We start from the raw sequence: 72,089 nt of genomic DNA, 5'->3' as shown, positions 1-72,089 counted from the left end.
TACGTTCTTGCCACATAGATCAGTCATTACTACTTAGTGTGGGTTCTACATACTTAATGGTTCATGTTTAGTACTTTGCCAGCAGCTGTCTTGTGTTTCATGTGAGTAAGGAACAGCTCTGGTTAAAATATACCTGCAGACAGTCACACTTCCCAAGAAGTCTGGGAAGTCTTTTTCCCAGACTTCTTTGCGGTCAGATCTCTTATTGCATGCTGTTTGCAGTGGTGTAACTCTTTACATGGTGTAGCTCTGTGCTGAACTGTTGCCTTATTCTGAGCCAAGGATGCTGAACCTGCTGTTTGTCGGTCAGGTGTTCAAAGGGAAGGACACACCTCTGACTCTGGACTGGAACAGGGTCAGGGTCTTTGACAGGGAGGTGGGGCAGATGTTTGTCAATCTGGCCAAGATTTCCAAAGAAGCCCAGGTAAGATTCAGAACATAACCATCCTGAGTACATTGGTGTTTGGATCGTTCCTGTCAGTTATCAGGAGGTGTTATTATATTTCAGCTTTGTGTGGAGTACAATACATGTGATAGACAAAACTTTTTGAAGCTGATTATCTGAAAATCATCTGGGGCTTCATGTATAAAAGAGTGCGCAGTTTTCACACGAAAACGTGGCATACAGAAAAATTTAGAAAAGTGCGGTGCACAAAAAAAATCAGATGCATAAAGCTGTGCGCACACAGGTGGCTGCGCACCTTTCCTTTATAAATCCTAATTTGCAAGAAATAGAGCGCAGCTGCTGGTCCGCCCTGTTGCCACCCTTAAATACATATGTAAATTAGTATAAATACCCAGACGTCTGCCGCCACGTGAAGCAGTAACCATGGCAACGTCCTTGTTTGTAGCAGTATAAGTATTTACAATAATAATAATTCTGTATTTTATGTAAATGTGCTTTCAGGGCACAAGGTCACCTCACAAAAACGAAAATAAATTTTAAAGAAAAGGAAAAAAAAGATCCAAATAAAAAAAATTATAATAATAAATAAAGAGATTGCGCAAATGCCTGTTTGAACAGCAGAGTATCCAGCACAGATTTAAAGAACGACAGCGTGTCAGAGAGTCCTTCGAGTGGGGATGTGGACGTTTATTCTAAATAGTAGAATCATATGCAGAAGTTGTACATTTACAGAATAGAGATGCTTTCTGTCCATAAAGGTGCATTCACAAAGCGGGCGGCTCGACTGAAGGATAACTGCAGTTGCACCGGTACCGCACGGCTCCTTCTTTAAGTTTTGCTCGGAGCTCCACGATGATCAGTCCAGCCAATTTAAACGCTAATAAACCATCATCAACATTTCCCAGCAGATCAATATGATCTCTCATCAATCTCCCTCTGAATCCTTCCATTGGTGATGTTCTCCATCAGAGCCAAAGCTCTCTGCCACAATTACGTTGTGTCGCATAATTGTAGCACAGAGCAAAGGTTGCCCCTTTGTGCAGCTACTTATGTACGTGTGATTGTCTATACACCCTTATCACCTTAAAATAATCAAACCTGTTTGGAGTTAATCTGCTGATCCAAACCTGTTTTCTTTATATAAGTGAGAATAAATTACCCCATAGATGTATTTCATGCGCTTCAGCACACAGTCCAATGTGTTTTATCTTTATGAGACAAAAACTGAGCAAATGTATTTTTTACATCCTTTAATTTTCTTTTCTTTATTTTGTGCACGTGTTAGGTTATTGTCTGAGGATAAATGCGGTTCAGTTTCATCGTTTATGTTTAAACAAAAAAATATTAAAACCATGAAAAAAACATCGGGTTTGGTGCTTCTTGGTCTAAGTAACAATAAATGTAGTCAGACTTCAGTGTATTCAAGTGAGTTTTGACTCTTTGTAGTTTGACATTGTCCACAGAAAACGTTTGTGTAGCTGCCGCACATTTTCATGCAGCGCAAAAGTGTGCGTATAATTACGCAAACTTTGAAGCAAAGTTAATTTTTATACATGGCGACTTGTGCATAAAATACGGCGCTGCACATTTTTTTGTGCGCACGCACTCTTTATGCATGAGGCCCCTGATGTGACTACTAAGACTGAAGTGCCTGTTTGATTTTGGTTGGTAGTATTAATAATCTTTGTGTTGTTTCTGGATGCAGGTGGAGTCAGTGAGTAAAAAAGAAAAGGTCAAACAGAGGCCTCAGGCCTTGAATACTGTGGAGATGCTGAGAGTGGCCAGCTCTGCTTTAGGTAAGTGATGTTTTCCTGAACCATCAGTCATCATAATACACATTAGACTGTTTTGCTTTGACATCAAGCCATAGGGGGGAACCAGCTCTCTTTCAGCGGAAAGTTAAACTCCTTCTTTGTGGAGTTGCTAGATGTACAAGGTAGTGGTGCGCATGTCCCTGAAAACTCTTACTCTGGAGTAATCTTTTAACTTTAGTTGTTATGATATTTGTTTCTCACTACGACATTAAAGAAACTTTAAAGTGGAGTTCTCCGTTTTGTGGACAAGCAGGTTCAGTTGGGAACAGATGTACTGATGGGATGTTACAGGTATGGGTCCCCAGCATACCATGCAGATTGCAGAGCGCCTCTATACGCAGGGCTACATCAGCTACCCACGTACTGAGACCACCCTCTACCATGAGAACTTTGACCTGAAAGGAACCTTGAAGCAGCAGATCAACAACACTGCCTGGGCAGAAGAGGTAGGACCAAATGGGTGCTGAGAATACAAAATTAGTCAGGCTAGTATATGCAAGGATGAGGGCACATAAAATTGCATGCATTGTGTTGCGTTTGGACATGGCAATTGGAATATATTTAAATGATTTTATTCAGAGTTAAAAAATTCTTTTCACCAGGTAAAAGCACTTCTTTCAATCGGCATAAACCGTCCCAGGAAGGGAAATGATGCAGGAGACCATCCACCCATTACCCCCACGCGTTCTGCATCAGAGGGGGAACTGGGTGAGTCACTCAAACCTCAATTTAAAACACAAAGGTAAAAAGTCTATTGACAGGAAAGGAAAGACTCTGTATAATGGCTGAAAGGAAAAGAAAGCCAAATAATAAAAAAATTCAAATAAAAACAAATAAATAAATTAAGAGGGCCATGACTTGAGATAGAAGTACGGAATAGGATTTGGGTCACTTAAAAAAAAAAGAGGAATGTTGACTTTTTTCTCAGAACTCTGATTCTATTTGAATGTATGTCAAAATCCAAATAAATAACCAAAACATTCCCAGGTCTACATCAGTTATGTTGTTCATGTATGAAAATAATCACATAACAGCTTCTTCTGTGTTATAAGATTTGTAAATCTGCACTTTATTCACAAGAAAAATCCGTCCTGCATTTGTTTGGTAGAATTCAGTCTTTTTGTTTGTGCAAAAAACAACATTTCTAATTCGGAGAAGAGAAGAATTAGAGGACCTCTTCTGATCCTCTTCTGTAGACTTGAAGCAAGAAAATGGAGAAATAAAATCAGATATATCAGATATTAAAAAGAAATATTGTAGATGAAAAATACTCAACCTAAACATTCAAGAAACCAAAAACCTTTCTTTTAATGTCAACTATTTATAAATTAGGTCTATAGTAATTTAATGACCCATTTTCTATGAGAAACAGACTATTCATTTGGTTGAAATATGGGTGAGTAGTTAAAAATAAAATGATAAATTTATGTTTTGCATTTTTAATGAAAATAAAAGATTTGTGACCCACACAAATACCAAAGTTTGGATATCACTACTGTGAAATGTATCTGTTCTCAGTCCTTTGAGTCTCAGAGCTTCTTCCTCTCCTCCGTCCTGCAGGGAGTGATGGCTGGCGCCTGTATGACTACATCACACGACATTTCATTGCTACTGTCAGTCAGGACTGCCAGTACCTACAAACCACTATAGACTTCAGAATTGGCACCGAGGCCTTTTCATGTAGCGGGAAAACTCTCATCTCACCAGGTAAAACCAGGCGTCTACACTGCTCCAATATGGAGTTCAAAGCAATCCTCTTTAAACACTTGGATTTTTAATCCGTTAAACAAACTTGTCTCGTCTTTGTGGGAATAAATCTTGTACCAGCTAAAGTCTGATGTTTTTGCCTGTTACACATCGTAGCATGGTAAACCTTCGGTCTGCATGGAATTGCTTGTCATCTTGTCTTTTTCTTTCCCCGTTCTTCTTCTTCATCAGAGATAAAAGAAAAACAATGATGGTAAAATTTGTTGTCTAAAATTTAGCTGATGATAGGCTAAAAATATTAAATGTGCTCCCTTGGGTCCTTTGATTGTATTTAATTAGTAAGAATACTGTATTCATGCCATGTTTTGGCATGAATACAGTGGCCCTCCTCTGACACTGGCCAGCAAAAAGCCTCTGACACTGGCCAGAAAAAAGCCAGTGTCAGAGGCTTTTTGCTGGCCTCTAAGGGGGTACTGCGTACCCCTAAAAGATTTAGCGGGGGTACGCAGTACCTGCAAGAGAAAGGAGCGGCTGTCTGCTGTAAAGAATCAATGGGTTCACTGTGCAGCCGAGAGTTCACCCACTAATCAGCCGTGACTGATTAGTTTTTCAAAAACAATCTAAAACACGACTTAATCAGTTAATAAATAATTTTTTTCCCATTCCATATTGTTTCTGAACTGTTGTGCTTTGCTAGAGCAGCGGTGCAATATGTCGACGCGGAAGTTTTGAGTCGATCTCGGCATTAGGTGACAAACTGAACGCCGCCAGTTCGCTGAGACCAGCACGTCCTCCTCTGACTGGCTTAAAACGTTCGGAACTTTATGAAAGAACTACAACAAAAAAAATCAACAAAACGTGTTCAAATTAATGACCCAACAACAATAATAATCTCAGTAATTATTGTTTCAACAAGATGTTGCGCAATTCTGTGCGTTTCGGTTCCATTACAGAAATAACTAGCAGAGCAGGAGTTTAAAGTTAACTAATCCACCACCGCTGTGTTCATGAGAGGCTTATTAATAATCGCAAAATAAATATCAAGCCTGCAAACCTAATATTGTAACGGACTGAATGTTATGTTTTTAATCTCTGGTCGGCTTGTGGAGCGCAGGAGGTTGCCATGGCAACGGGTGTGCTTAAATGACAGACGGAGAGTAAAAGGGTGCGAATCGTTTAGAGTTGATCGCCTGTTCGGGATGTTTTACCTTTTTTTTTTTACCTTTGCCTTGGTGCATCACAGCCGCTGTAGTTTCTGAACGTTCAATAAACGACAAACTTGGACTAATGACCTCGTTCTTTGTGAGTATAAGTCATTCACAACAAACATTAAACATGGTAAATATGTTTCATTAAGTATTTAACAAACAAATGGCTTCTCCCGCGATAATTATGTGAAATTAAATTGTCTAATATAAAAAAATTGTTTGGTGCTGTACTCTGTCTGGACACAGGATCAATAGAACCAGTTTAAAAGCTAAAATGAACGGTTATATGCCAGACATGGAAAACTGGGATGCCCTCCATGCCATGATGTTCAGGATTTAGGTCTCATGGCATCTCAAGGTGTCAACATTGCAGCCAGTGGACTGAGAGAAATACAGCTTTATTTTGTAACAACCAGCTTTTACCGCTACGCAAAAAAATGAATCAGCACAGAAACTCCAAAGCACTCAAAGAAGTAATATATATATATATTTTTTGTCATAGTACCCCCAAGAATCTGAAACTACTTTCTCCCCTGATCTGCTCCTCATGCAGCTGTAGCTCACACACTCAGAAGCTACACTCTATTTACCAGCCTTGTGAGGACAGTGGCTCTCTTACAACCATATGGCTGTTAATCTACCATATGCTACTTTTACTGATAATGCTGCTTCTACTTGTACTTATACTACTGTTGTTCCAACAGCAGGACAAAAGGACAGGGTGGCATACTACTCAAAGAGAATTTCCAATATTCTTTTGGTAGTATGTTCTTGGTAGTCAACATTCTTCTTAAAATGCTAGAACTTACAGTCCTAGCATTTTACTGTAAATCTAAATGCTAGTACTAGTCTCGATGTTGTCATTAGTATTTTAGATAGTTTTAACCATTTAGCTAATTTTACCTTATAAACTGCTGTAACCTTACATTTTAGCTTTGTAAGCTACAATTTTTAGTACTTTGGGTGGGATTTTTGCATTGTTCAAAAGTTTTTACTCCTCTACAACAGTTTTCCTATAGGCACTATATAGATTATGCTTTGTTCTGCTCCTTCTGCCCATTTCTTACATTTACCCAAGTCTTCTGCAATTGACTTCAAATGCTTTTGCAATTTTCACCAAAAGCATTCAGCGTACAGCATACACACTGCATTTTCACAGGAAATGCAAATTTTTTTCTTGTTACTTTAGGCTTGTTAAACTGTCTTTATGATGTCTGATCAAAGAACTGCACATTTCTAATGCTAATCTGTTTCACAGTTACAGAGAGCGTGGTTAGTTATGGAATTCTAATCAATCAAGTGACGCTACCCTCATATTGCAGTGCAGTGCCTAAACAATAGGTGTTGCATTGGAGAAAATGGAGAAAATTTGAGAAATAGGACCAGAAGAATGTGGTCATGAAGTTTCATTGCGTCAGAAACTCTGTCCTCATTTTTTGTTCACTTTTAGGAATACTGCTGTCTTTGCTTTCTGCAGTTACAAAATAACCTTGTTTTAATAACTTATCCAGTGAAGACATGCTGAAACAACTGATGTTTTTCCTCTGGTTGGAATGTGTCCACAGGTTACACCACAGTAATGCCCTGGCAGGGTATTCCTCTGGAGGAAGCGATGCCCACCTGCGAATGTGGAGACACTTTTACAGTGGAGGAGATCAAGCTGGTAGAGCGGCAGACGAGCCCTCCTTACTACCTGACCGAGGCAGAACTCATCACACTCATGGAGAAACATGGCATTGGTAAAAGCTAGACCTGTTGTCAGTTAGATCAGTGATCCCCAACCTTTTTATTACCGCGGACCGGTCAAGGCTTGGAAAATTTTGCTGCGGCCGGAGGCGGGTGGGGGGTCGGTGTTGGTGTTCCCGCTAAATCCTGAATATACCCTATTTGGGTTGTCTTGGAGTTTTTATCGCAACCTGTGGGGTTTTTCCTGTCTGGGAACGAGAATACGACCTGCTGAATGTGACAGGTAGCCAATCAGAAATTGCGGTGACGTAAGAACAGAGGGGAATCCCAACCAGCTGACATATCGCGCAACTGAGTCCGGTGGATATCGGAGATGATATGTGGAAATGTTTATTATTAAATCTAAAGGTCATTATTATGCTTATTCAGTTAAAAATGTTAACTATGAAAAAACATATTCACCTCCAAATCATAGTGCAGCAAATAGAGCAGCTGCTCCCGTTGTCTTTTATCCACTGCCTTTTCTTTTTGTTACGTCTTTTATCTCTTAAAATGACTCCACAAACTATCACTATTGCTTCTACATCGTCATCCGTGTTTGGTTATTCTAAATTCCCGCAATGTTGGGAGGTTTTACTGGATTATCCTCTGGAATCGGGATGTTCGTGACTGGAATCGGTTCGTGTTGCTCCTGCCTTGGACACACGAACCGATTGAACCTGTTGAACTTTTATCAGCTCTGTGGTCACAGAGGTTTGGAGAATCGGCCGACAATTCTTAAATCTTTCCGTCTAAACCAGACTTGAGACTCACGACCACTGCCCAAACGCTCTGACTCTGGTCGCTAAGGTAACGTTTATATATCCCTTCAAAATAAGATACAGAAGTGCCACAAAAACAAACATTTTACTTTCGTGAAAATTTTAACTCACGATACATACTAACGGGATCCCTGAGCTTGTTTCTCTGCAACGAGACGGCCCCATCTGGGAGTGATGAGAGACAATAACACCCGAAGTGTTGCTTATATCCACAGCCTGCTTGGTCTCTATGTGGCAAAGCAGTTTGAAGCTTCATTGCCTCATTAGCAGCCGGTCGCCGCATGTTACGCAGAGCGGCTTGTAATGTGGGACTCACCTACTGGTCAGGGATAAATCTATTCTCCTGTCTCTTTGGGCCTTTTCCCTTCGCAAAGAAACTTTCCAAAGACACCTGATCTGTTTCTTACTCATTTTGCTGCTTGTGGGCTCAATGTTGGCGCGCAAGTAACTGAGAGAATCTGGTTAAAGGATTTTCAAAATAAAAGATCCTACAGACTCAAATAATACATAAAATGGAAATATTTCACTATTTCTTGCGCGGGTAGGGTAGTTTGCCGCTAATTTTCAGGAAATGTTATCGGTAGTATTTTTAGAATTCTCACAACTAGATTCCACGATATATGCTCTATGTTAATTTTTACCCACTAAATTATATAAAAAAAAAAATTCCATAATGACATTTTTGAAATCGTAATGTAATCCTCGGCCTTTCAGGTACTGATGCCAGCATCCCCGTCCACATCAACAACATCTGTCAAAGGAACTATGTGACAGTAGAGAATGGACGCAGACTAAAACCCACCAACTTGGGCATTGTCTTGGTACATGGCTACTACAAAATAGGTACATTTCTTTCATTGCTTTTACTCTCTCAGATGAAAACTTTTGGTTTCAAAGTGCTATGGCAACTGATGCAGATGTCCTGTCTTGTTCTGAAGGTTTATAAAATCCATTTTGGGACTTTAAGGCAGCCAGACTTTCTTTGAAAATGCTTGCTTTATTTTGCAAAGTTTAATAAATTAATAAAAATAGATTTGGGTGAACCAAAGTCTGTTTTTGAGTGACTAAATTGACATAGGTTTTTTGTATTAAATGTAAAAAGTGTAGCTATTGAAAGACATAGAAAATACTTTTTATTGAACCTAAGATTTTATTTACTTGTCATAATTTTGTTCTAATTAAAAATAAAGTGTCCATTTGCATCAACAACCTTTGCTGGCGAAACAAATTGGTGTTATTCTTGAATCATGGTCAGGAGACACACAAAATCAGTCCTGGGGCCATTAATGGTCCAGGCTACACTTTGAACAGCCCTGTTTTAAGTGGTTGACATTAGAAAAAGCATATTTTGTGTGGGAGCGCAGATGCAGAGCTGGTGCTCCCTACCATCCGCAGCGCTGTGGAGAAGCAGCTGAACCTCATCGCTCAGGGAAAAGTGAACTACCAGCAGGTGCTGCAGCACACACTGGAGATCTTCAAGAGGAAGTTTCACTACTTTGTTGATTCCATCACCAGTAAGTTTACCACACTACCTGCAACTATCTCCGTATGCAGCAGCAGTACATGGACAGTTGAGATCTGATGGCAACAATCACTGTATTGGAGACACTTACATATTTTAAATCAGATTGAATGCTTCCTGTTTGAAGTCAGTTAGGAATACCCAAATCATTTTTATTTTCCGGAATATTGAGTTTGCATTTATTTCCTCAATACTGCCTTTTAAATTGAATGACTTGTGTCAGGTGTTCCGGCTTTCCTTCCTCAAGCTTCTCACAGTACTTTACTGGAGTTCAGGCCCATTCCTCCTGACAGAACCTGGAACTGGGCCAGGTTTGTTGCTCTCACACCTTTTCAGCTCTGCTCACAAATGTTCTGCGGGCCTGAGATACGAGCTTCTTGATGGACACTTCAGAACATTGACCGATCAGCCACTATTTAAGTTCCCTTCATGTCTTATTTGTTAGGTCAGTTTTGTGTTTGAGTTCTTTGTGTTACTATCTGAGTTATTGTTTGTTATGTTGACCTCAGTTTTGGGCCCAATTCATCATTTTTGAACTATTTTTGGACTTTTTGTAATAAATAAAGAATATTTTTGGAATCCATTCAGTGTTTTTTTAGCTGGTTATGTGTAGAATCCTCACAGACTAAATGTAAGATAAAATAATAAGAATCATGCACATGTTAAAATATTACTCTAGTTCAGAGAAAACTTTGATTTTAAACCCACTCAGAGTTGGGTTGTATAGTCTGATGGCTACAGGCAGGAATGACTTCCTGTGGCATCAGCAGGGCACCAGTCTTTCTGCAGTAAAACAGCCCCACAGTTGGGACGGTGTTCTCAAGGTCCCTTCGCCCCCAGATCTAACAGTGGTCATTATGGCTGAACAGTTCACGTTTTTGTTTCTTCACAGAATTGGGCATTTCCCCCAAAGTGAAGATATTTTTTTCTTGAGTGCATTTGCAATCTTACTTTTTATGTTATTTTTTGAGAAATGGTTTATTTACCATCTTTCAGCTTCTATTGATACAGAACCTGTTTCACAGCAGCGTCTGCATGTGAAACAAGTCAGTGGTCACTAACTTTTACTTTGGGTTTTCTCCTCCATGAACAGTGTGCTGGCTGCTCATTGCCATACTATTTATATTTCCATGTAGTTGTTGAACATATGGCCATGGAACCTTCCGGAATCTGGAAAATGCAAACAAGACTGAATCTACAGCTCCGTGTTCCTATTGCTGATGTTTTGGCTGATTCTCATCTTCCATGATGTTGCATAAGCACATAGTGTGTTTAAGACGTTGCCTTGAAATATATGAACAGGTGTGGATCAAATATTTTGATCAAAAAGCTAGAAAACCAGGACTTCATCATCTTGACATCCCCAAGTAGTTTGGGGAAGTCAAGATGACTTCCCCAAACTAGTCTAGTCTTAATGTATGTAAACTTATGTTTTAAAGTTAAAACATATTCTCACAAATGTCTTTCTGTCATTATTTACTCATAAATAGAAATCATCTTTGTAATTCTAACTGATCTAAAACAGGAAAGTCAGTTGATTTTATGATACACAAAAGGTTCTGAGTATTATACAGTGTATGTAAATATCTGGTTTCAGGTTTACTTACTGTTCATAAAGTAATAAAGTACAAGTTGTTATGTAATGCGTGTTGGTTGTAGTAAGAAAAAGCAAGCTGTTGCTAGGCTAGTGGTTCTGTTGTGATCCTGTCCAGACTGTGTGTGTGTGCGTGCGTGCGTGCGTGGGTGTGGGTGGGTGGGTGCGCGTGTGTGTGTGCGTGTATGCATGTGCATTTGTTGGTAAAACCAACAAATGCACAAATGTTTGTAGGACCATTTTCCTGACACATACTACGCTGTGGGGACTCACTCCTCCTTGTGAGGACTGAAGCTTGGTCCCCACAAGGGGAAGTGCTGTTTTTGGGTCAGGGGTCAGATTTAGGACTAAGGTGTGAATTTAATTTTAGTCAGGGTTAGGTATCTGATGGTTAGGGGGTAGGGTAAGTGTTAGGCTGTAGAAAATGAATAGAAGTCGATGTAAAGTCACCACAATAAAACATGACTGTGTGTATGTGTGTGTGTGTAGGTATGGATGAACTGATGGAGGTCTCATTCTCCCCCATCGCTGCCACTGGGAAGCCCCTCTCCCGCTGTGGCAAGTGCCACCGCTTCATGAAATACATCCAGGTGAGTGGATCTAGTCAAAGTGTCCATGTTCTGTGTGTCTCTGTTGTCCTGCGATAGACTGTCCAGTGTGAAAACTTTGGACAGAAAAATTAAAATGAAAAATTAGGTGCTGGAGCCTTCTCTAATTACTGCTGGAGATGGCTCCCCAGAAATCCCGCAAGGAGAAGCCGTTATGGCGGATATATGGAAATGGTAAAGTGTTGCAGACCTGGCAATAGTTTTCAGATTAATCAGGTTTAATGTGTGGAATTTTGGAAATGAGCATCAAGATGTTTGCTGCTCTCTGACTAGTTTCTAGATTGATAGTTTGATCCTCCAAAATATAAATGTGATTCCATCCATGACACAGTTACGTATCATATTAACAACAACATGAGGCCATTTTTGTTTCAGCCGTCAGTGAAACAACACTGTGGAGTTGAGCGCCCCCTTCAGATTGAGAAAACATGAACATCTTTAAACTTTTATCTGACCTCTTGTATTTTGGTTATGTTGGTTATTAAAGTAGGAGTAACAGTTGATCCTTATTAGAAATCTCTGATGAAATCATTGTTGTTATAGTTGTTACTCATATTTCTGATGTCATCATGTGGTGTTCTTTTTTCTGCTTTTACAAAGCTATGTTTACATAATGAATTTTCTATGTACAGTTTTATTTCTGTAACTAAAGTTGACAAATTATATTATATCAAGTAACCTGCTTGTAATCATGAGATTCACTGAAAACCTGTTGCGCTCTGGTGCCCTCTTGAGGCCATTGTGCCTTCCACCTCTGTATGTAGGATTGAATTTTAATTAATTTAATTTATTTTAATTTGTTTTTAGCACTTTACAAATTTGGAATGTAAAAAGTAGAACTGAGCCTGAAACCCATTTGTGTCTCCACAACATTCTTGGTGTGATGTAATTTTCATATGTGTGATATATAAAGCGTTTATAGAAGCCAGCAGCAACACTCAGACCTGCAAGGATTTATTGTGTTTTCTTCAGAAACAGGAAGAAACCTCCAGCAGAACCACACCCTGGCTCTGTGTGAACAGCCACTTCTTGACTTAATGAGAATAACTGCAACAAGACAAACTCAATGTTATAATGCATGGAAAGTGTGTTGTTACTGCAAAATCTGTTAGCAATATTTACATCAGGCAGGGCAGTTTGGAATGTTATTTTGTTGGCAGTTGTATTCCAAGTGTTGTGAGTTCTTCACATGCCAATACATCATTGAATCAGTTGGATGGAGTCTCAGCAAGCATTGGAAGCATTATGAGTAAAATAATATCTTCTTCATTTCACACAATCATGGAACAGTTCAAATGAACTGCAGGTATTTTCTCCAGATGAGGTCATGAAGCACAAGTTGTGTTTTTGTTTAACTCCTGACTGAAAGTCTGTAGAGATATTAGTTCATACAACTGGTACTTTTTCATGTTTAGCACACTGATATATAATCCCAAACTGAGAAACCACATGACGCTAATAGACATCAAAAGTTTCTGTAACCGTTTCTGTAATAGAAACTTTGTATGACTTCAGAATGTAAAATCAAATGAGCTATTGATTTTCTGTACCTGGTCAGGGTTTAATTTGACATATTTAACATCAATTGTAAATGACACCTGGTCAGGTGTAACTAGTACCAGGTACAACTGGCAACTGTTGACATGATACTGTACTATAACACTCCATAGTGTTATACTTCCTCAAGAGAACAGGACATTATGTCCATCATAGTATTATGTCCATCATCATAGTGGCTGTGTGGAAGTGATGATACTAACCTGACTGTGTACTGGAGGTATGAGCAGAGTGACTGAGTTGTTCCTGTTCCTACAGGCCAAGCCTAGCCGGCTCCACTGCTCCCACTGTGACGAGACCTACAGCCTCCCGCAGAATGGAGCCATCAAGCTGTACAAGGAACTCCGCTGCCCACTGGATGACTTTGAGCTGGTGCTGTGGACGTCTGGGGCCCGGGGCAAGAGCTACCCACTGTGTCCCTACTGCTTCAGCCACCCCCCTTTCAGGGACATGAAGAAAGGTACTGCTGTTGACTCCCATTCTTCACTTTTCTGCTGTTCGTTTTCAGAAATGCCATGTTTTAATTTTAATATGTTAAGGTACATAAGAATCTCTGATCTCTGATGAACCTTTAGAATTTGATCTGAAAAGCTGGCTTCCCTTTTGTCTGTAATGATTGTTTGCAAGTTGGCACCAGAATCAGGACTAAGTGAGGGAAGAAAGACAAAACCAGGGGCCGCATGCATAAAGCGTGCGTATGCACAAAAAATGTGCGGCAAAATACACTGCTCAAAAAAATAAAATCAAACTGTCCACTTAGGAAGCAACACTGATTGACAACGGGGACCCTCGTCGGGTCAATCAGTGTTGCTTCCTAAGTGGACAGTTTGATTTCACAGAAGTTTGATTTACTTGGAGTTATATTGTGTTGTTTAAGTGTTCCCTTTATTTTTTTGAGCAGCATATTTTATGCACAAGTCAGCATGAACGTGGCGTGAAAGTTTGCGCAAATATACGCAAACTTTTGGCCTGCCGTGAAAATGTGCAGCAGCTAAGCGCATTTTCTTTGTGGACAACAACAAACTACAAAGCACTAAAAGTCACATAAATACACTGAAATCTGACTCCATTCATTGTTATTTAGACCAAGAAGCATCAAACCCGATGTTTTTTCATGATTTTAATATTTTATTGCTTAAATGTAAACAATGAAACTGAACCGCATTTATCCTCAGACAGTAACCTAACACGCACACAAAATAAAGAAAATAGAAATAAAACCTCACTCGAATGTAAATAGTACTTTTCCTCAGTTTTTGTCTCATAAAGATGTAACGCGTCGGTCTCTGCCAAAGCGCGTCGATCTGTAGGGTAATTTCATTCTCACTAAAAAAAGAAAACGGTGTTGATCAGCAGATGAACTCCAAACAGGTTTGATTATTTTTAAGGTGTGTATATAATCACATATATAAGTAGCTGCGAGCCGCGTAATTGAGGAGCTTTGGCTCTGATGGAGAACATGGGAAGGATTCAGAGGGAGCAATTGATCAGAGAACATATTGATCTGCTGGGAAATGTTGATGATGGTTTATTAGTGTTTCCAGACTGATCATCCTGGATATCTGAGCAAAATTTAAAGAAGGAGCCGTGCGGTACCGGTGCCGGTCCAGCTCCAGCCATCATTCACAAAGCGGCGCCTGTATGGACAGAAAGCAGCTCTATTCTGTAAATGTACAACTTATGCATTTGATTTCTCTATTTAGAATAAACGTCCACATTCCAAACTCAAAGGACTCTGACGCGCTGTCTGTCTTTAAATCCCGGCGGAACGCCCTGCGGTTTAAACAGGCATTTGCTCTTGGATTTTTTTATTTTTAAAATGTATTATTTTTATTTTTGTAAGGTGACCTTATGTGTCCTGAAAGCACCTTTTAAATAAAATATAGAATTATTATTATTATTATTTTAAATACTTATACTGCTACAAACGAGGAGGTTGCCATGGTTATTGCTTCACTTGGTGGCAGACTTCTGGGTATTTCTACTAATTTACATATGTATTCATGGGTGGTGACACAGCTGCACTCATTTCCCACAAATTGGGATTAATGAAGGAAAGGTGGGCATGTATGTACATACGGCTTTATACATCCAAATTGTTTTTGTGCGCCGCACTTTTCTAAATTGTCCGTACGTTAAGTTTTAGTATGAAAACTGCGTACTCTTTTATTTATACATGAGGCCCTTGAACTTTATAATCTGATGGTGTGAGTGTTTGATAGGACTTTACATAAGCTACGCTGGATGATAATGTGATGACTGGTTTTCCACATACCAATCCTGAGTGATGTGACCTTCATGTGTGTTTACACCAGGTATGGGCTGTAACGAATGCACCCATCCAACCTGTCAGCACTCCCTCAACTCTCTGGGCATCGGCCAGTGTGTGGAGTGTGACAGTGGCATCTTGGTGCTAGATCCCACATCTGGACCAAAATGGAGAATGGCTTGCAACAAGTGCAATGTAGTGGTGCACTTCTTTGAGCATGCACACAAAATCCAGGTAAGAGAGGCTTGTCTGGTGACTCAGCCTCATATTGGACTCGTGTTTACAATTGCTAAATGTTCTGCTCATGTTGTTGACTTCATTTATTGGCAGAGCTGCTAACGATGCATACAGATGGAACATACATTCTGAAGCAGCATGACTGCATTCTGAACAATCCTGAAAAAAAAATCCTAACTTTAATTTTCAGTTGAGAAACAAATCCCACTTTAAGACACATTTATTATTAACTGTGGCCTAATTCTTTATATTTGTGGTACGCCTCATTTTGCCTACAGAAGAGCACTCCTTGAAAGATTTCGCTAAGTCGAAGCAGACACACACGCATGCCCACACAGACACGCATGTGGTTCAGAGTGCAGGGTTTCTTCACACTTCAGTTCATTAAACTGGGAGGAGCATGGAGGAAGACAGAATCTCTCTCTGATGAACTATTTCTGTGTTGATTTGGCTACATCTTTGAGATCTTTACCTAGCAGTGACCTATTTCTGGTTGTCTGTCACAATACACAATGACTTTTATTTTAAATGTCCTGGTAGGAGAAACAGCCCCACAGCATCACAAATTTTCCACTATACTTGGTGAGTCTGAGATTCTCTGGCACCAGATGCTCCTGAAGTGTTTTCTGCTGAAAATCAAACTTCTCATCTGATGAAAGCACAGATTCCAAGTTCAAATTTAGAAAACTCCACATGCTTCCATCTGGAGGACAGGAGATTTTTTCCAGTGTACTCCTTCCAAACATCTGCTGGACTTTTAGATTGTGTCTGATGGCTATAGTGGAGCTTAGGGTTGGGTGACCCCTGACTGCTGTCATCTTTATGGATTTTATGTTTTTTTTAACCTCCTGCACCATTTGCCTCACCATGTCTGGCAGCCATATAAACATGAGTCCTCAGTCAGTCATTGCTTAAAAGTTCATTAAAACTTTTTATCAATTTAAAAAAAGATACAATATAAATGAAGTAGGAAGTTTTCAAAAAGCTTTAGTTTTATTTATTTGAATGAGACTATGAATAAGTTCTTAACATGGGATTTTTTTCACAGTGTAAATATAATCAAGTTGCCGTATTTTCCGCACTATAAGGCTCACCTAAAAACCTTCAATTTCCTCAAAAGCCGACAGTGCGCCTTATTATCCGGTGCGCCTTATATATGAACCAATATTGAGCCACAACAGGTCTAGCAACTACGGTAAGCAGCCGCCGAATAAAATAAAGCAGTCGCCCGTAGAAGAAGAAGCGCGCGGTGCATGCTGGGATAGTTGTCAGAATGCTGGGTTGTTAATAAAGTTTGACTGATCTATCTACCTACCGACCTGATCAGGTCGTCTGCAGGTCATTTAGCACCATGTTCTCCACCAACATGCTGTGCGCGAACAGAGAAGGGTGACCATCGTCCGGCCATGCCCCGGCCCAGTTGCGGAAGGCTCTCCTCGCCGACCGGAGTCGGACTGTTTTGTTGACATTCTTTATGTCAACAAAGTGGCTTTAGACATTCATCCGGGGTTCTTCGACTAGGGTTACCAAGGGACCAGCCCCTATACATTTAAAGCCGGGGGGCGGGGGGGGAGAGAGAGACAGAGACAGAGACAGAGACTGCGGCGGCAGCGTGTCGGTTGGTCTGTGTTACCAAAAAGCAGTTGGGCACAATATTGCAACACAAACACCGTGAGTGAAACAATGACTGGCGCAGCCTACTATATAAAGTACTAGGGGACCACTTCTTATACATCCACATTTGTAGAGTACGGTACAAATCACATCCCGTATAGATTCAATACGGGACGGGTGGCAACCCTAACTGTAGCGTCTATTCTATGCACCTTATAATCCGGTGTGCCTCATAGTGCGGAAAATACAGTACATTTTTTCAAAATGATTCACTAAAAGATTATCCTGCTGGAACTAATTTTTCCCCGGTTTTAACACTTCTTTATGAGACTTTTTTTAATAAGTGTATTATATGGTTCTAAATCAAGACAAACATGGCAGCAGTTTAAAATGTGGATTCAAAGTGTACGGTTAACTTGTCATATTGTTGGAATTTGAATTTGGCCTCAGTTGAAACAAACATAATTGGATATTAATAAAGTCAGACATCACTTAATGCAAAATTGGGGAAAAGCGGGAGTGGTAACTGATTTCTGCAGGTATAAACTGCGTAGCCAGTAGTTCCACCTGCAGATCAGACCTGTTTGGTTGATGTTCTCAGCCACATGGTTGGATTAAACCAAACCGTACAGTCAGGCTGTGTGTGAGCTTGCCCTCAGGTTTTCTGGCCTCTCTCTCTTCTCAGGTGGCACAGGAGAGCTGTGATGCTTGTGACGCCTCACTTGTTGCTGTGGACTTCAACAAGGCCCGCACTCCACTTCCTGACAACGAGACCCAACACACCGGCTGTGTTTTCTGTGATCCCGTCTTTCAGGACGTGGTGGAGCTCAAACACGCCACTATGAGGCACTCCATGCACCGAGGTGGGGGCGCGAGGCGAGGAGGTCGAGGACGAGGCAGGGGACGCCGTGGCAACCCTAAAAAACCCAAAGATAAAATGGCAGCTCTGGCAGCATACTTTGTGTAACAACCATAGAATACCAAAGCACATGGCCATATGAAGTCCTGTTTCTGAAGCTTAAAGATCTAATAAAACAAAGTTTACCATCCACGTTTGTTTGTCTTTGTAACAGTTGTTTGACTTTAACTAAATGTTTTCTAGAAAAATGTTAATTATTTCAAGGTTTGGTCTTCACCAACTTCACCAACAGGTGAAGTGATTTATTGAAGCCTGAAGGTGTGTGGGTGGTCTCGTCTTTGTGTTGGCCTGGTGATGGACAGGTAAAGTGGAGACAAACTGCTTTAGAGAATGTGGATCTTATTTCCACACCAGTCTGTGCCAGCCGTGCTCTTCCTGAAGAACCGTTCACTAGCAGTGTTCTGGTGGACCTCTAGATGGACCCATCATGCCTCTCGGATGGCTCAGGTCTTCAGTGTTTTTTTTCTCCATTTCTCAAATGCTAAACTTATAGAACTTTTTATTTTTTTCCCCACAAGCCAGATTCACCACACACCATATAGTTTGACAGGCTTATACAATAATAATGGAATCCAGCAGACACAACAATTTGTTTTTCATTGTTTATTGACGCAAATGAAGATTCGTAATTTGTGAGCATCTTGTATTCTGTGAAAGGTTGCTGAGCAATTAAATTGGCTGTTTTCTGAAAGTGGTCATTGTATTTAAGCGTTGTAGAATTTGACCAAACAAGGGGGACTCGGGTCTTCAAGCTTCAAGCACGGCTCCTGCTTTGAAAAACATGGATCTATTCTATGATCGCGACATATTTCTGAACTTTCCTGAGATTTTTCAAAATGGGCTGAGGCAAAGTGCATCATAATTATTATCCAGAATATTCTCATTTCTTATTGTTCAGTTGGACTGTTATCAAAACCCCATTTTATGTTGAGCCTTACAGGGAACATAAAGTATGTTTGTTACAATTATCAACACTAACATCATTCCTACATACAATATGTTCTTTGTTCAATAAAGTTTTAAATGTAAAATTACTACTGGTTCTTGGAGTTCAGACAGAGAGGGAAGAAAAAGTAGCCAACTTCCCGAAAATGTTTCTTTAGTGGAAAAGATCCCTTAAGGTGAAGCTGCTGAGGGTAATGCACTGCACCAATCTGATTTTATGATAGACAACTTGACTTTTTCTTAAAATACATTATACGAAGAGAGCCACAAATGTCTGGTCACATAAACCCAAAACTAAACTGTCAAGTATGTTGGTGGAAGCATCATACTGAGGGGATGTCTTATGGTGGGGTCTTGGTGACTAGTTCCAGGGGATAAGATAACGGCATCCAAACTCCAGAGTGCTAACTTGAACTATTCTGCTCACAGCAGGACACTGTCATAAAGCTGTTAAAGACATTAACATAATGCCGTTTTGATTGTCACCCGTGCTTCTTTAATTGTTTTTATCATTTCACAATTTTGTAGTGAAATAATATTTTTGTAATTTCTTAAGCATACAGTTGTTGTTCCCATTTAGTGTTGAACCGCAGTGATGCCACTTTGAGGCACCAAAGATTTAGATACTAAATAGAACTTTTTCCACATTGTGTGACTGGAGTGGAGGAAGTGGCTGACAGGAAAGTCTAATATAATGATGGGTAGAGAAGATATTTCTTGTGATCCAGAAATATTTGTCATGTCTTCTCTGTCCTGCAGTGTTACATAATGAATAATAATAAAGCAACTTTTTTATATGCACTTCCTGGATGCTTCATGGCCTGCAGTTTGTTGGACATTGCTGGTCTTAATCTTGCCTCTGTAAACTGCAGATAGATAGACAGAAACTTCCCTTTGAGATTTTCTCTCAGGGAAATTGTAGATATTATTATAGTCATGTTTTTCTGCATTTCCTCTATCAGTGTGACCTTCAGTCCACAGGTCCACCATTAACCGAAGGAATCAACTCCACACACAAACTTGATATGAGCCCATATCATGTTTGTGTGCCGCACTGTGTGAATGTCTCAGATAGGTTCCACTATGTTGCTATGGTGGCTCATTTTCCTCCCAGAGGCTGAATCCATTCAGAATGATGCTTGGTTTGAAGGCTGCAATCCAGAGCTGCCCGAGGATCAGAGTATTTTATGCTATTGATCCTTTGCAGACAGGTGTGTCTGTGTGTGTGTGAAGGGATTTCAGTGGTTTTATTGTGCAAGTGGTTGTGATGTTTCTCATGGATGACAGTGGTTAAAAGACTGAACTGCTTGTTACTCATAATCTGTCAGTATGATAGAACCCATTGCAGTCTAAGTGAAAGTATATTTTAGTCGCCATCTCCTAAAATGCTCCAATCTTCAGTTGATAACAGGTTATGGAAAGAATATTAATTTTTTTAAGGATAAATTTGCACATTTAATTGGACAGTGTATGAACCTGAAATATGTGTCAGATTTTCCTTCAAACCCACATAAAGGTGCCCGTGGAGTTATCGTCAAAAATGTCCTTACATTTCCTGTTGGGGTCAGAACACTGGAGACAGTTAGAGGTGTTCTTTTTTATATTATACAATATGGACAGTTGTCCTGGACGTTGTTAGAAATGCCACCAATTAAAAAAGAGAGAACTTTATCTCTTTTGATGCCTTGCCTTCAAGGCAGCAGTCCTCTATGCTGCCAGAGGACAAATTTGCCATTTCTCTCACCAATCAGCTAATTTTTCCTCTTTTCAAATTTCCCAAGGCAAATGTTTAAGTCAGGCAAATGTTAGCATCCATTATCATACACACATATCCTTGGTGGGGTTTGGAGTGGTGTTGGTGCCTATCTCCAGCAATCAATGGGTGATAAGCGGGGTACACCCTGGACAGGACGCCAGTCCATCTCGGGGCAACACACACAGGACAAACAACCATGCAAATACACACTCACAACTAAGGAGAATTTAAATAAACCACTTAATCTAAAAGTCATGTTTTTGTGAGAGAACCATGCAGGGAGAACATGCAGTCTGGGAATCTAACCCAAGACCTTCTTGCTGCAAGGCAACAGTGCTACCAACTGTGCAGTCCACAAATGTTAGCAATTGGTTTAAACAAAATCTCAACTGCAAATCTGTGAAATTATCTCAGGGGTTTCAAAGAAAATAAGAGCATTATGACTGAAATTAATTTCAAATGGACTTTGAGCTTCAAAGTCCAAATGACCTCTAAACACACTTTACTGTAAAAATCACATCCTCTCTCTCTCTACACACCCCTCATAGTGGCACACAGTGTTTTTGAATTTCTCACAGTTTTTGTCTGCAAATCAACTGCAATTTTATTTGCTATTTTAGGTTAACTGATCTTTTTTCTGATATATAATTATTTTTTACTAATAAAATTTGTTCATTTTATAGTTTATATTGTTTAAAAAAATTAATTATAACAGTAAATCGCACCCTACAAAAAATAATCCTGAGAATAAAATAAAGCAGTTTATTATGCTTGCTGAAAATTATCAGAGGATTTTATTTCAAAACGTTTTAACTGAACAACTTGTGATTAAAGTACTTCCTACATCCTGAGTGCAGGTTGGGTTTAATTTTTTTCTTAAGTAAAAACACCTAACCAATAACTCAGCTATGAATATTGTCAGTAGATATAAATGTTAATCAAAGAAGAAGAATGATTCTAACAAAGTATGTCTGTCTTTCAGGGACAGACATATTTGTATTCATTATACATCTGAAAAAAGCTTTTTTAAGCAAAGCTAGCTTTTCTATCAGTAAATTATTATTCATTGAATCTGCACAGCAGACTGCAAATTTCAGTTTATATTCTTTAATTGACAATATGTGCAATTAATGTGGAATAAAAACAAAGCATACAGTTTTTAAAATCATTAGAACTGTGACAGAACTCCATCCTGATTAAAAGCATTTGGATTTTTATGCAGAATTTATCAAGTTGTAACCAAAACACATTTTGAGTTATTAGTAATTTTACTTTAATTTTTATGTGCATTAAAACCTCTCTCCAACATCATTTCTTGAGATATTTCGGATCAAACAGTGGGAAACCAGAATGTTTTTTTCCCCCGATCAAATCACCCAGATTATAACAACATAAATTTAGCCAATATCCACATATCCATGTTTTTCATCAAACCATATGTAGAGCTCTACACTCCCTTTAAACTGTTGGTTTAAATAAGCTATTTGAAGAAGCTTCATTACATGATTTTTGTTCTTTGTTTTCTGAGTACCAATCAACTTTATTAGATAAAAAAGTTGGACATTTTTAGTCAGTTAAAACAATTAAAATGTATTTTCTTGTGTTAGGCCTGGTCCAGGCTGTTTGGAAATGAAGGCCTGTGGAAAAGAGTTTTGAAAAATTCATGAGTCTTTTTTTCAGTTTTGACACAGTATATACTGATCCATCTATTTGAAAGAAAATGGCCTATTTTAAATATATTTACACAGTAAAAGTAGTTTTGTTATTAGAGAATCCAAGAAGGCAGACACGTTTTTATTTACCCATCCAGGGTAAAAGGAGCAGGCCTAACAGGAGAAAATATTACAAAAAAATTCAGATGAAACTCAGGGACTGTGGAATTCGTTAGAAATGACGCAGTCACGCACTGTGACCTTCAACCCCGTTGTGAAAGAGTTTTTTATTTTTTTTTATTTTTTTTATTTTTATTTTTTTTACCTCCACGCTTTTAACTTTTATCCATGGTGGTAATCCTCTCAGCTTCATTAGTTAGCTTGTGTGGGATTAAGTGAGACTGTAGGTGATGTAAAGTGTGGTCAGCGCTCAGCTCCTCCCAACATGTATGGTTCTATCCCCGGCTTTAACTCCGCCGTGTCGGTGCATGGCTCTGCTGCTAGTAGCAATAAATGAATGTATCAATAACAAGCAATGTACTGCTTGGGTAGTTCAACTCAGAGGTTTGACACAGGGAAGTGTGTGTAGTAATGCGGATAGCCTTTTTCAAACAAGTGCGTCGACGTCGATTCAATTCAACGTCTCACTCCACCGGGAAACTAGTCCCTATGCGGCACACGCTTTACCAAGCTCCTATAAGTCGGCGCACTGATCCGATTTTGCTGCTCGCTCCTCATACTTTAATGTTGCATTCAAGGAACACTCCGCCTATCGGAAATATTAATAAAATCGTAAATTAAACAAATACATTAGGATTTGGTTAGAACTTTAGTGCATTCCTCAAACGTATTAGTATAGCAGTGTTTACTTTATGTCTAGTAGGCAGAATAACCATTTAGTACTCGGGCAGTTACTATAAGGAAGGTGACCAAAAGCATCAGTTTATTAGCATTATGAACATAAAATGCCTTCTTTTTTTGTTTCTGCTGTAAAAAAACAAACAAATAAAAATAAAAAAATCTGCTACAGCAATGTACACCATTGTTTTAATTATTATTTTAACAACAGCAACAACAACAACAACAACAACAACAACAATAATAATAATAATAATAATAATAATAATAATAATAATAATAATAATAATAATAATAATAATAATAATAATAATAATAATACATTTATAGAGATTCAGGCGGGTGAGCGATTGGTCTGAAAACTGATGCAATCTAACTAGGTCCAACAACCTGAACGCATCTTGTATAAATTAAATTAGGTTCCGCCCTCTGAGAGTCAACCCCTCTCCCCCATCTGCCCTCCAACCTTTCCCCTCAGCATTCCAGAGGGTCGCTGTCTACCTCTCCTCCCCCCACACACACACCAGCCCACACCCCCCTCGCCTCTTCCTCCATTATTTAAGACCTTCCCATTAACCAGAAGAGATATGAATGAATACAAATAAAATGAGATTAAATTCAGATAGGCTAAAAATGTCCAAGAATTCACAATGGACAATTTACTTTTTCAGTTTTCTTCAGCATAATTTAAGAATAAATTAAATTAACTATATTCTTCTGCTTTCTTTGCTTGACCACAGTATAGCATAAAGTTGCTCCCTTAATAAAGAGTCCTTAAGAAGCAATTTGTTTATTATAGGTTATAATAAATAGATTTGTTGATACTTTGCTAGGAAAACAGTGGTTTTTACTCACATTTGCTGATAAAATCCTTTGAATTGTGATCCAATTTCATGTGGAGCAGCTTTGTAATTGAACATGTGACTGTAGTTTAAAAAAGAGTTTTCTGCTTAGACCATGAAACACCTGAGGCGCAGCTTGGCTCAAAGTCTGATGCAGCTTCAGCTACTAGCAGACCAAAGAACACAGAATACGTTCCACTTTCACAACATGTCAGTAAAACAGAATGCTCATAATCCAAGTTGTCCTGAAATGTTTTTATTCTTATTTTGAACAGTAAAAAACAGTGGAATTGATATAAAATAGTCCTTTCTGCAGTAACTGATTTTCTTTTCATTCGGAACTCATGTTTATGGGCTTATGACTCTCTAAAGTAAAAATTGTGCTTTGTAACAACTAAGTTTAAAAAAATGTACCATATTATAACAGTGCTTCCAAAAATGTACAATATTTCAAATATACCTTCATAATAAAAAAAAACTTAACATGTTGTTAGTTTGCTGCAATGCACACTGTTGCAAAATCTATTATTTATGTTTTCTTTTTCTTACTCTGCCAATTGGGAATATTTAGATCTGGTGTTTTGTGTTTAGTCATCTTATATGACTGTTGGTGTTTCTTACTCATTTGTATATTTATTTTATTTATGTGCTGTTTTGTGTCCTAAAATGTTTGATACAATACTTTCCTATTACAAAGTGAATTTCCCTGCAAAGGGACACAAAAAACCTATTCTATTCTATTCTATTCTATTCTATTCTATTCTATTCTATTCTATTCTATTCTATTCTATTCTATTCTATTCTATTCTATTCTATTCTATTCTATTCTATTCTATTCTATTCTATTCTGTTCCACGCTGTGCACAACTATTATGCAAGTTTTAGTTTTGACCATATCATCATTTTGTGCATATTTTCCAACTCCAAGCTGTATAAACCTGACTGCTTATTGAATATAAGCATATCAGCTCATGTATATTTGTTTAATAAGTGAGGGTGGGGCCTAATGAGATCAACACTCTACATCAAGGTGTGCATAATTATTGGGCAGCTTCTTTTCCTCAGGCAAAATGGGTCAAAAAAGAGATTTAAGCGACTCTGAAAAGTCCAAAATTGTAAAAAGTCTTTTAGAGGAAAGCAGCACTCTTAAAACCCTAACTTTAGACAGAATGAAAATAACATTATGTTATATATATAAGATTAATAATCTGAATAATATACAAAACTGCAGGTCAGGAACACATTATTCAGCAAACCAAACATTTTGACAGAGTTGCTATTAACAAGAACCCAAAAGACAAGTCATGTTTGTTAATTTCTACTTTGTACAACATAATTCTATCCATAATTCAGCTGTCTTCCTGGAGAATCTTCAGTGAGAAGTGAGAAAATGTGTCCAAAACGTGTAACCTTAATTAGTGACAATATTATGAGTTTAAATATTTAAGCTCCCAATCAATTCTTAGTGACTAAAATGGGAAAACATTGAAGGTTTGATTAAAACTAGGACAACTCAGGTTAGAAGGAATACAACTTCATTTGTTTTCAGTATAACTTGAACGTCAGATGAATCATAATTAACATATTAAGAAGTTAAAAACAACATATAGGTTGTTAATGCACTTCAACTCTGTAAGAACATCAGCCACATTTTTTCTTTTTAATTAGAAATGTTTTATGAGCTCATGTGAGCCCAGCACCAGAAAGGTGAAGGTCTCTGGACATCCTGAAGGTAAACACCGACTGGCAGTCAGGAAGACGGACACTGATGAGACATTAACTCAGGCTACAGGACGAACCACGGTGATCTGCAGCGGCACTTTACCAATATCTGAAAACACATTGTAATATATTAAGAACGTGCGGTGACAACATGGACAATTCTGACGCTACAAGTTATTTGCAACACCCTGGATAAAATTAGCGCATGTATATTCGGCACTGTATTACAAGTTTTATAGTAGTCATTGTTAGCTTACCCTGCAATGTCTGGGCCACCTGTTTTCCTCTAGCTGCAGGGTGGAGATCAGCTGTCCTCCTCGCCACATTTGCATTCCATCCATCCATTTTCTTTCACCCTTGTCCCTTAGTGGGGTCGGGAGGGTTGCTGGTGCCCATCTCCAGCTAACGTTCCGGGCGAGAGGCGGGGTCACCCTGGACAGGTAACCAGTCTGTCGCAGGGCAACACAGAGACACACAGGACACACAACCATGCACACACACACACACACACCTAGGGGCAATTTGGAAAGGCCAATTAACCTGACAGTCATGTTTTTGGACTGTGGGAGGAAACCGGAGTACCTGGAGAAAACCCACCATGCACAGGGAGAACATGCAAACTCCATGCAGAAAGACCGGGTACGGGAATCGAACCCAGAACCTTCATGCTGCAAGGCAACAGCTCTACCAACTGCACCACAGTGCAGCCCCCATTTGCATTCCTCCCAGGCTATAAAAAATTGCTCTGCTCTTTCTTCTCATTTTGTCTCGGAAAAACAGCAACTCACGTTAGGTCGCATAGTAGCAAAGCACAGCACATGGCACCCGGAGGTGGGGCGCTAACCCCCATCGCCAGGAGGCGTCACCCTGCTGTAGAGCCGAACAGGACACCGGGTCTTTCACTTTGAAGTAGAGTGGAACCAGGGCGGGTTGAGTAGAGCAGGGCTGCTGAAGTAGAACCAGTCGAAAGGGGCATAAGACACCGGGACCTCAGGTTTCCTCCCTCTTTTTCAGCTAAAAACAAAAGTAGCAACCAACTACCATACTTCCCACCATGCAGGTTTCACAGAAATGCAACAGAAACATGTTTTAGAACAGTGACATTAAAAGTCTGGGTTAGAAACCTGCTTGACTGGAGGAAAAAACTAAATAAGCTTTTCAATCTCAATAAAAAAGTTGTGGATTAATAAAATAAAATTATGTTTTTATCAAAAAGATTTTCCTATGACACAATTTTTAATTTTATTGGGTAACTAATGTGATTAAACTTCCTATTAGTTAACATAAGTTATCTTTTGCAAAACGTTTTGTTAGTTAATGATGTGATCAGTTATAAACACATAGATTAATTTGATCAGTTCGATAAAAACTTTCAAAATCTTCACATACCTTGAACAGGAGTTGTGTCTTATGGCATTAGATTTACAAAAATTACAAAACACATAAACCTTTTCTGCTTTAGTTTTTTATTTGAGCCAGCAGGTCATTTAATGCTGGCTCAGGGATAAAATGCTTTCGTTAAAGCATTCATTTAACACCGATCCCTTCATATTCTTGATCTTGATTTTAGTGCAAAAATCTGGGTTACAACTTAGTGATATTATAGATGTCAGAGTGGAACACAAGCAAATAATAGTATTTTCTAATGACCATGTCTAGCCATTTTTAATAACGTTTGAGTTTAATCAACTGACTTCACCTCCTCTAAGAGAATTATTCATTTTGGTAGATCTTTATTAAACAAGACTGAAACTGCTTCAAGTAGTTTTCTTCAGAATAAAGCAACATTACAGAAGAGAAGAGCAACATTATTTCTACCGCATCATAAATTAAATATTTTTTGATACTGTTATAACTTCAATGTTTGCAGCCCTAGACAATGATTCTCCCCTTAAAAGAAGAATATAAGAGGCTTGTCTAATTCAGAGAAAGATAGACAGATTTCTAGCATCTTGGATAAAAATGGTGCCCCACATATTCAGAGGTTTCTTAAACTGGAAAATTGCTTCTCAGACTCTAAAAACAACTTTTAGCAAAGCTAGAGCAGCATGAATGCATACAAAAGTTTAGGAGAACCAATTCCATTCTAGGATTCTTTTTTCAGTGCAGAAGCTAGACTGATACCAAGTCACAGCCATATAGCTGTATATTTCTTTACAACACAATAGTAAAAATTTCAGATTAATAACATTGAAATATTCCATGAATGCATGAGATTTTCTGGGTACTCCTGCTTCTTACCACAATCCTAAAACATGACTGCTAGTTTAACTGCTTGGTGTGTGTGCATGCGTGTGTGTGTTTGTGCACGTTTGTTTGTCCTGTGTGTCTCTGTGTTGCCCAGTGATGAACTGCCAACCTGTCCAGGTGTCCCCTGTCTCATGCGCAATGACCGCAGGAGACAGACACCAACCCACCAACTCAAACAAAAGACATTTTGAATAACTAAATCTATTCAACACTCTGGACAGAGGGCAAAACTGGGACTTCACAGTGAAATAACACAAACTTCAGTATATCCAGAAAAGCTCTGGCTTGGATTTGAACTCAGGATTTTGTTGGAGCAGGACAAAAACTTTACCAAAAGTAGTAAACAAAGCACCCAGGTTAGGTAAACCTAAAACCTAAACCTAGTTGTAGGTTCATGGACCCTAGCAAACCCTGAATCTTCGCTACATTTTTTAAAGTTTAACTTGCAGCATCTGAGGCATTATGACTTGTGATAAAATTTGATATTGTGGGTGGCCTTTTATTGTCCCCAGTCCAAGGATTCTCCAGCTGCTGCTCATTTTGTCTGATCACCCACTGGACATGCCCCACCCATGCACTGAATAAAAAACCCCAAAACTCATTGAGTAATGCTCACTGACAGCAAGTTGGATTGAAAATTATACACAAATCAAGAGAAATATTACTTTTGTACAATAAAATGTCAGTAAATGCTCATTTACAGTTGTTAACTCCACATGGCAACAATATTTGACATGAGGCGTTTATATTTTTGTTCAGTATAGTTTGCTCAAGCAACAGATCCACCTGTGACTGAAGTTGACTGTTCATTGAAATGTTGCTAATGTGTTTTAATCTGACTTTCATCTGAAAAGAAAATCACTGAAAAACATTGATAGAAGAAATCACTGAAAAACATTGATAGAAGAAAGATTTCAATCATTGTGTGACTTTGAGGAATGTCTAACTTATTTAACTTATGCTGATCTCTTTTACCAGCACCTTACCACCACAGTTAATAGTATTATTGTCATCTTAAAAAGGTACATTCTGATTTAGATCAGATGAATGTTCATATACACACAAACACTCACAAAGAATGAATAACTAAAATAACACAACACACTCATTTCAGGGGACTGGTCACTTCAGAGATTTTAATTGTGAGTGGGTTGATAATCCTGGCAGAAAAAGAGGAGTGGTCACATTTCTGACATGCCTCAGAATTCAAAGAAACTTTTGGACTCTCCAGTCAAACTGCAAAGAAGTTTGGGAGCTACTGCTGAACACCCTATAACATTATTCTGAACTTATGCCGGACCAAAACCAAACGCTGCTACTGAAACTGACCAGTTCTATTCCTGAATCTTGTGCTGCAGCAGTTTCTGTCATGTATAGTGTAGCTGCTTGACACCATCATTTCACTTCCTGTGGTCCGAGGATCTAAATCACCCACCTCCTGCTTTTAAAGTAAACCTGTGATAACTTGACTGCTCAGAGATGAATGAATGAATGAATGAATGAATGAATGAATGAATGAATGAATGAATGAATGAATGAATGAATGAATGAATGAATGAAGCTTACATAACTTTGCATTGCGTCAAAGGCGAGGAGCTAAAACACTATTAAACTCGGTGCTTCCCTCTGCTGTGTGTTGCAAAATGTGCACTAAAAGGTCTACTCTCAGAGATAAAAAGATACTGATCTTTTAGTGTCACCATCTGATATGCTGACACTAATAGGCTTCAACATATCAGACCATAAATATGATTCAGTTTTAAAATATCAAGGAACCAACCAATTGGAGGGAAAACCATCAACAGTTTAGACTTAGGCCTGAAGGATTTGTTATTACTAAAACTAACATGTAAAGTTATACTAAAATAAAATTTATCAAAATTATTTCTATAAGTAAAGTCAAGAATATTGAGAGGAACTTGGAGAATTACATTTTTTTTTTATGTGTTTTCTTCAAATACATTAAGTTTGAAGTACTAAGGTAACCAAGCATTTAAACAATGGGGGCTGTCCAGATGATGCTGTCATTTTCTAAGCTACATGTAGGGACATTTACAATACCTGGTCAAACGACTGTAATAATCCTGGCCAGCTACATGATGGGGCAAGATGGGGCAATGCCCCCTCAAACAAATGTCTTGCCTCCTCAAATAAAACCTCTAACAAATAATGGAGCATCTGACTGAGGTTCTGCTGCACTCCGCTCAAACTCTTCTACTGCTACTAGCTCATTTACTAGTAGCTTATTTGCTTATTTAATCACAAATAAACATCAAACCTAACAACTTAAAACTGTGACAGACTAATTGTTCTGTTCTTTGTGTAGGAAATGTTTGCATGTTTGGTGTTGAATCCTGATACTTGAATGTCAGGATTGAATCTTTGCTCTGTCAGCTAGTGGATTTGTTATCACTTGGTTGTTTTGGTAACAGATCTCTGTGTAGCGTAAAGCAGACACAAAGCCAGAAAAAATAAGAATTCAAGTGTTTTTGAATTGTTTTTTGTCAGTTTTTCTAGATTATTTATCCTTTTTATTTTTCTGTACTGCAGCTGCTATTGTTTCCGAAAGTTCAATAAACGACCAAAACTAAGCAGCACTCTTCAGTCACTCTTAGAAGGGAGAGGGGTCCCAGAAATGAATGTGGTTAGGTTTGAAATATATGTGCACCCGCCAGAAGGCAGAATTAAACAAATTTAAAGATTCAACAGGTTTTTCAGTAGCAAGCTTAATCTCTTGGTTAAAGATGATCTGACATCTTAAGAGTTAAATTTAAACTAAAAATAATAATGGCTAATTGAAAATGAAATAAGGCAGCGAAGCCGGGCGGATGAACAGAGTTTCTGTCTCTGCTGCAGCCTCATGTCACATGCGGCTGCAACGTAATCAGTCAGCCGTCACTACTATATATGGGCATAGAGCTTCCTGCGGCCCCACTTCAGCACCGCCGCTTTGTGCTCGCGCACGGTTCTCATGAGCAGGAGCGCACATGAACGCGCGTGCCTAACATAGCATCTAAAGCACGTCATGGCAGTCAGGTTTCTGCTCAAAAGTGAGGGTAGAGCAAGAAAGGAAAGAAGACTGAACAAGAGAGATCTCTCAACCTTCCAGTCCGTCCAAGTTCGGTTTTCTCTGGCATTTTCTAGTCTTTTAATTGTTTTTTTTTTCTTTTTATGTCAAATTAGTGTTTGACTCCTTGATAATAAAATGTACTGTAGCTACCGCTCATTGGAGCTGGGGGATGGGGCACGAGGCATTTAAATCAAATCCAGCAGACTTTGTTGACAAGAACAAGGAAAAGCAACTTTTTCATTCACACTCTGTTAGCTCTTTCTCTGCTACATATCAAGGTGCACTTTTAAAAAAATCCAGAAGTAAAATAAACAATTTTATAAATAAAAAGATGTTTTTATTTATAAAATTATAAATAAAAACATTTTGTCACATCTCCAGAAAAAAGAAATTGATTCCACAGACACTCTATCCGGCGTTAAACCTGCAGCATGCACCTCAGCCCACTGCTGTGGAGGCGGGTCTTTCCCGCCGGACAATGCCATTATTTCAGCTCCCTTGGTCAGGAATGTCAGATTTCACAGGCCGCTGCCCTCTTCCGAGCGTCCACCACTTCACCTCCAAAGAGGCTCGCCGCCTTTAACCTTTTCCCACCCCATCCTCTGCACACACTACTGCTCCGTCCCACCCAATCAGCGCGACATATGGATCACCTTTGGCCTCCTCTAATAGAACTTTTCCCACGTCAACAACAATGACTTTCCCAGTCAGGCTTGATTTCCTGCTCCGTGGAAATCGTTGACTCCTGTAAGTAGGCTAATTTCTGTGCTGTGAACTGCTGGTATCGTGAATGATCTCCACTGCATCTCAGCAGATCACATATGGAGATGTTTCTTCTGCCATTTCCTCTGCAGTTGATAACACAGCTACAGCGGAGACATATGTTGCTGTCTTATGTTTATATATTCGTTCCCTTGAAAAGCTAGAAGAGCAAGCAGCTCCTCAAAGGCGGGTAATGATAAAATTGTGAATGGAAAGGAGAATTTGTGTTCATTGTTAAAATTTAACTATACAATGACCGCCCCTTTTCGTATTCGACCAATCATGGAGGTGATGGGATAAATTTTCTACCAATGAGAGCAGACAGAAGAGGTAAATTGAACCAATGGCAAACTGGTATTCAAATAAGGAATTTGTCTCGGCAAGAGCTGAATGTCAACTAGTCAAAGATGGAGTCCAAAGCTGGGAGGCCGTAGGGTTGCCAGTGAACGAAACAACGTTTCCCCCGACCAGGAGTCGCTGTGGCGGACTGTTAGGACGGCTGTGCGAGAAGAAGGCGGTGAGGGCGGGCTGCAACTGTCCGCTGAACCCACCAGCAGAGCTCCGCTGAGCCTGTGCTGGGTGAGCTGGAGGCTACGGACCGGCCCTGCCAGCGCCAGGTATCGCTAAGCAGAACCGCTGGCCGCTATGGGGGGAGGAGATGGCATGCAGCTCGCGCACAGCGTGGGTGCTGGTGGGTCTGACTGACCACGGCGGAGATTTTAGGAGCAGTTGCTGCTCACAACTGTGGAGCTGATATTGTGTGCGCGCGCATTGATTTGAGTGAGATTGAAGTAAAAGCGTGCGAGAGAGCATGTTGACAAAGGTAGTGATTGACAAGTAGGTGACAGGCAAGTTTTCTTTCTTTCTTTCTTTCTTTCTTTCTTTCTTTCTTTCTTTCTTTCTTTCTTTCTTTCTTTCTTTCTTTCTTTCTTTCTTCTGTCAAACCTAACTTAATGTTAAGGTCCACCACTTTTGCAGGTATTAAAGTAGGATCCAGGGTTACACAAAAGACCCCTGACCCCCTAGAAAAATGTTTCTTAATTAGCCAATATATATCTTTAATAAGCTAGTTATTAAAGCTTTTATAACTTAATAATTACACAATTCTCTGTTCAGAATTTGCTCCTTACAGGACACGCTTTTATAAAACATGTCAACATTTAGCTTCTATCATTTCATAGAAGTCCACAGAGTTCTGAGCTGCTATTTGCTGTTGCAGAGTGGAAAACGAGGCTGTGCAATGTTAGCATGTTTATGTGGAAAAGAGGGTCTTAGAAGAAATGCTCAGTTCAGCTGTGCTCCGTTGTGGATGTGGCCCGGAGCCACATGCCCTTGTGTTTGTTTGAGTTGCGGATGGAAGTGCAGGAATGTGAGCTCTGAGCGTGGCTGCAGCGTGTCGGGCTCGATCTGTTGGGACAGGAAAGCACGAAGAAGAAGAGGCAGCAGCGTCGGTGAAGCAACCGTGTAACCCTGCTGTCCTATCGGGGAAGAGATCCCATATCTCCTGGTTTCCATGTAGCGTTTGTAGCCTAGCCTGTTGTGCATTGGACGACATGGAGTCTGGTCGCTGCCTGTGGTCGGAACTTGTTTTTTTTTTGTTTTTGTTTTTTTGCTGCCACTGCATGGCTGGATTATGAGGGTCCTGGCAGGAAAATGAATTCTGCAGCTGATTGGAAACGGCTACTGACATTGGAAATAACAAAGCCCCCGCCGCCCCCTTATCGGCCCCCTCTCCTCTGCGCCCACTCCCCCACACCACGGTTTCCTAAAAGAGGAGGGTTTCACGTTGCCACTTTGGCTAAAGGGACAGGAATAGTAGGTATTAAATGAAAGTCTCTGGTATTGTATCTCGGAATGTGCTCTTTGCCCTATATATGTTTTCTCCTCCCTCGTTTCCTCCCAGCAGAGCTCAGTTACTGCTGCAGTCTATAGGAAGAGCTTCGCCTGTCTGTTTGGTTCCATGCCTGTTTCCCTGCAGTTTAACGCCGACTGGAACAAATCCATAGATACATTGTCTTGTAATATTCTCTTATTGTGTAGAAATGATACCATGCAGAGCGTAACAGCACCCTCCCCATTTGCATAGATTTTATGCTCTTTTTGGGGCCTGTGCATTTAACACTAGAAGCACACAGTAGGCTTTTTAAGCCTGTTTTGGTTGTTTCACGGCTGCTTGTCTGCTTGCAACATGTTAATCATGATAGCTGCGAGGAGGCTTGCTGCAGCCCCCACCACTGTCTACAACATATTGATGGAGGTGAGGTGTTGCATGCTGGTGTTCCTGTGAGAGTTTGATGCACTGAATAGAGACCATGTAGTTCAAAGCCCTTTTTCTGTTGTACTACTGTGAAATCACACGAGCAGTGCAATATTAAAAGGGCATTGGCTGACACACACTGCCGTCTTGGCCCTTCCTGCTGTAAACTTCAAATTATTTTTTTACACAGAAATAAAACGGTGCAGAATTGCTACTGAGTTGGAATGATTGGACAATTGTTGGACGCTTTATTTTGTGGTTGACTGTTGTGTATTCAAAGAGCAAGGTGTGTGTGTGTGTGGTACAGCTACTCTTGTTTTTGCAAGTGTCTGTGTGTCCCAGCATGCAGAGGTCAGCTGCTTTGACAATGTTGCACTACTGTACCATGCGCTAAAGCAGTGCAATAGTATTGTCATAGCATTTGGCCTTTGTCCTGCACTACAGCAGCCGGACCACACAGATTGTTGAAAATTAAAACAAACTGATAAGAAGAAAGTTTTCTGGTTTTTACAGTGTAGCTCCATCCACTAAACTGGAGCCATTTTATTGGGCTATTTGTGGAGAGAAAGGATAAATAAATGTAGAATATTTGTTTTATGTTCTCTTAATTTAAATTTCTTTGAGATTAACATATTTTAGTGAACTGAAGTTGGACTGTGAATTTACTGATGGTTGTAAGGTTATTAAGAAAATCTATATTTGGAATTAAAATGTTAATTTTCATATTTACAACACAATAATGTATCTAATACAATGACAGTGGCATGGTGACATATTCTTTATTTTGGACATTTTATTTAGAATCTCTGAGCCACAGCTCGGGTTCCACTCATAGGTTGTTCAGACAGGAAGAGTATGTGGCTTTTCTATTCAGCCGTGTTCCATTATCAGGCTGTATTTTACCCCGGGAGATATAGGCCTCCTGGACCACGCCTCCTAAAAAAAAGAACATTTTGTTCACAGAACTACACAGGTTTGCATTGCAGACCACGTGTCACATTAAGTAACAAGCTCTGAGGTCAACTTACTCAACTTCTTGCACATTTTTTAAGGCGGTGTAATGTGTTGCTACATGTTGGCCCACAGTGTAAAATCAGTTCGAAGCTGGGTCGGATTTAATTTGGATTTTCTGATCGGATATTTAGTGGCCAGGTTTTACTCTTCGGATTGGATCAGAAGTAAGTGACTGAATTATAGCACTTTGTTTTAGACATAAGTTTAACTTCAGTATTTTGTTTGTGAAAATTGTTTATTTATTTATAACACAATAAATGTGTAATGATTGTAAAAATAGGAGATAATTTTAAGGTTTAGAATCTGGATTCCGCTACTTTTGTAATAAAACAAATTGCTGTCATAACCATACAATTCAAAAAGCAAGAATACAATGGCCTTTGACAACTCAAGTGTTTGTATTCTCATTTAGCCACAAAGCAAAAAACTAACCAGATCTTTTACAGAAAATAAATTGCATTAATTAATAGTTTTGCTATGATTGCAAACTTTCAGCTGTGATTTTGTATTTAATTTCAAACATGCTTTATAGAATAGAGCATGTGCATGTGTTCTGTGTAGATGAACATGTGAGCATACAGATGAATGCTGCAGTCCATTATAATTCTGTGTGTGTATGTACATGTGTGTGTGTACTCCTGCAGACCTCCCCCGGAACCCCTCACCCCGTCTTTCAGTCGACTTTTCAAAGCATAATTTGAGTGTGTAGGCTTGAAGAAGTCACCGCGTGGGTGGGAAAAATGGGGTAAGTTTCCTATTTGGGACAGGTCGTAAGGGGGATGGGGCTCCTTGTGAGGAATGTGGAGGGCAGGGCTGCTCTGAGAGAGGAAAGGGAGGGAGCTAGGAGGTTAGGGCTCATCGTCCTGCATTGCTTTATTTGCTTGTGTGTTTGTGCGTGCACTGGAGGCTACACTGCCAGATTTAGCCACACTGTTTTGCAAGTGGATGTGGAATTTTCTGTTTGTTGTGTGTTGGATGGAAAAAATGTTGGAACAAGTGGCATGGTATCTTCCTTTCTTTCTCCACGGTGTTTAGATTGCTGAGTTTAGCACACACTCAAAATCAAATACATAAAAGTGCATTGAAATCTTTACATTTTTGCTGAAAACAAATTGCTAGTTGTAAACTATGAAAGTCTCTGAGTCAAGGTGCATCCTCTTTCATTTAATATCCATTTTAAGAAAGCATAATCATTCATAAATCTGTTCAGATGTCAAGAAAAACCTAAATTGTTTAAAGTATGATCCAAGCAATACAAAAAGCAGTTGGAGGCTTTAGACGTTTGAATGTTAGTTAAAACAAGACTTAATGGGTGCTTCAACAGTAATTGGCCCACCCCCCAGCCTGCAGTACATTGCCATGCGCTGTTCCACTAGGTTGTGTGGAGAATGAGCAGGAGAGTTGGGTTGCATAGCATGTGTTAGCTCGCCTGATGCTGTGTGGGCAGGTAGATACCAGAGCAGACAGGTCAGTTTGAAGTGCAGTCTATAGGGACCTGGGCTAATATGTCTGCTTCCACTGTGTCTCCATAGTGATTGGCTGTGATTGCAACATCATCCTCAGCTGCAGAGGTAGGTGTGAAGAGTGCTGATCTCGGATCACCTGCAAACCAACATAAAACACACAATGATATAGATATGAACTACATTTTATTTGCAGATGCATCCTTTGCTACAAATGATCAAGCGTTCACTAAGGGAATGCTGTTATTGAACTTTAAGAAATAAAATATTTATTTAGCATTTACAAAAATATAATTAAATTGCTTGGTTGCATTAACTTTCTTATATTGCATATAATAATTTTAAGTAGTTAATCAAAAAATGTTAATCAGAAATGTTTTTTTAGCTGACATTGATTAATCATGATGTTAATTAATAGAATAAATCAGTAATAACAATAATATAATTGTCATCTACAACTGTATGTATGTATGTATGTATGTATGTATGTATGTATGTATGTATGTATGTATGTATGTATGTATGTATGTATGTATGTATGTATGTATGTATGTACGTATGTACGTATGTACGTACGTAAAAACTAAAATACATGCAAAAACTGAAATAAATGCAAATAAAAGGGGGAACGTAGCCAGCAAGCCACAGGAGATAAAACAGAAGAACCAGACAAACAAACACCAGAGCAGGCCATGAGTTACTTTGAATCTCTGAGTCTTAAATTTTGTTATCTGATGTAACATAAACTACCTTTCACTCTGCATTTTACTTGTCTCTTTTACAATTTCCAAAAAGTACTATGTGGAAGAAGCTTAATTTTGTGCCATGTTATAATTTTGCATTAATTTTGACATCCTTCAAACCTTGATTTTATTTTGTATATCTAATAAAGTTTTCTTTATTGACTAATTTTCATTGAAAACATATCAAGAATAGATGTGGTTTGATCACCTCTGAGACTTAAAATGCTGAAACAATAGAACTTGTGAACCAGATTGTTTGGATTTTTTATTCAGGAGTACAGCTGAAACGATCAGATTAATTGCATTAATCGTGATGAATCGATTACTGAAATGACTGTCAACTAATTTAGAAATTGAATAATTAACTCAAGTATGCAGATTTAAAAAGAGGCCATTTGCTGGAAAAACCCCAACAAACTCAGGGGAGTAATTAATCCAAAAGTGTAACAATATGAACATTTTGCATTTAAGTTAAAAAAACCTTCTTTGTCTGTATTTTCTACCCAGAACACCTCAGTTGGCAGTTTTAGGTTAACCTAGATTACATTTAGTAAAAAAAATAATAATAAAAAAATCTCCAAATCTCCTAATAAGCACATTTTGTGATCAAATTATTAATCATTTAGTCAGAAAAATAATCTGTATTAATGTTATGTAAAGCAGAATGACTGATCTTTTCACATGTTGATGTTAGAAATATTTTTTTAGCTGCAGATGTTTCCATTTCTACAAATGATCCAGCATTCACTAAAGGAATGCTGTTATTGCATCTTAGGCAATAAAATGTTTTTTTTCTTTAAAAAATAATTGAAATATTTGTTTAATTTGTATCTAATTTGCAATAAAATAAGCTCAAGTCAAAAATGAAAAATCCACAGAATATAGATTTTTCCCCCTCCTTTTAATTAATCAATTGTTAGAATACTTAATAGAATATTCACTTATTAAAAATAATTGTTAGTTATTACAGGCAAATTTTGTTTATGTTTTGGAGTTTGTTGTTGAATGTTGGGACTCTCTTGGAAAAGCACTTTTCCTCTGTAATCTGGGTGGCATTTCCTTCTCCCATTCAGCTTTAATCTGTGTAGTTCAGGAAAGAATATTTGGTCTGAGCATAAGGAGATTTAAGCTCAGTGTTTTCTGTTGATGAAAAAAGAAATTCTTACAATCTATTGAAACTTTGACAGAAACAAAAGTATTTATTTTTTCCTCCCAATACACCAGTTTCTTAATGAAGAATTAGATTTATGATAAATCCATAATTTTATTAAGTTGTTGTGTTTTATATCTGTCACGTTTTCTTGCACTATTCATAGCTGTCTTTGGACAGTGAGCTAAAAAATAGTAAAAAAAACAACAACTCTTAAACTGCTACAGAATGTGCTAAATCTGACCCAAATTTGCTCATTTGGAGGACATGTAGAAAGTCACAACAAAAACATTAAGTAGTCTAGATCACTTTTTAGCAAGCAGTAGAAATGCACATTTTAACCGTTTTTTTTTTTTTTTTTAAAACAAAAACACAGAATTGCTCATCATATTAAGGCCACATGGTTCTAAAAAATAAAAATACACCAGCTTTTGCTGAGCATTCTTACTTCATTACTCAAAACTCATTCACACATCGCAATATGGCAAAATCAGAGAAATGCTCTTGTTTTGTATTTCTCTTTTTGTGAGAAATGCAAAAACGACATGTCTTTTTTGTCTATTATTGACAAACATGTCCAAAAAAAAACAAACCTATTTGTGCTAGAGTGTTACTACTCAGAACTTTACAGTGATGATGATGAATATTAAATAATACGCTGGGACATTGAATGTATTAATTTATTTCAATAAAAGCACTTACTGTATCTTTTTCTAAGAAAAGGGCTGAATGTTGTCGCAGTTTTGTCAAAAGTTGAGGCAAATTTCTGGCATTTTTATTTCATAATGTACACTTTATTAAGACTTCTCTGACAGAACTGCTTGTGTTTATTTATCTCATGATTTTTTCTACCCAGCTGACATTAGAAAGGTTTCAGGGAACAGAATAGATCTTACATAGGTGCTTATGTTATGAATTTGTTGAATTTATGACAGAAATCAGCTTGTGTTCTAGTGGTGAAGCAGCATAGTGTAGTAGATAATTCAGACACTGCAGAACTGAAATTCTCTGATTTAGAATTCTGACTGGAAAGTTGAATGTTTCTCACAAACCCCCTGTTGTGATTGCAGCATGTTTTAAATAGTGATGGCTACTTATAGTAATAGTAAAAAGCTTCTTATTTTTGTTAACCATTTATATCAATTTAAATTCAACACTAACTGTAGTGCTGCTGAGTGGCAGTGTGACTGCATGAAATACTCAGATCTACATTGATTGGCTTGTTAAGCCAGGTTTCTGTGCTTTCACTATTGCATCTAGACCAGTGGTTCTTAACCTTTTTTGAGGTACCGAACCCCTCGGTTTCGTATGCGCATTCACTGAACCCTTCCTTACACACTGATGTTCCACACTCTTTATGTTTGCTGTTTATGCCCTTCTTCCTCTACCTCCTGTTTAAGCCAGGATGAAAGTTTTCATCTCTGGGTACAGGTGCATCTCATCTACATCACCTTGCAGACAAGACCCTATCAGTATTGCCTCTGCTTTCACTAGCACTAACAGAGTAGTGCAATATTGCTTATAGGGTCTTGACTGTGAGGGACTCTCTTCCTCCTGTGGTTTGCCTCCCAGTTGATGAACCTAAACTTCTCATTTCATTCAGCTCACTCAGCTGTAATGTGTAGTGTGCTACAAGCTGTCTTGTAGCTTTATTGTCAAGTCAGGCATCAACTACTATTGCTAATAAAGTTGACTGAAGCCTCTCCGGTCTGTTTGAGAGGTGAACTAACTTTGTAATGTTTGCTCACTAAATCCTGACCCTGAACTGCATCTCACCTGGAAACACCATCAGTCTCTCAGAGGGAGCCCGTAATCCGGTGAGGCATATTTATGTCTTGCATTAAAAATGTTTTCTAAAATACTTTAATTAGAAATAAGGTACAACCTACTAAAAATATGATTATATGCAGCTTTGATTGTATTAGGAAATCAGGCTTTATTTGTTTACTTATTTTTAAGTTTGAACTTGAGGAGAATATCGTTATTCTGCTTTTAATTATCTTTAAAATCTTTCAGTGGGAAGTAATATCGCTCAAATTTAAATTAATGCAAATTCAGAAATACTTTATTAATCTCAAAGGGAAATTAAATGTTGTAACTCATCAATTTAGATTCTCGAAAAAGTTATTGAAAATTGTGATGGATGTTAGCTGGAAATATCTCCTGCAGCAGTCTGTACTGCACTGAATCTGAAGAATCCTCTGAAGATGTTCTGCCTTTCCAAAACAGTCTCATGAAGAGGATGGTCAGGGTTGTCCATAACTTTCTTGATCCTATGAAGAATACTTCTTTGCTTAATCATCTCCAGAGGTTCCACAGTCGTCCCCAGAACAGAACCAGCCTTCTTTATCAGGCTGTTCCTGTCCCTGGCTCTGATGCTGCTGCCCCAACAGATGACGGCAGAACAGATGACACTCTCAACAACAGACTTATAGAAGATCTGCGGCATCTTGCTGCGAACCTTGAAGGATCTTGGCTTCCTCAAGAAGTACAGTCTGCTCTGTCCCTGTTACAGACGCCTCACTGTTGCATCTCCAGTCCAGCCTGTTGTCCAGGTGAACACAGCGGTATTTATATTTCTCAACCATCTCCAATGATGGAAATACGGTTTGACTTGAGCTTTTTTAGCCTGATACTCTAAATACTAAAGATAAATTATCTTTTGTGCGACGTAATTACTGTAATAGGGGAATTTTACGGGAAAATACTAATATAGGATCATGCTGGGACAGCTGTTCAGTAATTTACTGTACTGTAATTTACCAGCGGGAGACGGGAGACTTGACAGGTACGGCAACCACTACAGTGGGCATGGGTCGGTTTTAACCAGGTTTCAAAAAGCTACGCTTTCAAAACCACAAATACTGTCATACGGCTCCCTCTGTCTTAGATGCCAGAGAAAGTTTTGCAGTGACTGGAGTGTTGCTCCACGGTGTCCTTCCCTTACTTGTTTCGTTGTGCTTCCACTTGTATCCCCTTGTTTACAGGACTGAAAGTTGGTAATTATGAAAATTCTGGTTTAAAAACTAAAGGACCTCCAACAATTCCGGTCGTTAAGGAAATTCATTCTGAAAGTACTGTTGGCATGCTAAGCAGGTGTGTTCAACAGCAGAGTGCACGTTTGCATGAGCAGATAGCTAATTAGCTAGCTAATGTCAACTTGTTAGGCTCCCAGTGTTAAACTTTGGAGAGCAGAGCAGCTAAATGGGGTGATGTGCTGTGTAATAAGCGGTTCTGTTTATAAACGTCTACATTCAAAACCTTTTTATTCAACTTTTTTCTCCAGCCTTATGCCAGTGTTACATCTGCAAAACATAAAATAGTAGCAATAAGTTTTAAAACACCTTGACTTTTAAAACTCACTACGGTACTTATTTTAATCCAGATTTGTTCCCAATTTCAGTAACTCAAAGAAATGGATTGTAAAATTAAAAAGATTTGAGAGAAGATGAAAGAGTTGGCTCTCACTATAAAGTAGATACAGTAACTCTCAGCTGTGGTCTCATATATGTGTGACTGTCAAAATAGTAATACGCAAAATTATTATAGCAGGAGTAATCCACACATTTAATTTTAGAAGCAGTAGAATTAATTGTGTTATGTCTACACCTAAAAAACATTAGAACGCTTTCCACTTGTAGACATAAGACACTGCTAAAGGTTTTTTGTAATTTACATTCAATGAAGAACATTCCACAAAATGTCAAGTTTGGCATTGATTCTCATCTTTAATTGGGATCATTTGTTTCTTGGGATCATTGTTTTGGTACTGAACAGTTTTCCGATATGAAATGATAGCCATGAGAAAAAACTGACTTGGAAGCAGGATTGGGGATGTTTCTGTATCATCATCATTTTTTTTTAATGTCAGTTACAATCATCAGCTGAATGTATCCTGATGCTTTTTACAAGACTGTATGAAGAGTGTTCCAGAGCCCTAACCTTACCCTATGTTTCACCACATTACCCTGATGAAACAGCTGGGTTCAAAACAGGATCAATTTAAACATGGAAACCTCTATCTGTGGGCTCACTGGGCCCATGATTCCACTTAACAGAGCTTCCCTCTGCTCTGTTTATATCTACCAGCGCTTGTTAGTTATTCTGTAATCAAGTCATGTAATAAAAATAGCTGCAGTTGTTATAAAACTTCTTCCTTTGCTCCAACTTTGCTCAACCTGAACATAAGTTAACATAAGTTGTTCACATAGAGCTTAAAAAAGGCCTTGTTAGAATTCACTGACTCGAAGGCTTCAGCAAAACTACCCTAAACCCTAAATGATCTGAAACCCAGCAGAAACATCAGTGCTACACTGAGCCTGTGTGACCCTGCAGGCTTCACTGCGTCACCCCACGGAGCTGCAGCACATTCACTGCCTGACACTCTTTCCCTGTTGCACTACTGTGGGAGCTGCAGCAAGCAGTGCAATAATGAAAGGGCATCAATCAGTGGGACCGTCCTCCTGGCCTGCTTCCCGCCCAGCACCAGATACTGAGCCTGGCTTCCAACATGTCAGTGCACCCTGCTGCTCGCCACCTTTAGAAAAACTCTTCTGTCATCAGGACTGTTATTTCAATAAAGCTTACCTTAAAGTTGAAAGTTTGTCCTGTATTCTGAGCTGTGGTGTGATAAATGTGCTAGTGTTTTTCTAAACTTTTTGAACTTTTCCTTTTTTGAAGTAGCAGTTTAGGTTTGACCTAAAAAAAAAAAAAAAAGCAACAGGTCAGTATTTCAGCTGTTTATTTTCTCCGGGTATTCACCTCTAGATGTGGGAAATGTTAGAAGACCTCAGGTTCTGTACGAAACCTCACACCTTTAAAGTGAACAGATACTGAGGTACTTGTACTGACAGGTGTTTGTTGTTTCAGAGCTAAAAGTAACCACCAAAACATTTAAAGAATATGGAATGTTACAGACTAAAACCTACGTTAGCTCTTGTGGACTCTTTGTTGTTTGGTTGCAGCATCAGGTCAAGTCTACACACTATTTTCCCTCAACTGTGTTTTTCTGCATCAAATATTGTGATCTTCTGGTGCTGTCATCACATTCCCAGATGTAAATACCTGGGAAAAAATTCTAAAATGTTTACCTCCCATCTCATCTTCATAAACTATTGTCTCCTACACATGTTTATCTAAATTCTACAAATGAATCCAAATGACTCAAAAAAAGGAGCTTTCCACATTCCAGTAGAGCAACTGAAACTTATCTGCTGAAATGATGTATTAAAGCTCTTCAGATACCTAATTAGTGAAAGATGATAAGATGATTGACAAAACTGTTGCAAACTAAGTAGCTTTAGAGCAGCAGTCTAGCTGTGGGTTTGGAGCATCATGAGATGTTCTTAAGCAGTTCAGCATCAGAAAAGATTCAAAACAAGCAGCTGCTTTTCTAGACAGCCTTTGATTAATGATTTAGATTCTATGACCAGCTGAACCTGACTGGATTTACATATTAATTTGAATTGCATGATGTTTGAATTGTTCCTGCTTTTTCCTACCAGACCATGTATCTTATGACAGAATACTGTGCTGAGTGTGTTTAAAAGTTGGGACAGTAGACAAGCAGAAGAAAAGATGTCATGTCTGGAAACGTCTACAGAAAGTGGACAGTAGCAGAAGGCCAATCCAGGAAAGTGCTAAAGTCTTGCAGGCCAAAACTGTGTTCTGCCTGAAGTTACAATCCTAACACTAATAAAGAACCCTGGCAGTACATGGACTTGGCAGAATTTTTAATTTACTTCATTTCTTTTTTTTTGGCAAAACATATCTCTTGTAAATGAGATGTTGGATCTCAGTGGGGAAATCTGTGTAAGTGAAGGCTAAATTTAAAGAAAATCTAAGAATACCATTAAGAAAACCCCAAATCTTTGAAGAACATTCAGATGACTGCATGGAAAAGTATCATTAATGAGCACTTTAAATGATTCCTTACAAGTCTAGCTGCTTGTAAGGAAAATAGATATGACTGGTTCTTACTAGACTTCTGTGCAGGACTGTTCATTGTGTTGTTCATCATGTTGGAAATATTTACATAAAGAAGCAAAAAAATAATAAAAACACCAAAAAATACATGACTTTGCGTTTTTTGTGCGTTTATTGTGTAAAGCACTTTGAAATGCCTTGTTGGATTGTGCTATACAAATAAAATGTGATTTTATTTGATACTCTTGAGAAAGAAAGGAGACGCATGTAGAACTTCACAAGGGAAGCCTTCCCAGGAGTAACCATGTGTTCAGAGAAAAGGAAAGGTGATCCTGGTCAGTGTATTTATCCTGTGAATATTGCTTCCTGTAACAACTGATTAGTAAATGGTTCTAGATATTAAAATGTAGCATTCATTCATTAATCTGCTCTACATTTGACAGAAAGCTGCAATATGTATGTCTCTCTTGGTAATATGGAAAATGGAGGAAATCAAGGCTTTGCAAGCAAGTGAAGAAATCAAGTAAAAATAAACATTTGATATTAAACATGTCATCAGGAACCTCATCTGAGGCAGTCGCATAACTGAAGAATTACACAAAACATATTTACAAAATTATGAACAATAAATACAGAAACACGACAGAACTAGAATCAATTAGCTCAAAGGTTTAATTTTGATAATGGCATTACTTTTGTTGTGCTGTCTGATCTATAAACTACTCCTGTAATCAAGTTAAAGTAAAAAAATTACATTAGGATGTTAATCTTCATATCTGTCCACTTTTTTAAAGCCCAACAAATCCCTCAGAAAACAGCTTAAATTAAATATACTGAAGTTGAATTTTATTGAATAATATGAAGCAGAATCTAAGATGTTCTTCATTTAACAGCAGTGGGACAAGTATGGCCTGCCGATTATTTTTAATGGGCTCTCCTCCTGTATTCCTGCAGTCCTTCCCAGCTGCAGGAACTGCAGAAACACCAGACTTCCACAGAGCTATGGGTGGTCCTCTTTACATTTCCTCTGCATTGCCTTCTGGGACACGAGTGGAGTTATTGGGAACCTACTACTGCATCCCAGTCAGGAACAATTATCATTTTTTTCAAACCAGAATGTGCAGTTTAAGTAATATTTTGGAACAAAATTTTAATAACAAATTTTAATAACAAAGTATTAATTGTTAAAGACCAACATGTTGCCTTGGGTTTGCAGCGTTCACCCCTTTCATTTTAAAATAACAACACAACAAAATCGCACAGAGGTAAAGTCATTGTTACTGAATTACTCTGAGAGGGCTCGATGTTTATTTTTAACACCTGGTATTTTGTAAATCTGATGTGAAATATGAGTTTTTAAATCTGTCCTCTCAGAGCAGAGGCTGAGCTCCTGGAGGAAACAGCAGCGCAGCAGACTGGCCTGTTCCAGAACATAGAACCGCCCTGCAGGTTCTCCCTTCATCCAGCGTTCAAACTCCCTCTGACGCTGTCTGGATTTAAAGCTTCATTATCTGCTCATTTGAAATTCACGGATTGGGAAACTGCGCTGCAGGGAGTCATAATCCAGAGTTTATATTAGCCATTCTGTGACGGTACAGTTAACTGTCCCTCTCACTCCCAAAGGAGCGTATTTTATTATGACAGCTTGGCGCCACCTGCTGCACAAAATGAGACAAGAGCTTCCTTTTGGTCAAGTCTGCTCTGTCCTTTCTTGTAGACGGCTTCCAGTTCAGTCTGTTGTACCAGTGAACACAGCCACCTCGGTTGCAGAAACCCAAATTGCTGATCATATTTTTGTTTTAATGTTTGTTAATGTCAGCAGTCTGCACTAATCTGTCCCACTTGTTTTCCCACATAATTTGTGGAACATGCAGAAAATATAATCATCGGCATCTATGCTTTAGACCCAGATCATCCAGACTTAACGATGTTGTACCATACTGTGATGATACGCTGGAATTATTAAGTTGTTCTGCTGCTCAAAATTGGCATTGCTGAAGGCAACAACTTCCCCTGGTGGCAGCCAAGTTGTATTGCCTACATGCTCTCTGACCATCTCGTGTGTTTCTTCTCATACCTACCTGCAGGCTTCACAGACACACACTCCATCCCTGCATCCTTTCCTCTGCCAGTCCAGTTCAGTTCCTCCTCCTTCTCAAACGGTTTGTCTTCTTTTGAGTTTTCTGTTCATCTGACTCAGCTAGCCACCCCAGTTAGTCCCGCAGTTCTGACTGCAGTGCCTCTTCTCTGGCCACCCTCATCTTTCTCTGCTTTCTCTGACTTTGTGCCATAGGATCCTCATTGGTCATGAAGTTGATTTGGCCGAACTCCTTCAGCCCTCTCTCGGTCTTTTCAATCATCCTACAGAGTAACAGATCAACTTGGGGTTGATGCAGCTTGTATTAAAAAATGTTAAGTTGACAGGAAATGTAAAATATTACTGGGTTATTATGTTACTGGAAGACATTGCCGACAATATTTACACCTATAATTATAGCTTTAAAAACAGCAAATAAAACCATACAATTAAAATAAATCTCAATAATTTACACTGCTAAATCCAAATTAAGTCATCAGTCAGTGGATCTAAAAACACAATTTAATGCTGATTACATTTAGAAACAACCCATAAATGAACTAAGAGATTATCAACTGATTTAATGGTTCAGCATACATAAATTAGAAATATTTTAAATAGTTAATTTAAATTTAAAATTTGAAGGAGCTGGCAAGTTCAAAGAACAATTTTCATAGTTAGATTGTTTTGTTACCAGACCTATAATCTGATGCTGTGAGTTTAGTCTTTGAGTTTGATCTCTGTTTGTTCACAAATGCATCTTAGTAAACTAACTGATTGCTTTTAAACTTTGCCAATTAAACTGGGCCTCTGTCCACATTTCATTAAATCCATGTTGAAATGCTGTTAAAGGTGCTGAGGTTCTTAGCGGCAAGCTAAATCAGATTCAGCTCAAGGCTGAGGCCTTGAGGAGAAGGTTGTGATTATTACAATCTTGGTACAACAGAACTGCACGATGAGTTAAATCCGCTGCACTGCGCATCTCCCCTCTATATAGAGGGACAAAAAGGAAGATTTAATTTATGTGGCTCGGTCATCTGGGAGGGACTCAGAGTAGAGCAGCTGCTCCTTCACGTCGAGAGGAGCCAGTTCAGGTGGCTCTGGCATCTGGTCAGGATGCCTCCTGGACGCCTCCCTGGTGAGGTGTTCCGGGCACGTCCCACTGGGAGGAGGCCTCGGGGAAGACCAGGACACGCTGGAGGGATTACGTCTCTCGGCTGACCTGGGAACGCCTTGGGATTCCCCCGGCAGAGCTGGAAGAAGTGGCTGGGGAGAGGGAAGTCTGGGCCTCCCTTCTGAAGCTGCTGCCCCTGCGACCCGACCCCAGATGAAGCGGAAGAAAATGGATGGATGGATGGATGGATGGATGGATGGATGGATGGATGGATGGATGGATGGATGGATGGATGGATGGATGGATGGATGGATGGATGGATGGATGGATGGATGGATGGATGGATGGATGGATGGATGGATGGATGGATGGATGGAGTTTTTTTGGTGCATCACTGAAAGTCAAATTAAGTATGTTTTGATTTTTATTCACTTTATTATTTTCTTGGTATTTCATTGCCAATTTTATTGTTACGTATTTCTTAATTTAGTATTTTTCTACCTATGATGTTGAAATTTTGTGAAGCACTTTGGTCAGCTGGGAGAAAACACACAGTAGATTCAGCAAATAACAGTGTGAACACACATAAACACGACAGTCGTTTTAAAACAACACTGTGAGAAAAGTTCTGCAGTTTTCTCACTGTGCATAACTGCTCTCTAAAGGTCAAGAATATTCTGGTGAAAAATCTCTTAATAGAGACAAAAACAATAATAACCCAACCAGGGTGACTGGAGGGGCTGACCCACCCACCAGAAAATGGAAGGAGGCTTTTATCACAACCACTGGAGAAGCTGAGGAGGCGTCAATCTGAACCAATGGAGAAGCTTTGAGGTAACCAGAGAAGCAGAGGTAACTGGAAATGATGGTGGTTTGTTTAAAATCTGGGCAAATGCAGATTGTTGGTTCCACTCCACCTCATCAAAAAGATCTGGCTTTACAACTGTTTTTGGACTGACAGCAGCACTCACCCATTCCAAGGCTAGGTGAGGGTGGGAATATTGTTCAGGTTTAGTTCTCATGTTTTTAAAGAAGTTTCTTACGCTTTCACTCTGGTGGGGGTCTGCTGGTTCCATTTGATTGGTTTCTTCTGTCATGATTTGTAGATAAAGAGGACCCAAATGTAGAGCAGCAAAGGTGTTGAGATGAATCGTTAAATGAGAAATGAAGAACACAGAACATACAGGGAGCCAAAACAGAGCAAAAACAGGAATCCAGGAAATGAAGACAATAGGGATATAACAGAAAAATAATGGAGAGATGGCATGATTTGACATTAGGAACCAGAAAGGAGGAACTGAGAATGAGTTGTATTTATACTGGAAGGTTGATTACTGGACAGGAATCAAATGACTGATCAGAAGCGGGTTGAAGGTGCCGCCTGAGGTATGGAGAGAGAGAGAGAAAATGGGACAAGGGGTCGGGGGTTGGGGAGTACACAGTGGCCTAGGAAATAAATCTAACAATAACTAGACCTGAGAAACATAACTAAACTAGAGTAACAGTAACCAGAGGCAAGAAATAAACTAGAATTACTGAAAAGAATTAAACTAAAGTAAACAAAAGCAGGACTGGTCTAATCAAAGTAAGATATGAATAATAATCAAACCTCAAAACAACCCACAACCCAAATAAGGAGTGCTACATGGTTTGCATGTGCAATTGAAGGGAGGGCATGTTGTTGGCAGTCTACAAAGATTGAGTGCACAACTGATTAAAGGTGCAAAAATGGCTCAAACCACCCTGCTTAAAAGAGGATTTTATAAGTTAACAATCGAAACAAAGCTCTAAGAAGCTGTATATAACTCAGTCAAGTTGGCCCCTTCCCCCATCACACACACACACACACACACACACACACACGCACGCACGCACGCACGCACGCACGCACGCACGCACGCACACACACACACACCCACACACACACACACACACACACACACCCACACACACACACACACACACACACACACACACACACACACACACACACACACACACACACACACACACACACACACACACACACACTTTCTGATTTGGAACCCAAGAAAACTACACATTGTTATAGCTGTGGGGAAAAAAGATCTACTGAGGCTGTCTGTGTTTCTTCTGACTGAAGAAATGATGTGGTTTAATTACTCTGTCTATATTGTTCTACTGCAATTACAATGGATCAATCTTAATTCAGAATTTCTGCAGGTTTTCTCAAAAGCTGTCAAAGTTCTATTCTTTTAATTCTCCATATTGGCTCTACGGTTTATGCTGCCCTCACAATGTGTTGGTCTTGCAAAGCTAGACAGCTAGCTAACACCTGAGGTGAAAACAATCCAGTGCTTCATAGTTTTCTTGTTTTATTTTCCATTTCGTTTCTAGTTTGTTTTGTAAAACTGTAACAAAAGCACAAAAGGATATATCAACCACAGACAAAATACAGAAAGCAACTAGTCTACACCAAACAAATGGCTCCCAATTATTACTAATTAGCTAACTATGTAGCTTTGTATTTTGGTTGGGGAACATAGAATGTTTTCTTATGAAATATTACACAATACTGAAATAATAACGAATAAAATGAAATTACAGACAAATAGTGTCCAAGGGAAAACTAAACAAAACATAATGATGGAGTCAGCACAGTTTGAAAGGCATTTAACAACAAACCAAAAAACAAACTAACAAAATTTAACTGGTTAGTTACTGTCAGTTAATAATGTATGCTCAGGTCTCAACTAATATACTAACAGGAAGCACCTAGTAGGTGATAAAATCTTATTTTTTCTTTATGGCTTCGGGAATAAAGTAACACATTTGACTTGATGATGAACAGATTTATCAATAAATCAAGGGTCATTTTCTGCCCTTAGTGTTTTATAAACCAGGGATAAGTGGCTATAATAAGTAGAAAAATACAAAAATCTTTATTTAGATCTCTGTACAGTCGTTGTAAGAGGACATGGTAAAATGTATTAAAGCATAATGGAAAGAATATTTTAAAATATTGCAATATTTTGTCAACTTGTCTATTTTAATTATTAATCTATATACAAATATTTTAAAAAATGTCCTTACTTTGAACTTCTGTATTTTCCTTACATTAATAATAAATTACACCATGCCCTTTGTATGCTACACATAAAATGACTAAATGTGAGTTAATGATGTGATGAATTGTCTTTGCCTGGTTAACAAAGACAGTTATTGCAATTATTCAAATATACCTCAAGATGGCAGTGCAGGACGATTTACTCCTCTGTACAGCACTGGTCATGTGGATTTTATGGCAAAAAGGGGATAATCCCGTCCCTACACTGTTTACACCATAGGGTACCGTTTTCACCACAGAACTGAGATGTGATCTAAACAATGCAGCAGCAAAGACACATGTTTCCTCATCTATTGAATAAGAAGAAGTTTGACATTGTGTAATTATTTATGTAAGGCATGAGGTCAAAGTTTTAACAATTATGGAATAATAATTTGGGGGCTTTTTGTACCGCCCTGAAGTCAAATATTGACAAGTAAAAAGATTTAGAAATGTGTGTATGACACTCCTGCACTACTGTCAAAAGGCACTAGCACCTTATGTTATAGGTGTCTTAAAATAGGTTTACCCAGCCATATCTTGTTTTCATTTGTTGGTTTTATTGCATTTTTAATTTTTACTTATTATGCCAAACTGATTTGCGTATTATGTGATTTATTTCATGGGACTACAAATAGAAATTAGCAATTCACTAAATGCAGCAATATTGTATGTTCATTCATCCCATTCGAATAAATGGGATGAATGAACAACTAAACATAAGACTTAGTATCGTCTCATCATTACGGCGTCCAAAGTGGATGTGTTCATGTAGAAAAAGCCTGCAGAATAGTTTGGCTTAGGATAAGCAGTTGTTGGGAGGTTGAACATGCCCTATTAAAAAAAGTATACTTTAGTATATTAAATTTTAACATACTTTTATTTATGTACTTAAACTGTACTATTTTGGAATAACTACACTAGAGTACTTACATTGTTTTAGGCTACAATTACATAGAAAGATTAATTACACAAGATGTTCAAGGTAATTCAAATATTTTGTTTAATTACCGACATTTTAAAATTGTCAAATTTTACTCACAACTTTACATAAATGATCAGTTTACACATCAAAAGTGAACACAATGAACATGAAAACTTAAGTGTGACAAAAAAACATAAAAGTTATTACTTTAAAGAAGAAAAATTATAATTACATTGTGCTTTCAATATCATTTTGGTAACACTTTATTTGATGGGGTGTGCACAAGACTGACATGACACTGTCATAAACATAACATAAAACCTTCCCATTAAAATTGTCATTATTTACTGAATGACACTTCATGACACTGTTGGTATGTTCCTAACATGTGTTATGTCATGTTTTTGACAGTATCATATCAGTCTTATGCACACCCCGTCAAACAAAGTCGTACCAACATTTTTTCAAGAGCCATTATACTATAAGACAATTGTACAAACTGTCAATACATTCAAAGTTTTCAAACAACAAAATTATGAAAATCAGCACAATGAAACAATAGGAACACTTTAGAGGAAATGCGAAAACCGTTTCACCAAGGACAGAGTATTGTTTTAATTCAATGTCAGGATTCCAGTATTACTGCAGACAAACTGACGTTTCTCCTTCCTATGAACAGTGAGGATCAACCACAGAACATTCCCGTTCACTGCACTTTACAGAAACCTACAAAAAGAACAGAGCAATTAAACAGAGAAAGCATTTGTATTTTAAAGAGAACAGAAAAATGGAAAATAAAAAAATAATACTTACAATTTTAAGACGTTGTGGACTCGCCATGTATGTGACATCATCAGAAGCGATGATGATTGGGACCAAATGCCTGGGGTGGAAAAACATTTCTGGGTGTCTTCTTTGCCTGTTTATGTTAGAAGTAAAAAAAAATAGTCAACAATGTCATAGAATCAGCTGATGTTGGCATTAACTATGAAGCTGTTTTAAGTGTGGACTTAAGGAGACAAACTACCTTCAAAGCTTTCCATCCATCTGACTACGCTGATCCTTGCAGGGTGGTGAGGGGGGCTGGTGCAGTCATCAGATGAGAGGCAGGGTTCACCCTGGACCGGTCACCAGTCCATCACAGGGCTCTGAAAGCCAACAACTAAATAAAATGTATGAAAGAAAAATGTATGAATAAAATGTTAGATTAACAAGGGGAAAAATTATTTAAATCAATTCATGTTTATTGAGCACTTGGTGTTGGTAACACAGCAGTTTTTGTTGTTGAAAATGTAGCTAGCTGCTCAGTAAAAAAAATAGTTACACCAAGAAGACGATGTGAAGGTTCATCTTCAGAGCTGCTTGGTGATCTGGTGGAGCCAGAGCCTCTTCTGAGACAGGAAAGTCTTTAGGTTTCCTAACACCTGATTTCTGTGGCTTCCTCTTTCATCTTCATTTGCTTAGAATAAAAACATTGATGAACGAGTTAGAACAACAACTTCACAATATCAAAGTCTCTCTGTCTTATGGAGCTTAATTAAAACCAGGTTAAGTTTATGAATAAAAGTACAAATGGCAACAAACAGCCTCCATGCATTTATAACATGAATGATTCCTATAGTCAGTGGCGCAACTACACATTGTTCAGGTGGATGCAAAAACATAGATCGGCGCCCCCCGAACGAGGGACGGAACGTCAGGGTCAAGGAGCGACGCTCACTCTCAGCACCCCCCCCCCCACCCCCCCCCCCCCCGAGGCGACGATACGTGAAGGGTAAAAGGAGGAAGGAGTGTAAGGCGCGCATTAGTGTACGGGAAAACATCATCGGCGCGCCGCCCCCTCCAGACGGGGTTTTGGCGCCCCCTCTGGTGCTGCGCCCCTATGCGTTGCATACCCTGCATACCCACTTTTTGCGCCACTGCCTATAGTAATAATCATACAAGTCGCAATAAAATTGATAAAATAATTATTTATGAAACCAACGTAAGTTATATGTTATATATTATATTATATATATATTATATTTCATTTCCATCGGTTGTTGTCCCGTTGTGTTGTCGTCTGACGTCACCAGCTTGAATTTACCAAAATTAGTAACTATTGTCAAGGCCCGCTCTACTTTTAAGGAAATATTATGCGAGTAAAAATGGCGAATTTGAACAGGGCTTGTTATCTTCCCTGCGTCCAAATTTTTTCTTCTCTTTATGGCGGTTTTTTTTAAATGAAAGTGTGCAATACCGCCACCATCTGGTCTGGAGTAGGAACTGGAGCTAATCCTGTTTATTATAATCTGAAAATGGATTGGGTACTTTCTTTAACAACTGTACATCATAATTATAATTTTTTTATCCTTTGCAATTTTAACAAAAATAGTAAAAGATTATCAAGGCACCTAAAAAGGCATAATTTTTAGGTACTTAAAAAGTATGCCTAAAAATTACATGAAAAGTACTTTATAGATGCCTAAAAGACATACTTCTGCATATGTATTAATTAGTTTTATTTTATAATCAGGTTGCTGCGTGTTGCAGACTTCTGCCCATGAGATCTGGATCTCAACGGGGTTCACTCGGTTAAATAAAGAAAATAATTATAAAAAAGGCATACTTTATTAGCCTAAAGTTTACACTGAGATGTAATTTAAAACATAGTGAAATTAATAATCTAAAGTAGTGTTAAGTGAATTTTAAAAATATTCTATTTTGAGCATATATTTTAAAATATAGACAAAATATATTTTAAATATACTTGAGCAAGTGTATATTTACACTTGGGCAAATACATATTTTGTTCATTTAAAGTATACTTTTATTTAATATATTTATTAAAAGTGTATTTTGGTACAATTATGTTTAAGTGTGTTTAAAGTTCTAATTTCAAAATTGGTACAAGTATACTTTTAGTATACTTCAGATATATTTATAGGTAGTACACTTAATACTTAGTATACTTAAAATGTACTTTCACAAATGTATGTTTGAAATATACTAAAACATACTTTTTTCACCTGGGTGCACTCTATGATTCAAAAAATAGATTTTAGGTTATCTTTGCTGTTAGAACACTTTAGCATAATGTGAGAAAAATTTGGAGTCAACTTTGTTTTGAACAAAAAACAGTGTTCATATCAGACCAGAAACAAAACATTTCTAGATATGCAGTGAATGTAGCTTTGTCACTCACAGGCCATCAATCCCTTTTTAGACCCAACTGGCAGGAACAAAGGAGAAGGGCAGCCTGGCAGAGTCGCAAGATGCAGTCAGGAGCTTTTTGGGCCACCTGCATCCCCAGGGCATTTTATTTGGGGCATCCTGGACCTCCAGGACTTTCATTTTTTGCACTTTGGAAAGTATTGACACTCCCTGAGCCGTCAACCCTGCACCATTGATTTGAGCTTAAGCGTCATGCCTTCCCCTTGACCAAAGCTGCTCCATAGTATTGATGTGATTAATTAAAAAGAAAATGGTTTTTAGTACGGCTCGCTGCACAGACAGAGTCAGCAGCGGTGAGACACGGGGGAGGGGTTGTTGCACGCATTGATCCATTTAACCACATACACACTGACAGGCACACTACAGAGACAACAGGGAAGTGTATGAAAAACATTAACCCACAATGCACTGCAGAGTTTTGACAGATTCCTGCTCTAGGGCTGCTGAATTTATGAGCCATTACTCCTGCCAGTCCGATATCTACTTGGTGCATTATGTTCCATGTCATGTGTCATTAGCTATATAGTGACTGACATCCATTGAGGAAGTCAATGCCTGACTCTGGACAGCTGAGAGTGCCAGTGTGTCCTAGTTGGGCTGGGATAGGGCCACACTTTATTATTTACTTGTGCATCCTCTTGGGTTTATCCCTGCAGTTATCAGAGGACAATACATCCTCCAAACTATCACAGTCTACACTATGTCCTGCAGTAAGACCTACTGTCTCCTTTTCATTTTTCAGAACACAGTGACCTTTTATTACTTCATTGGAGAGACTGTATATGTTCTGTTTAGAAGGTAACATCAACGGTAATTTAGATATATTTAGATTTCATGTTTGTATAACAATTTTTGGAATAAAATGTTGCAACTTATCACGTTTGCAAATTAAAAAAAGAATATTAATGGGAGCTGAAGGCAATTCAGCTTCCATTTTTCAGTTGGAATTTCAGACATTTTCAGTTGGAAAATTTCAATTTCCAACTGAAATTTTGGAGGCTGGTTGAAGAGGCAACATATTAAATCTGTAAAACATTTTCTTCAAAGATTTACATACATAAATGACAACAAGGATTATGTTGTGTGCTGACATTCACAACATTACTCCTGTTAGCCCGATATCTAGTTGGTTCATCATGCTCCATGTCAGCTGCCATTAGCAGATAATGGGAGTTAATTGTAATGGTCTTGTTGTATCTGTTTACTTTTAGTGGAAGGTCAGTGTTTAAGGAAGCGAGCACAATAAAACACTATGTAATCTATGTGGCCCTGACATTTCATCATCGATTCAGCTGGCTGGTAGAATGAGTTTGTTCAGAGACTAGAAAAAGGTCAGTAACTGTTAGTTAATTGGGGAAGTGATTAATAAATCAAAAGCTGTATGCCCAGTAACTCAAACAAACCCAGTTAAAGACCCTAAATGAGTTGGCAGAGGAATAGTTAAGTTTGTGTACAGGATCAGCTAAAAACTGACTGAGACTATAACCACCATCAATAATCAATTTATGACATACTTTAAAATTGTGTTTTAGTATTAATTAATAATGTACTCTTAGAATTTGTTTCCAGGACTTTCCACCTCCAACAGGCTTTAAATACCATTTGGCTTGAAGTCTTCAAAGAACATTTTTCATTTTTGGCTTTTACAAATGTAGGTGAAAATTGTATTGGTCATCAGGGAAGAGTCAGACTGGTTCAGTTTTTATGCAGTAATATTAGGAAACAATAAAGAGCTTTAAACATGAAAAAAAATTGTGAAATTCTGCAGGATTAATAACAATTTCCATGATTCTGATTGAAAAAGTGATTATGTTTTAAAAATATTGGGAAGATAAAAAATGCTTGCATATGTTGATATATTGATAGTACATCAACAGAAATTAAGTGACAAGAATTTTTCCTGGTGTGTTCCCAGCTTACTGTGATGAGATGTGTGCAGCTAATGTGTCTGTTGTGATCTAACGTCATGTGTCCCTTTGTGTGTTGAGCTTATTGTATTGTATGCTTTGCTCGTCTTTTCTCTGTTGGCGGTCCATCCCATATTTTTTATTTCTGTAGATATAAAATGTCTCAAAAGGTATATGAAGAGAAGGAAATTGCATACAATTAAATTAGAAGAAATACAACAAAAAACAAAGAAAATAGTTTAGTAAAGAAGAGTTGCTGTTGTATACTGTTTCAGCAGACATATGCACTAAGCTTCTTCATTAGCAGAGTAAAATAAATAAACAGCCAAATAAAAGCACCTAAACATAAAAAATATAGTGTGTCCTTTATTAGTGAGCTTTGATATAATTGCACTTTACCTTCCTCAACACATCCTGCTGTGGATCAGGCTTTCTGATGAGATGAAGCGAGAACAATTTATAAACAGTAATTAGGGAAACCACATGTCTCATGTATTTAGTGAAGCAGCAATTTGGAGCAGGAATATTGATGTCATTTTGTAACATGAGCTGCACTTCCACATGTTACCAAAAGGGGGCAGGATGATCCTGTGGGTGTTGTGATGAGGGTTGAAGTTGGTTGTGTCCCTCGGTGATGGAACAGATATGGTTGTAACATGTTTATTTCCGAACGTGTCTGAATATGCGTGGTTTTCAAACTTCTAGCTTGAAATGTCCTCCAGGTGAAATGAATCCTCTCTGCAGTATAAAGAAAACTAATCACACACAGCCTTACCTCTAGTAAAGTGCAAGGTCCTGTTTTTCATGGAATTAGGATGAGTAGAGGTTGCTTAAAAGATGAATAACCACTATTCTGAATATAAACTTAGAAGAATGTAACAAATATAACCCTAGAAATAATACTTGAAGACAATGTGAGCTCTCATATAGCCTCTTAAATCTTTTCATGTTTCACTTTTGCAGCTTTTTCATATTAAATGAACAGACTAGACAACATGGCGCAGGGACCAAATCTGGCCCATAATAAAATTTTATAATAGAACTTTCAAAACAACAGTTGTGTTTGTAAATATTATTTTATTTATCAAATCAAAGCAGTTTTATTTGTATGCTGCTGATACAGTTCCACTCAGTTTTATTTATATAGCCTCAATTTAAAATAAATGTCATCTCAAGGCATTTTGCAAAAAATAATTTAAATTCAATCATACATTCCTATTGATCCTAGTTATAAAACAGTACAGTATGCTCAATTAATTATTCAAAATTGTTTAAAAAGTTTCTACCTAAGGAAACACAGAGATTGCATTGAGTCATTGACTTTCCACGTTCACTCCTCCTGGATGAGAATCTAGCAACAGTTGCCTGCTTTGTCATTGACTTTACAGCAGTCCCTCGTGTAGAGCAAACATGTAGTGATGATGGAGAGGAAAACCCCATGTAACAGGAAGAATCCTCCAGCAGAACCAGAAACGGGCTCGGTGCAAGCGTCTATCTGCAACAACCAACTGGGTTTTAAGAAGACAGAGAAGAATGCACAGAAACAGATCAACTCATCAGGATTGTTTTTTCATGAAAGAAAAGAAGTTAACAGCAGGAGACGGAGAACAATAAGTTAGAAGCATGATCTCAGTCGATGCCGTGCTCCAGGAAGGAATCACAGGCAATCGGAATGAAAGACCAGGGGCCTCATGTATAACGCGTGGGTGCGCACAAAAAATGTGCGGCGCCTTATTTTGCGCACAAGTCGGCATGTATAAAAATGAACGTAGCGTGAAAGTTTGCGTAAAAGTACGAACATTTTTGACTTGCCATGAAAATGTGCGGCAGCCACACAAACGTTTTTGTGGACAATAACAAACTACAAATCGTCAGAACTCACATTGTGGTGGCGCAGGGGCAAAGCACGGCCCACGCACCGAGGCCCCAGCCCCCACGCCGGTGGCCGCGGGGTCGATTCCCGGCCTGGCGACACCCGCCGCACGTCCTCCTCATAACCCTCCTTCCTATTAAAACTACCTTCAAATAAAGGCCACTAGAGCCAAAACCTTAAAAACCTTTAAAAAAAAAGAACTGAAATCTGACGCCATTCATTGTCATTTAGACCAAGAAGCATCAAACCTGATGTTTTTTCATGATTTTAATATTTTATTGTTTAAACGTAAGATGAAACTGAGGCGCATTTATCCTCAGACAGTAACCTAACACGCACACAAAATAAAAGAAAATAAAAATAAAAGGATGTGAAAACCTCACTCGAATGTAAATAATAGATTCCCTCAGATTTTGTCTCGATGTAACGCATTGGTCTGTGCGCCGAAGCGCAACCATCTGTGTGGTAATTTCATTCACACTAAAAAAAAAAAAAAGAAAAGAAAACGGTGTTGATCAGCAGATGAACTCCAAACAGGTTTGATTATTTTTAAGGTGTGTATATAATCACGTATATAAGTAGCTGCGAGCCGCGTAATTGAGGAGCTTTGGCTCTGATGGAGAACATGGGAAGGATTCAGAGGGAGCAATTGATCAGAGAACATATTGATCTGCTGGGAAATGTTGATGATGGTTTATTAGTGTTTCCAGACTGATAATCCTGGATCTCTGAGCAAAATTTAAAGAAGGAGCCGTGCGGTACCGGTGCCGGTCCAGCTCCAGCCATCATTCACAAAGCGGCGCCTGTATGGACAGAAAGCAGCTCTATTCTGTAAATGTACAACTTATGCATGTGATTTCTCTATTTAGAATAAACGTCCACATTCCAAACTCAAAGGACTCTGACACGCTGTCTGTCTTTAAATCCCGGCGGAACGCCCTGCGGTTTAAACAGGCATTTGCTCTTGGATCTCCTTTTTTTAATTATTTGGATTACACACAACCATTTGGATTTTTTTTCTTTAAAATGTATTATTTTTATTTATTTATGTTTTTTTGCAATATGACCTTATGTGCCCTGAAAGCACTTTAAATAAAATATATAATAATTATTATAAATGCTTATACTGCTACAAACAAGGACGTTGCTTCACGTGGTGGCAGACTTCTGGGTATTTAAACTAATTTATGGGTTTCGACATGGCGAACCAGCAGCTGCGCTCAATTTCCCGCAAATTGGGATTTGTAAAGGAAAGGTGCGCACCAGTGGGGTGTGGTGAGGTTCGTAGCTGGTGAGGCACTGACCTAATCAGATTAATACATTTAAACACGTTTCATGTTATTGTTTATGTACAGAAATTTCGCGCTTGTGCACAACGTTGTAGCGCAAAAAGACTGTAGGAACTATTTCTCCATTTTCAGTTAAATCTTAGAATTGAAATTGTTTAGTTTATTCTTATTTTTTGTTTATTTTCTAGTTTATCATTAGAATTTTTGTTTAATTCGTTATTTAGAATAAGTTTATTGATTAGTAATTCACTTAATTAGATACGTTTAGGGTATTTCACATGGGACATGGGTATTTCACGGTATAAAGGTGTGTCTTATCATGCACGTGGGTGGTCACAAGGTTTTTTACCAGTCTATGGAATCAGTCAGTTCAGTCATCAGTCATCAGTCGTCAGTCAGAACATGAGAATCCTGTGAAGCCTGTAACCCTTTTGCCTGAACTACAAAATAAAACAACCAAAAAACTGCATTTTGACTTTTTGATCCTTTTGAGCTGCGTAAACCAGAATCCACGGTGTATCAGGTGACTATTTGAGTTGGATTCACTTTTTGTTTTGATCACGTTTGAGTTTTGAGTTTTTTGATTTTTGAATTTAAGTTTTGGAACAAATAGTCACTACAAAGTCTATACTTTACATGCCATCCATAGCCATGCTGCCACCATAGCACAATTTTGTTAACTCAATGAAACTTGGAAATGTACGTATTAATTTTGTGCTATGCTCCACAGCAAAGGAAATAACCAAAGTACCACTCGAAACCACTTCTTTCTTGCTCTCTGTATTGGCAAAGCTACACAGACTTGTTGCCATAGCCACTGACAACCATACCAAAAAAACACTCAAATATTTTGCACAAAGAGCAGAACATCCAGTAGGTTGCAGTGGTAGATTAGCTAGGGCTGCTAGCTAAAATCAACAGCAGTTTGTAGGTTATGTTTCTTTTCTGAAACATAACCTGCATAACCTAAGATTGGACCCCCCCCCCCCCCCCCAATCTTAGAAAAGTCTAGAATTGTCCCCTGAAGGAAATGGTTCAGTCCAAAGTGTAGAAGCAACAGCAGCACTAAACTGCACAGGCTCCATCAGAGCCGCTGAAATGAGGAGCTAGCTGCTATCTGTGGCTCTGCAGCACAAACAACAAACCCTCCAGTAAATACTTGAAGCAAAACACATGTAACATATTTTCACTGCTCAATATTAAGAAACACAATAAAACAATAAAAATCAGACAGTAGTTCGTTATTTCATTACTTAGGCTGAATCATGATAAACTGCATTGTTATGCCTTAAATCAAAACTAACAAAATTGTCTACATTGCTTTGATACTTAGCTTTTTTTTGTTAAAGGTAGCAAATATCTCAATTATATTCAATTATATTTAGCCTTTTAATTTGTACGTTAAGAAGAGTTTGAAACGGGCAGGAAGGGCTTAGAGTTACCACTAGCCGACAGCTCGGTGGAAGCTGAGAACTGAGAGGCGATATTGCAGAGCACCTGACAGTAAAAAAAGAAAGTATGGCTTATTTCATACCATCGTCAACATAGAGCCTTTAAAACCACATGATAAAACCTGAATATTTTTCCATTAAAACCCTGATGCTTTGAGCCTTAAGTTGAAATTATGATACTTCCCAGATATTAACCTACCAGGTTCTCAGCCATCCAGGAAATGAGAAAACCAAAAAAGATTTAAAAATAGAGCAACTTAGCAAGTTCTAATTCAAATACCACATAACTTGTACTGAGAGTCACTACAATAAATTAATATTTATGAGGAATTCTATTAGCAGATTTAGGGTTTACAGAAAAAAAAGAGAAAATATCAGGGGAGCAGCAGTTCTGTGGGCACAAATGCCGTATTGATGCCAGAGGTCAGAGGAGAATGGTCAGACTGGTTTGAGCTGATAGAACAGCAACAGTAACTCAAATAGCCACTCATTACAACCAAGGTATGCAGAAGAGTTTCTCTGCATGCACAACACATTGAACATTGAGACGGATGGACTACAGCAGCAGAAGACCACACCAGGTGCCACTCCTGTCACCTGATGTGACAGGAGTGAACAGGAAACAGAGGCTACAATTTGCACAGGTTCACCAAAATTGGACAATAGAAGACTGGAAAAATGTTGCCTGGTCTGATGAGTATCAATTTCTGCTGCAACATTCAGATGGTAGGGTTAGAACTTGGTGTCTACAACATGAAAGCATGGATCCATCTGCCTTGTATCAATGGTTTAGGCTTGTGGTGGTGAAGCAATGCTGTGGGGGATATTGTCCTGGCACACTTTGGGCTCATTAGTACCAATTGAGCATCGTGTCAACGCCACAGCCTACCTGAGTATTGTTGCTGACCATGTCCATCCCTTTATGATCACAGTGGCGACGTTCAGCAGGATACGTACCATGTCATAAAGTTCCAATCATCTTAGACTGGTTTCTTGAACACGTCAATGAGTCCACTGTACTCAAATGGCCTCTATAGTCACCAAGGGCCTCATGCATAAAGCGTGCATGTGCTCAAAAATGTGCGGTCCCATATTTTACGCAAAAGTTGGCATGTATAAAAATTAACTTTGCGTCAAGGTTTGCTTAAATATACGCACACTTTTTCGCTGGTGTGAAAATGTGCGACAGCCATGCAAACTTTTTCTGTGGACAATATCAAACCACACAGCGTCAAAACGCACCTAAATACAATGAAGTCTGACTACATTCAGCGTTATTTAGACCAAGAAGCACCAAACCCGATGTGTTTTAGGATTTTAATATTTTATTGTTTAAACTTAAACAATTAAACTGAACCCCATTTATCCTAAGACAATAAACTAACACGCACACAAAATAAAGAAAATTTAAACAAAAGTATGTGAAAATTTCGCTCAATGTAAATAATACTTTTATCCAGTTTTTGTCTCATAAAAATGTAACGCATTGGTTCGTGAGCCGAAGGGCATTGAATGCATCTGCAGGGTTTCATTTTCACTAAAAAAAGAAAACAGGGTTGGATCAGCAGATTAACTCAAACCTGCTGATTAAAAATAATCAACAGGTTTGATTATTTTTAAGGTGATCAAGGTATGTATGCAATCACACGCATATAACTAGCTGCGCAAAGGTGAGCTGCGTAAATGTCGAGCTTTGGCTCTGGTGGAGAACATCACCAGTGGAAGGATTTAGAGGGAGATTGATCAGAGATCATATTGATCTTCTGGGAAATGTTGATGATGGTTTATTAGCAGGCACGTGCAGAGTGGGGGGGGGCGGGGGGGGGGGGTGCTTGAGCACCTGCCCCTTTTGCTCCTTGCCCCCAAGTACCCTTTTGGTCAATTTCTTTTTCTTTTTTGTAGTATTATTTCCTAAGCCCTCTTCTGACATATAATAATATATACTAAAATTATGATTTTTTTTTTTGTTGGGGTTTTTTTGTACAACATAATAAGCCGGTCACCTTCTTACCTTTGACCTTTTGCCCGTGACGCACGACGCATTTGCCTTTCGCACAGTGAGATAAGGCGGCTAACTGGAGTTCAACGTAGCGAATGTTCCAGATTACAAAACAGTTTTTGGTGAATAAAAAAAAAAAAAAACGTTTTTGGTGAATAAAGTAGAGAAGACTTGCTACTTGTCAGATGACGGAAAATGTTGAAGTATTGTTTCTGCTTCAGCGCGGGTAGCGGTTTAAACAGAGAGGTAATGAAATACAACAGACACTGACAGGCCTCTGCGTCTGCCTTTCTCTGAAGAACTACTGAGCGGGAGGAGACAGCCAGGTGAGGAGAAAGTGTTCTTATCTATCCATCCATCCATCCATCCATTTTCTTCCGCTTATCCGGGGTCGGGTCGCGGGGGCAGCAGCTTCAGAAGGGAGGCCCAGACTTCCCTCTCCCCAGCCACTTCTTCCAGCTCCTCCGGGGGAATCCCAAGGCGTTCCCAGGTCAGCCGAGAGACGTAATCCCTTCAGCGTGTCCTGGGTCTTCCCCGAATCCTCCTCCCGGTGGGACGTGCCCGGAACACCTCACCAGGGAGGCGTCCAGGAGGCATCCTGACCAGATGCCCGAGCCACCTCAACTGGCTCCTCTCGACGTGGAGGAGCAGCGGCTCTACTCTGAGTCCCTCCCGGATGACCGAGCTTCTCACCCTATCTCTAAGGGAGAGCCCAGCCACCCTGCGGAGGAAACTCATTTCGGCCGCTTGTACCCGTGATCTCGTTCTTTCGGTCATGACCCAAAGCTCATGACCATAGATGAGGGTGGGAACGTAGATCGACCGGTAAATCGAGAGCTTCGCTTTTTGGCTCAGCTCTCTCTTCACCACGACGGACCGGTACAGCGCCCGCTTCACAGTAGACGCTGCCCCAATCCGCCTGTCGATCTCCCGTTCCCTTCTTCCCTCATTCGTGAACAAGATCCCCAGATACTTAAACTCCTCCACTTGAGGCAGGACGACCCCCCTGACCCGGAGAAGGCACTCTACCCTTTTCCGGCTCAAGACCATGGCCTCGGATTTGGAGGCACTGAGCCTCATCCCGGTTCTTATCTATTGATACAGTATTTTTATCATACAGACATTAGGCTGTTGTTGTTGTGCAATTAGCTAGCTGCTAGCTAACGACTTTGCTAGCAAAGCTAGATAAATAAAAAGCTTCTTCCCTGAATCATTAATGATGTCAGTCATTCTTCAGTATCACTTGTGCAATAAGGGCACATCGCCCGTCCAAAACCGATCAACTCCATAGTGGATATATGTCCGATCTTCTAATTGTCTTTGCTGTATAATGTGCATTGCATTTATTCCAGCATTAGGTAAATGCACTTAAATAGAAGTCCAACAAGGATATTCATTTAGAATTAAAAATAACTCACCCTGAACTACCATGATAGATATAATGTACTGTATGTAATAAAAGTGTCATTAATGAAGGGAAAAAAACTCAATCCAGACTTTAAGTAAGTTTAGGGTCTGGTTCGCAGAGTATGCAGTTAAATACAGTAAAATTGTAATCAAAACTTTTGGAATTGTAATGATTTCTTTTTTTAAAACAAAAAGTTTAGTTTAAGAAACTTATTTTTAAATTAAATAACTCATTTTAGTCTCATGAACTTAAAGTTATTTGCCAAACAAACTTTTATTTGCACACATCAGAAATCTTTTGTGATTTTAGCCCCTGCCCACGACCTCGTGTGAGAATCACAAGCAAAACTTTGAGTCACAAACAAAACTTAGAATAGCAAGAAAAGATTTATGACTAGTGCAAATAAGTTTGTTTTGCAAATAATTTTTTCACTTTATGAGATAAAAATGTGTGATTCTAATTTAAAAAAAAGTTTTTTTTAAGCAAAACTCAGTAGGCTTTTCTCATGGTGACATGCATTAACAATTCAATATTTTCTTCTTTTTTTTCTTTTTTCTGCAGTTCCACATAAAAGTTTGATGCAGCTCTGCTTTCCTGAATGGACCATCTTCATCTCCACTGCAAGTGTAGCAAACAGGCACCTGAGTGAAGTTGGCCCCCCCACCTTCTTCAGATCAGACAAAATTGGTGTCAAACGTTTGTGCTTGTTTGTGCAGCAAAAAATTTTTGTTTGTGTCGCTATCATTTTAAAGATGTAAAGAAATGTTTCTAGAGGTCATCCAAGGTCAACCACCCCCCCACCTTTTTCAAATCAGACAAATGGGTGTCAATCAACTCCGCTACGTTTGTGCTGGTTTGTGCAGCAAAATCTTTTGTTCGTGCTGCTTTGGCTTTGAAGATATTAATGAAAGTGTAAAGGTCAAAAGGTCAACCAGCCCCCCCACTTTTATGAAATCAAACAAAATTAGTGTTAAACATTAGTGCTACATTTGTGCTGGTTTGTGCAGCAAAAAAATTTCGTTTGTGCTGCTATCATTTTAAAGATATAAAGAAAGTTGGATTTTATAAAAGTTGAGGGGCTGGTTGACTTTTTGACCTTTACACTTTCATTAATATCTTCAAAGCCAAAGCAGCACAAACAAAATTTTTTGCTGCACAAACCAGCACAAATGTAGCCAAGTTAATTGACACCCATTTTGTCTAGTGTGAAGAAGGTGGTGGTGGGGGGGGGTTGACCTTGGATGACCTCTAGAAACATTTCTTTATATCTTTAAAATGATAGCGGCACATACGAAAATTTTTGCTGCACAAACCAGCACAAACGTAGCACAAATTTTGTCTGATTTGAAGAAGGTGGGGGGACCAACTTGACTCAGGTCAAACAGGCAGCTCTTTTAATTTTTATATAGATTACAGTCCACTAAAAGCTTGCATTGTGCCCTTGTTTATATTTTTAATAGAGTAATTCTGTAAAGACAAAATATGTCTGGTGGTCCAGCTCTGATTTACATATCTTGCTAAATTGCAGGTTTGAATATTGCAATACTTTCCTATAACAAAATAAACCTGCAGAAAGAAATTTCTAATAAAATAGCATAGTTGTATGCTCTATATAGAGATTTTCCTTAACTTTGATTGTATATCTCACAATTTTGTAATTTATCATTGTTTATTAAACTCTGAAAGCTGAGTGGCTTTGTTAATATTCTGTCCTAGAATGCAGTTAGATGTGCCCTTTTTATTGAGCACCTGCCTCTTTAATGGTCTCTGCTCGGCCCTGTTTATTAGCGTTTAGATTAATCCAGTCTGATCATCCTGGATCTCTGAGCAAAACTTAAAGAAGGAGCATCTTTCTGCATGGAGTTTGCATGTTCTCCCTGTGCATGCTGGGTTTTCTCCGGGTACTCCGGTTTCCTCCCACAGTCCAAAAACATGACTGTTAGGTTAATTGGCCTATCCAAATTGCCCCTAGGTGTGAGTGTGTGTGTGCATGGTTGTTTGTCCTGTGTGTCTCTGTGTTGCCCTGCAACAGACTGGCGACCTGTCCAGGGTGACCTCGCCTCTTGCCCGGAACAAGGCAAGAGGCGAGGACACCCTAAAGGACAAGGGTGTAAAGAAAATGGATGGATGATGCTATCATGTTAATATGGACCAGACTCTCTTATAAATGTTTCCAGTACCTTGTTGAATCTATGCCTCAAAGGATTAAGGCAGTTCTCAAGGCAAACGGGGGTCCAACCCAGTACCAGAAAGGTGTATCTAATAAAGTAGCCATTGAGTGTACAGCATGATTAGTTTGACTGCAAATCATTTTAACAACTAAAAAATATGACAACATGACTCATATTACTAAACATGAGTTTGCAAAAAAAATGTATGACAATATTGCATTTAATAATTTGCTGAAGTATGATCTGTCTGAGTGACAAGGAAGTTACAGGTTCAGCAGTAGATGTCGGTAATAAATGAAGCATCAAGTAATGAACCTTTGGGCAAAACAAAGTCCTGGAAAGCTCCATTGCTTCATAAGACTTCGATTGGCCATCACTACGTGGAAGAACAAGAAAGAACCAAGGTGGCACATAGAACAGAGTCCGGAAGCCACAGGTAAAACCTTTAAAGGAGATCAGAACAGGTAATCAGAAATGGGTCATCAGAAATCTCAGAATAACCTCAGAGAGGCACAGAGTAAGATAGAAGGAAAACACTCAGGCACTGTTGGACTGGCAACTGACTCCTGTAGCTGATGAAGCAGACGATTTGCAGGTGTGTAATTGCTCAGTCGGTCCACCCTCCAGTGAGCAGCAACGCCCTAGCTAGTGGAACACTGTAGAAACTGAAAGAGCCCATCCAGAACACAAACTTCAGCTTCCCATGTTTTCACTTACAATCATAAGATTTAATACATGATTGTAAGTGAAAACATGCCTTGAGGCTGATTTAAAACAATAGATTTTTAGTGGTGCTGTGGATGAATCAGTGAAATTTAGAGCCAAATGTATGGCAACAGTGTGATGTCTTACTTCGCCACGCCGCCACAGCCACACCTTCCAGGAAAAACTCTGTGCTTTAAAATACGTGAGACTAACTTATCTTTCATCTTTATTAGGTAAATGGGGTCAAAGATGGCTGCGATGGACTGACAACCTGTCCAAGGTGTACCCTCCCTCTTGCTTGTTGACTGTTGGAGATGGGCGCTAGCACTCCTAGCACCCCATGTAAGACAGAATATAGATAGGTCAAAGATGGAGTGCTCCAAGAAAAAAAAAGTAACTTTCTGTTTTCAGGGGGTTTGATAAGCTCAGTATATGAAAACATAGTATCGTTGGGCATCCAACAACTCATACTAAGCTTTATGTAATTCAACCTTTCTGTGTGAAAGTTACAACATTTTGTTAGCCTTGGCGAGTGCTCAGTGCCCAGGCCATACCCCCTAAAACATGCTCAGAAACTCAAGATTTTTATAACATTTAATCCCCCCATCCATTAACTCAAAATCCCTGTAAAGAAATTTTTAAAGTTCAAGGTGTATAAATGTGAAAAATGCCAAAATTTGCCCTTTGAATATTTCACACGGGAGACAATTTTTGATGAAGTTTGATGAGCTCCAAAAACCTGCATAAAATGGAGGAATAACAAGAAAAAAACCTTTAAATTATAATAGTTATTTTCAGTGCTTTCACTGCTCGGGCCTAATAAATATTTATGGAGCAGGATTTTTTTTTCCATTCTTAATGATTCAAGTGTCAATAAGTTGTGGAGCTGTTTTATAAAGACAAATACTTTTCCTAGATACCATCTTCAAGGCAACCAGACAAAACTGAACAAACAAGTTCTGGACAAAAACAGTATTATCTTAATCCTCTGCTGAGAGGACATCTGAAAGGAGATCACTGAGGGCTCACTGTGAACCTCACTGAGATTTTGATATCTGGCCCCTGGCCATATGGACGTATGTGTGTGGTCAGACTCACAGTACGTGTGTATGGAGTCTTGTTTTACAAGCAGCTGTTCTACTATTTGCCCTCCCCCTCACACATGCACTGCCCCACTAAACGCACACACGCTCACACACTACATACACACAAACTACTCTTCAGGTCAAGAGGTCTGGTGCTACTGCGAAATGGTTGAGCTGTAGATGGATTAGCAGACTGCGATGAGAATGCATTTATCCCCAGCTCATAGAAGAAAAGCTTCTTAAAACTATCCCCAATCTTTCAGATGTCAAATGTCTTTTTGACTGCCAGTTTAGATGGATCACCCTTTACCATTAAATCACATTCTCATCTCTTCCTCAACAGTTCATTTACAAGTATAAATTTGTTAAAGATTCAACATTATCATAGCTGTTTTTCATTTGCCTAAATATTTACTGCTTTAATCCTAACCTAGGGCCGCTGCCATCATCACAGACGAGTTAATTAGAAACACTATTGATTCCCAAGGAGAAATTGTTTCTTTTATGGTACCTATTCCCATCCAAAAAAAACTTATTACTGCGCTACCATCTTGTTGGTTGATAATAAAATATTAGTTCTTGGACTGCAGTATATTTGCATGGACAAAATCTATGTTTTGTCTCTCACTCACTACAAAAAACTCAAGCACACTCAAAAAATACTCAAATTGCGTATACACTGTACTAACATGTCACACACGTACGCAAATTTTATCTTTCTCGCACGCAAATTTGATCTTTGTTGCATAAGCACACATTTTATCTTTCTCGCACACTACAAACATGTCGCACACGCACACAAATGTTATCTTTCTCGCACACATATCCTGTACTAACAACTCGCACAAGCACACAAATTTTATCTTTCTCGCACATATACTAAGATCTCGCACATGCTACATTTTTACTACAACAAAATACTAGAATTGCGCAGATACACTACTAAAATATCACACACGCAAACAATGTTTTTTGTCTTAGTCACAACACTAAGATTGCACATATAAACTAATAAAATATAGACTCGTTGTTTTGTATGTGAGAGACTCAGTTTTGTATGTGTGAGGGACATTTTTTTTATGTGTGAGAGGTGTCACGGAAGAGGCGGGGCATAATTTGGATATCAGATCGCGCATGCGTTATACCACAGTGAAGTTAGCTTCCAAGTTAGATATTGGAGCTCTAAGGTGCAAGTGGCGTTTAGCTCAAGGTTAATCTGATTTATGAACGCTAATTTCGGCCAGCCGTTCTCTACCGTTCCCTCCTCAAGAGCTTGGAGGTTCACCTAGGGCTTATTCTGGTTCTAATGCCGCTTACTCCGGCTCTAACGCTGGTTCTAATGCCGCTCACTCCGGCTCTAACGCCGGTGTTATGTCAATCCGCGTTTCCCCAACAGAAACGGTTCCCCCAGCGTCTTCTTGCTGGAGCGCCCCGACCACGCGGCAAAATACGCGCGTGCTGGTGATGAGCACTGAGAAAGCACGCGCGTAGGGAACTACGGACACCGTGAAAGCTCAAACAACATGTTTCGGCAAAGTTGTCTCTTTCTTCACGTTTTTGGGGGAAACTAATAATAACAACAACAACAACAATAATAATATCAATAATAGTAAAAAATAGTAATGATAAATACATATATGTCACATATATATTATAATTATTATAAATGTATATATATATATATATATATATATATATATATATATATATATATATATATATATATATATATATATATATATATATTTGGAGTTTCTGTGCTGATTACATTTTTGTGAAGCGATAAAAGCTGGGTAGCTCTTGAATTGCTACAAAATAAAGCTGTACTTCTCTCAGTCCACTGGCTGCAATGTTGACACCTTGAGATGCCATGAGACCTAAATTCTGAACATCATGGCATGTAGTTCATTGCAGTTTTTCATATCTGGCATATAACCGTTCATTTTAGCTTTTAAACTGGTTCTATTGATCTTGTGTTCAGACAAGGATAATCAGTAGCCTAGCATCAAGACCTGTTTGTTCTGAAGATCCTGCAGCTTCCACTTCTCTTCCTAATATGGTGTCTCCTCACCCTGACTCTCATACTGATAGGAGGAACCACAGAGCTCTGTTAAGTTAAAGCACATCTTCTGAAGTTGGGATATTTTTCCTCCAACAGGTTCCAGAGAATCACCTCAAACCAGATGTTGGACTGGATTTTATTTCAATGTCATTTGTGAATGTTAGAGCCTCATTTTCAACAGTGGAGCTATAAAGGTTGAAAAAAGTTATCATTTTGGAGAAAATCTCATCAACATCAATATTTCCACTAAATGAGAGGCAAAAAAAATTGTTTGATAAAGGAAAAGTCTCTCAGACTCTGAGCCCGACAGCACCAAACTATTTTTTATATGAGACAATTAAATTTCACATAATTATCGCGGTAGAAGCCATTTGTTTGTTAAATACTTAATGAAACATATTTACCGTGTTTGATGTTTGTTGTAAATTATGTATATTCACAAAGAACGAGGTAATTAGTCCAAGTTTGTCGTTAATTGAACGTTCAGAAACTACAGCGGCTGTGATGAGCCACAGCAAAGGTAAACAAAGGCAAAGCAACCTGAACAGGTGATCAACTGAAAACCACTCACACATTTTTATTCTCTCTCTCTGTCATTTAAGCACACCCATTGCCGTGGCAACCGCCTGCGCTCCACAAGCCGACCAGAGATTAAAAACATAACATTCAGTCCGTTACGATATTAGGTTTGCAGGCTTGATATTTATTTTTGTAATCATTAATAAGCCTCTCATGAACACAGCGGTGGTGGATTAGTTAACTTTAAACTCCTGCTCTGCTAGTTATTTCTGTAATGGAACCGAAACGCACAGAATTGCGCAACACCTTGTTGAAACAATAATCACTGAGATTATTATTGTTGTTGGGTCATTAATTTGAACACGTTTTGTTGATTTTTTTTGTTGTAGTTCTTTCATAAAGTTCCGAACGTTTTAAGCCAGTCAGAGGAGGACGTGCTGGTCTCAGCGAACTGGCGGCGTTCAGTTTGTCACCTAATGCCGAGATCGACTCAAAACTTCCGCGTCGACATATTGCACCGCTGCTCTAGCAAAGCACAACAGTTCAGAAACAATATGGAATGGGAAAAAAATTATTTATTAACTGATTAAGTCTGTTTTAGATTGTTCTTGAAAAACTAATCAGTCACGGCTGATTAGTGGGTGAACTCACGGCTGCACAGTGAACCCATTGATTCTTTACAGCAGACAGCCGCTCCTCTCTCTTGCAGGTACTGCGTACCCCCGCTAAATCTTTTAGGGGTACGCAGTACCCTGCCGTACCGCCTTACTTTCACCCCTGCGTAACACCTGTTATAACGCTGGTTCTAAGGCCGCCCACTCCAGCTCTAACGCCT

General features: G+C 38.7%; 1 protein-coding gene and 2 long non-coding RNA genes across 6 annotated transcripts in view; 2 read left to right on the top strand and 1 right to left on the bottom strand.

Moving 5' to 3' along the window:
* Positions 1–18,092, top strand: part of top3b (DNA topoisomerase III beta) — a 22,732-nt gene extending 4,640 nt beyond the window's left edge. The window contains exons 6-17 of the mRNA XM_008417419.3: positions 311–424; positions 2,112–2,202; positions 2,512–2,666; positions 2,823–2,928; positions 3,781–3,927; positions 6,701–6,874; positions 8,357–8,485; positions 9,007–9,156; positions 11,248–11,348; positions 13,182–13,383; positions 15,239–15,426; positions 17,729–18,092. Coding sequence (XP_008415641.1) covers positions 311–424; positions 2,112–2,202; positions 2,512–2,666; positions 2,823–2,928; positions 3,781–3,927; positions 6,701–6,874; positions 8,357–8,485; positions 9,007–9,156; positions 11,248–11,348; positions 13,182–13,383; positions 15,239–15,426; positions 17,729–18,010 — 1,839 coding nt within the window. The 3' untranslated portion in view covers positions 18,011–18,092. The remainder of the gene's footprint in view (positions 1–310; positions 425–2,111; positions 2,203–2,511; positions 2,667–2,822; positions 2,929–3,780; positions 3,928–6,700; positions 6,875–8,356; positions 8,486–9,006; positions 9,157–11,247; positions 11,349–13,181; positions 13,384–15,238; positions 15,427–17,728) is intronic.
* A 13,912-nt stretch (positions 18,093–32,004) lies between these two features.
* Positions 32,005–47,415, top strand: LOC103469630 (uncharacterized). Of its 4 annotated transcripts, none has more exons than XR_014089156.1 (5): positions 32,005–32,436; positions 35,735–35,835; positions 36,623–36,661; positions 46,459–46,533; positions 46,665–47,415. It is a non-coding gene; the product is annotated as an uncharacterized LOC103469630 (long non-coding RNA). The 4 variants fall into 4 exon arrangements; XR_014089155.1 differs by lacking the exon at positions 32,005–32,436 and adding an exon at positions 32,725–35,254; XR_014089154.1 differs by lacking the exon at positions 35,735–35,835.
* Positions 47,416–51,664: 4,249 nt separating this feature from the next.
* Positions 51,665–53,116, bottom strand: LOC145552801 (uncharacterized). Its single transcript, XR_014088919.1, has 3 exons — positions 52,600–53,116; positions 52,386–52,491; positions 51,665–52,298 (listed from the first exon to the last, which is right to left on the bottom strand). It is a non-coding gene; the product is annotated as an uncharacterized LOC145552801 (long non-coding RNA).
* Positions 53,117–72,089: the final 18,973 nt, after the last annotated feature.

This window comes from Poecilia reticulata, chromosome 9 (assembly GCF_904066995.2).
Source record: "Poecilia reticulata chromosome 9, P_reticulata-male-v2, whole genome shotgun sequence".
Lineage (NCBI taxonomy): Eukaryota > Metazoa > Chordata > Actinopteri > Cyprinodontiformes > Poeciliidae > Poecilia > Poecilia reticulata.
Note: the sequence above shows the minus strand (reverse complement) of the source record. Positions and strands in the feature narration are given on the sequence as shown.